Below are 72,089 nucleotides of genomic sequence, written 5' to 3' on the forward strand. Positions count from 1 at the left end.
ATGTTCAAAATCAACAATGCAAAATATACTTATTTTATATAATATGATCAAGATAGACTGCAAAAACAAATATAGTTCAATGTCAGTAACATTTTTTCTGCTACTTTTAACTTACAAACTCCCTGCTGACACCTACACATTGGGATGGTATCCAACAAGATCACTAACTCTCACAAACACAACATTTTATAGCTGTTACTGCAGATTAACACTAGATGTTGTTGTTCTTATTGTAGCATTATTTTTGTTATTGTAGCATAACACATTGCTAGATGAGCTGTGAGAACACATACCAAAGACCATTCCTCCATATTAAACCTCTCCAGACTCCTCAGAGACTTCAGTGGACCCTCCTCTTTAGCTTAGTCCTTGTGTTTTCAGTGAGTTTTAGGTTATGGAACTTGAATGGTCAGTCCAAAAGCACAAAAAAAGTTTTTTGGAAAAGTCTGTTGGAAGATTATACAGTCTACACCACCTAGCAGAGTGTATGTTGTCAAGTATCCTGCCAATATTCTCAGGGCCTCTGTAAAAACAATCCCCCAAGATCAAAGATTCGCCACCATACTTTCCTACTGGTATCTCTTCTGATGCCAAGGTATTTTTCTGCATGACCTTTGGCTTGGCTCATTTTTTTTGCCAAAAAACCTCTTCTTCAGTACTTTGCTAAAAAGCCTCATCAGATCATAGGACATGGTTCCCATCAAAGTTTCAGCGACTTTCCTGTCCTAAATGAAAGGGCAATTCACAACAGAGGCTTGCTAGTTGTCCAATTATTTAATTGGCATAGACCATCTAACTGTAATCTAATTGGCATCTAATTGTAATTTGGAGCCATAAGATGCAACAGCATGCAATTTACTCCTGCAGTTTCTAACCTTGATCTTTAGAGAAAGTTTTGTCTCAAACCATTCTTCTTTCACAAGGCAAAATACATTTGTGTCCTTTTCCTCAGCAGGTTCAACACAGCTTCAGCTGTAAGGTGCTATGCTATTTTGTAAAGCCATTACCTGATTTATGGTGGCCATAAACTTTGATACGCTCCCCCACAATAGTGTGTTTTTATTGATGATTGTACAACTATTAATTTTAACATTGCATATTATTGTCAGTCAACTAGTTTACTTGTGCAACAATGACACTACACATGCTCTAACTTTGCTCTTCATGTGTTGATCTTCATGTTGTCATAAATGGAACGAATGGGAACACAGATATAAGAAGCAGTAGTGATAAAAACAAGTGTGAGAACACACATGAAGAAACCAAAGATCCAGAATAACTTTGCTTTATAGACACCATCTTTATACAACTCAGTTAGCTCATACATCTGATGAATAATGGACAGTAAAACACTAAATTCATACAATAGTAATATAAACACAGATAACCTGGTTCACGAAGGGACAATGCCAAAAAGAACAATACATTTTTTTCTAATGCTAAGATTAATAAGTCAAAGTAAAGTCACTGAATATTATTCACACTCTTAATTAACAATGAACTTTTTGGTGGACACCAGATCTTTCTTACCGCTAAAACTGTTCATGTAATCTCCCAAGGATATGTTTTCTCATTTTCACAACACAGAATATTTTGGTGGAAGGACATTTTTAGTCAGAGAAAGAAAAGATCCAGAGACAGAGAGAGAGTGAGACAGAGCAAACGCCAAGATTAATGCATGCAACCAGGTATCATCTGAATAAACTGAGCTGAGGAGAGGTAAATGAAGCAGGACAGAGCTTTCAAGGTTCTGGCTAATTAAAATAGCATTTTTGCTCTCTCACTATATTGCTCTTCACAAAAGCATCATTTGTGGGGTAATATGAAGCTGTCTACATCTTAAGTGAATGTTTACCTCTCATAATATGATTCCTGTGCATGGATGCTTCTGACTGATGATCTTACAAAAAGAAAGTGTTCACAGAAAAGGTTCATTAATAAGATGCTGTTCTTTAATTCTTGATAGAAACAAGCATACATACATAAACAAGCCTGTAACATGCAGGTTCTTAAGAAAGTGCATAATTTGTCAGTAATTCAGTAATCATAGTAGCTGAAGCAGAAAAAAACATTTAACTATTCAATTTTACCACGATTTGTTTGGGATTTACAAGAAAACTACCTGGAAATGTCTACATCAAACAAACACTCAATTTTACATTTCCCACTGTTCAATTCCACAATTACGGGACTTAACACCATCTCGGAACTTGCCCTTGTACGCTTATGTAAAGCGACAGTCACCAAGAGTAATGTTGGTAATGTTAGTGTTAAAATATTCACGATGGTGGTGACGGTGCTGATGACACAAATGATTGAATATTTCATCTCAATATACTGGAGCAACAAAATTAACTTGGAATTTCACCAAATATTGCTTAAATCGCTTAAGCCAGTTACTTTACAGCTCACAAATTATCCTTGCTTTATAAGTAACACTGGCAAACGTGTCTTGTCAGTCCACGAAATCCCTCCCCATCTTTCTCTCAAGCACCCAATGAGGAGTGGAGTACCATCGGCTCGGAAATAAATTGGACGTTTTTACGGAGCAAAGGAGCATCGTTTTGAACATCCGACACACTCGCAGTTCTGTGGAGTATAATACGAAACATCCCAAAAGAAGCATGGGTAATGTGTGAAATTACCGCATATTGTACCGACAGGAAACACTAACTGCTCGTGCAACTAAGCTGTTACGCGATGTTTTTCTTTCTAACTTCGAATTCGTCCATAAAAGAAGCTTTTCTACCGAGAAAGAGAGTGTGAGAGCTGGAGGGAGCGATGTCAGAGTTTATTTTTGGTGACAAAGGGACAGTTGTTTTCTCGTCCGCGTTCTTCTTAATCCCCTTTTAACCGCCGGACTGTACTTCAAATGACATTTGGATTAGCCTGCCCGAGAGTGGATGCGATGACTTGGATGCCAAGCGCGTTTCCTGATTTCCGCGATGCGCGTTATTGGCTCCAGCTTTGTTCAGTTCTCTAAACATTAAGGTGAACTGAACGCACGATCACGCGCAAATGCACGTGCACGCACGCGAATTATTCTCAATTTTAGCGTGTAGAGCTATTCAATAGAATGGCTGAAAAGCAGAAAAAATATATATAGTAGTAAAACAGCATTTCATTCATAATGAGCTAACAGAACTTTGCTTTGTGTTCACTTAGTATTTTTGTTGTTGCTGCTGTTGTTATTGATTTGTTTGTGTATTTAAGGCTATTTACGTTAAATAATTGGGAAAGTACACAAACTCAATACCCTTCCCTTTTAAAGATAAGTGTCGTTGGAAGTAGCCAAATGTTTTAAAGATGTTATAGAGTCCCAAATTGGTTTTACAAACAACATTAGTTAAACACATGTATAAAATGTCCTGACTACCTGCGCTTGTCTGTACAGTACTGCCCAGGCCAGACCTGTGTCCTGATCTCCAGCCTCTGTCTCTTTGCAGTTCCAGGAAAGTCCTGAGAGAATGTCGAGTCGTGGGTTGAAGCATGAGCTGCCGGTGGATTGCGTTTAGACTGGCGTATCTGATGTGTCCATGGGAGTGTATTGTGCTAAGCCTTCACTGCTGGGTTCTAGCCTCTGCCGCAGGCTCCCGTGATGCAGCGGGTACATTTGGGTGGCTCCTTTCGGACAAAGGGCCCTTTCATCACTCTCAGGAATTTGCAGACTTTGTGGAGAGGTACCAACAGGGCTTCACCACCAAGTACAAAATTTACAGGTGAGTAAATGGGATTTTGTTTCAAGCTTAATTAAAAGAGCATTGTCTTTTGAACAGGTAAAATTGTTAATTTTACAAAATGCTAGTGGGACTGATGCATACGGCTATCAAAAACAGAATTGGCGGCAACGTCTCAGAAATGCAAAAACAAAAGTCCAAAACAAAGTCCAAACATGTACTCGCTTGCTGAGACATCGAGCAAGAGTTCAGTGGGGTTCAGCTAAAACTTTTAATACCAGATGATTAGGTGAGACTTACAGCAGGTGAGATGGTGACAGAACTTGAGCTGAGGTTTAGCTGAACAGCAGCACGAAAGGAGAGGACTGGAGCCAGCTGAAATGAGGCTGCCTGGCAGGGCTGGAGGCCCCCACTGCCAGGCACAGATGGAGATGGCAACACAGGGGTTAGTCAGACACGCTCTCCTCTATATCTCGGCACATTTGCAAATTCTCCTCTGGCTCTTTTTCTGTCTTTTTTTTTTCTTTTTGTCAGTGGCACAAAATCTGAGTCAAGAGGAGTGCAATTGCAAATGCCGGATCTCCCCCTGCTGGTAGGCTAGGGAGCGGGATCCATGAGTTTTTGTGTGTGTGTGTGTGTGTGTGTGTGTCTCAGAGAGAGAGAGGAGCCCAGCTTTCATCAAGAAAACTAATCTGAAAAATAATACTTGTCAATGTCTAAATATAGACAGAAAATGCAAATAGAGACAGTAGTTCTTTGAAATTTTGACATCTCTTAAAATCAGTTTTTTAAAAATTTCAATCTTTTGAGATGCAATTACTTTTATTGTACAGAGCAGTGAATGTGTCAAAAATATTTTCTTTGCATTCTGACCTAATGTTGTGTCAGATAATATTGAATGTACATGGTTGTGCTGTGCACTGCTCTGCGGTAAGCCTCTATGGAACAGTGTAGAGATCTGTCCTGTCCCTGTATGTCACATGGCAACATTGCTAAAAATGCTTTAGCACCTCTGTTAAATCTGTTACATTTTCATCTACCTTATGATATATTAGATTTCACATGTCTCAGCTTCCCCATTCCATCATCATGAAAGGTTTTTAATAATTGTTGCTGTTTATAAACAGAAATAAAAACAATTATAAACATTTGGCACCTCTGCACGTTTTAACAGGTGTGCACTTGAGAACACTGCTTAGTTTTGTTGATTAAAAATAAAGGTACATTTCATTTCACACATGAAAACCTACCCTGATTTTTACACACTTATTTTCTGAAGTATCTACTTTGGCTTGCTCTCGGGTCCCAGGCAAAGCATTATTAAGACTACACTTGGATGGGAGAATTAATGCTGAGTTTCTTTGTATGTAGAACAGCTCTGGCTAAGCTGACAAGTACTGTCACCTTGTGCGGAGAGAACTTAGCAGTTAGCATCTGAGAAACGAGAGGATTGCATGTGAGCGGGGATTTGCTTCTGCAAACTTTCTCATAGCAGCCCATCTGCCTGTATAATAACCTCCTCATATAACCCATCCCTCTGTCACACAGGCTGGCAATGTGTGTGAAGAAAAGCAAAAGTATTTTAGGTTCCTTTACATTACTCAACTTGTGTACATATTTGTGAACTTGCAAGACACCACAGTTGTCTGCTTTCCCGTGAAGAGCCTTAGAATACAGATGGCTCAAAACACATAGATAAAAGTGGGAAAAACTGAAGGATGTGAAGAGAGTTCACAAAAGATATGTTAGCTTATAGCCCCACAATGTGTGCTTGGATGCTGTGTCTGGCCTCTGAATCCACTGAAAGGCTGCCTTTGTATGTATGCAGTTGGTAATAGAAACCGAATGCTCAGCAGCAGAAATACTGTTGAGCCTATCTATCATCTCTGAGCAACTTGTTTCACATATATATATTGCACATGAAGGCCATCTGTCTGAAATGTCCCGTTTCACTTCTTATATTGAGATATATATATATATATATATATATATATATATATATATATATATATATATATATATATATATATATATATATATATAAATATCTCAATGGGAGACAATACATTCGACAGCACATTACTTTCAGTTTTTAGTAAGCTAGGCTACTCGAATGTATTGTTCCTTTTGTATTGGTATTGCTGCTTTAAGCCAGTGTTTTCTAGTCCAATTTATGATGACCTTCATATCGTCTCTTTAGCATCCAACACACCTGAACCAAGAAAGTAAGATCACTGAGAATCTAGTACAGGATTCAATGGTCTGAGTATCCACAATTTCATGTGTGATATTTCCTCTTTTTTCCACTTTCTCATTTTTTTATTTCATATAGCGATACGCCTCTCTTCTTGGCTCATGACCAACTACTGCAGAAAAGTACATGCAGAACATCTCCAGATCCTACGATACTTTGACCTATTAACCCTTGATATGTCAGTAGGTCCATGATGGATAAAGCTGCCCTTTGATGCGCTCAATACAAAGATAACACAAAAACAAACCGTATACAAGGCCAGACAGAGAAGGAGTATAGGGAAATGAGGGTAGTGAAGTTAGGGCTTCGTTAATTGTCTCATTATTTATGTTTCAAGACATGCAATTCTCTAGAGTGTTCAGGTACTCACATTCATAGCACACTCAAGGACAAAACACCTGGGTCTTTAGCCCTTGCTGTTAGATCATTCTTCTAGTTCAGGCTATGAAGGCCATGATTCCACTTTGACAGCTTGTTCTACTTGAGATCACTCTTGGTAAATGTCTGTGTGGTTTCAGTGGTTGAAAGACATGGATGTACATATACACACACACATACACATCATTGCTTAATTGATTGAATGGGTGTACTGTAAAGTAATCCAGTTCTTTTAAATCCACTTTCAAGGGTCAGTGAATGAATCCGAGAAAGAGTAATTGCATTACAGAGAATGAATATTTACATCATCTCTGTGCTTGATTGAGAATGCGGCAATAATCTCTTTGTTGACAGGAGACAAATGTTTGTCTCACTATTTTCCAGGCCTCAGTAGCCAACATCATCATAGCTTTCAAGGTATACATTCAGAGCACATTTGGCTAATCAGTCCATATTAAAACCCTGACTAGGCACTTCTGAGCTAGAAGATGGACATTTCTATTAGTCTTTAAGGGTTCACTGAGTTGATATTTCCAGCAAAATCTGACAGAACATTAAGCATAATGAATATTACTGAAAGAAATACATTTTAACAAAAATGAATGCAAATAATGGTCTGTGAACAAAAAATAACAGCAGTACAGTTTTTATAATGATTAATAAAATGTGTTCAATCTATTCATTACAAAACATTTTGAATTGACGTTGCATGTATTACTTTGCTTTAACTGCAGATATTGTCTCCTCACACCCAATTAAGACAGTGTTCTCTAGTCTGGATGATTCAGTGGACAATTTCTCTTCATGAGCAATGTCTTACGCAGAACTTCAGCACAAACCCAGAGTAGGAAAATATTGTTATCATCTGTTAGATGGCTCACTTGAGTTCACAGGTGACAATGTTGAATTGAAATTACCCTGTAGCTTTTGAGCAGAGAGACTTATGTCTTTATGAGAGTAATTTTTCTTAGTGAACCATCCACAGAAATGTGACTGGGTGTGAAAGGTATTTACTGCCTTTCTCCTCTGCATATGCTACTGCAACTAGTCTGGCTAATTCTACTAAAAAAACTGACAGAATCCAAAAATTATTGTAAAACTCACTGTGATTGTAATTATTCAGACTTCAACCTGAATAGTCTTTTGACTAAAATGAAACTTGACTTGCAAATGTGCTAAGCATTTTTTCTTCTATGATGCATAACAACTATTTATAAATGTGTGTGATGCTTCAAATCAAGTAATATAATTTGTGATTAGTTATTCACTTTTGCCTATTGTGTAATACTGTGTAATACAGCATAAATTACCAGTTTCTTTTAGGCTGATTGTTTTTTTTAGTCTTTTAGCTTTAGTCTTGCTTATGGGGCATCACTTACACCTTTCAAAGTGGATGTTCACTAAATATCACATCTGATACCTGGTAGATGTTTTATAGATTTTCTAGATGTGTCAAACAGTTTTTTAGTACACACAGACATACAGAGAGAGCGAGTGGGAGACCGATAGAGAGAGGGAGAGAGAGAGCTTTTTCCACCATCAATAACCATTTGGCAAACTAAACAATCAGGAGAATTATATGTACACTAATTGATTTGTCAGTATTAATTTCCTTGAAACATATCCTTAAATAAAATCATCCAATGAAAAAACAATGACCTATTATTTGATTGTTAACACATTTCCCTGGTGATTCCCTGGTCCATTCTCTTCTTTGTGGTTCATTGGCGTTGCTATTGGTCCATTGAATGGAGCAAATTGCTCCATTTTATGATTGGTTTAAAAACAGGAAATTACATGCTCTCTGTCAATACTTGTTTAAGTTGCTGTTGCTAGCTGATTCAGTGATCAGCATCATGAGGTGTTGTTGGTAGTGCAAAGATCAAGAGCAACAGTTGATTTTCCTGTTTAAGAAAAAAAGTCTAAGCTGTCTTTTGTCGGTTATGGCTTTAAGCAATTCAAAACCCTGAATATGGCACAAACTGATATGGCATAATGGCACTCATAATGTGATGGTCAGGGAGTGCAAAATAAAATGGAAGAGATCACACCAAGTCTCAGAGGAAAAAGGTTTTAATGAATAAAGTGCGCAAATCAAAAACCCGCGACACGATCCGAATTAAGGATATAATAACCATCAGTCAACTGGTACAAAGACAAGACATATATAGACACACAAACAACCATCAGGTGAGGTGGATCATAGGCCCCGCCCACCTGAGGGATGAACACAACGCATTAAAAACAGGACAACTGCCACTGTGGACGGGGACGACCGGCAGGGGGCCCTCTGTACTGTGACAGACCCCCCACCAAGCCGCACTCTCCTCCGGCTGGGAAGCAAAGGGGCGGGAGAGCGGGGACAAGACAGGGACCTGTTCCCTGCTGTCTTGGAGCTACAACACAAACATACACACTAGCTCCCGTCACTGGGCAGAGACAATGCAGGGACCTGCTCCCTGCAGTCCTGGAGCTGAAACACAAAACAAACAAACATTAGCTTACCTCCCTGGGCGGGACCCAGGACCGACTGGGCCATCAACAAGACAAAACCATGCCCCGATCGGTCACAGGGCCCTCACGCCCTAACCGGCATTCGGCCGCTAAGCCCCACAAAAGTGTGCGAACCGGGAGCACCAAGCTCACCACTCGTCACAGGTGTGAATGTGTGCAGGTTACCACCCTGGGGTGTGGCTTCACCACCCACTAACCACCTCCCGGACCTACCTCTCCTCCCGGAGCTGACGCCTGCCTTCTGCTAGGGGTCACCCCAGCCTCCTGGGGAGTCAGCCCCTCACGGGGTAGCTCATCACAAGGTGGACTCCTCCAGCCAACCCAGGAGTGCTAGAGATCGAAGTTCTGAGCATTCCCATCAACACTGGGAGAACCGCTCCAGAGCCCTCCTGGTCACCCCGAGAAGGAGAGGGGCGATCTCCATCTTCAGCTGGTAGACCCCACAAGGTCCAGGAGCAACCTGCAACACAACACACACACACACACACACACCTACATACACACAACACAAACGCGCACTTACCCTGACCATTAGAACACTTACCCTGACCAAGGAGACCCCTTCTTAGCATGAGGAGACACCCTGATATCAAAACGCCCCAGGCCTCCTCTGCCTACATAATGGGGCTCAGGGGCACCTACCTGCTCAAGGGTCCCTCCAACAGGTCAGGGGCTCCTCGAGGAGCTATGCCCTCCGAGCCACATTCCGTGGCTCAGGACCTCACAGCACAAAAAAATGTATTTGGGGCGGCCCCTCCGGGGAATTACACAAAATAAATTTAAACACCAACACTACACAAAACACATACGCGCACTTTCCCTGACCTTCTCGGCACCCCGAACCGGGGGGAGGGGAAGGAGGGTCTCCATCTCAGCAGGAGGTGATACAACTTACACCATTCAGAAGGGGCCCCTCCCGGCTCCGGAGAACACCCTCAAATCCCTGGTCAGGGCCTCCATGGGAGCTGCACCCTCCGTACCACTCACTGTAGCACGGGACCTCCACTGGACCCCCCCAACACACATTTAAGGGGGAGGTGCATGTGGGGAATTACACATAACAAATCACGCAACATGCTAAGACAAAACAAACACGAAAAGACTAAATACAAAAAACAAATGGACAGGACCCACACACACGCGCTCTGTAGACCGTGATGCACCTACTCCGACTCTCTCTCTCTCTCACCACTTTCAACATGGGATACATGGAGAGAAAGCTAAAAACGAGCGGCACTCGCATCACACATACAGGGATGCGCCTCTCCGGCTCGCAGTCACTCACCCCCGTCAACACGGGATATCTGGAGAGCGAGGTGACAAAGACGAGAGGCTCTCGCGTCTCACACTCACACTATCGTGCGTGCAGCACACTCGGGTCCAATTGTCCATACATACACAAACACAACCAGTGAAGAACACAACCAACCTTCACACGCAGGCAAACTCATCAGCTCAAGTCCGTGTTGTTACATCTCAATTTTAACAGTCAAGAGTAGAATCCTGTACATAGATGATGTGTGTTAATTAAGATTTATGAATATTAGTTTGGTTTACCAGTATCCTTGGTAAGTGGAATAGGAGAAGTGATGTTGTAGATAATTGACCTTCTATGTGTCTTTGTCTTATATCATGATACCCAAAAAGCTGCAGTACACACATTTTTAGCCAATACAACCCCCTCCATCCAGTGGTGCTTTTCTATGAGCAAAAAAAGGTTTGGCCTTTTTTCTCATACAAATATTCTGCATAAGCATGCTTCTAACATCACTCCATGTGATGTACTCTGGATTTGGAAGGCAGGTTGGAGATTTGGAAGCGAGTCAGCTCCACCACTGGTATCCTGGAAATTACAGGTCTCAGAACAGTATTAACAAACCTCAGAATCCTTCACCCTCAAGAACTATTGGAATTTTTCCCAGTGGTGTTTCAAATCCATTGTTTGACAACTGCTCAATTTCGGTAGATCAATGCATCTCCATAGGATGATGCTGTGATTTCATCTAGACTCGAGGACTTTAAGGAGCTAGGGTAAGCTGGGACGCACCCTTTTGTTCACTGCTAGGTGCAGTAAGGCAAGTGCCTCCAGTGCTTCACCTGCCAGTGTCGTGGAGGTTTGGCCCACTTCTGCAGAATCTGCCTCTGTTGTGGTATAATAGTGTCACCTGCTTCACAGGGTGCATTCACAGGCTAATGCTAGGTCCCAGGAGAACAGAAGTGTTGAATCAGATACAGACCCTTTGTTGAAGTGTCATTTGCTCCTTTTTCACACTCAGTGTGGCAAATGAAATATTATCTATTGTTGTATAAAAAAAACAATGTGTTATTTGCGGTCTACAACCCTCGCTAAAGTGCTTCAGAACAGTTATTAATGTGGGTTACTTGCAAAAGCGTTCTCCTCAAAATTCTGTGTAAATAGACAGAACACTATAAACAAGTAGCTTATTGTAATATTTTGATTAATAACTTTTACACTATCTCAATTAAGATATGATTAATGACGTAGTGATATTCTTTTATCAAGCAAACATGAACTCATGGAATTCATGGCTTGTTACACTTTCCAAATAAGAGGCCTATTATTTTAATTATCATAAAGTACCATAAATAGTGATCATTTTGGTTGGTGGTAGTCCAATGCATTTATATTTTTCATTTTTTTTTTCAGAATGAATGATTAATTTACTTTGCAATTTGCTGCTTCACTGGAAACATTTACCGATGTTTAAAAGGCTTAATATATTAAAAAATGTAACTTTCAAAACGTTATTCAAGCTTTGCTTTCAAGCTTTCGCATTACTGCACATCAAGAAAACGTGAATACACGCTTTAGCCTGTAACTGGGTTTTTGTTAAAATCAGTTTAGTGTGTGCATACAAAAACACTTCCAAAATAGGCAGCAGAGGTGGTTTTCAAACTGTCAAGATTTCTGGCAAGTTTTGCACATGGTTAAACATAAACTCTACCTTAGAAAGTTAGAAATTTTACCTGTATCTGTACAAATCTTTCAGAGACTTCTGAAGATCTCAGGAAAACTCACTGCCATATCTCCAAACTGTTCAGAAAGTCTTCCCAACAAAGTATAAATCCAGATTAACTTTGTGTGAGTGTGTGCGCAAGTGACAATTGAGACAAATTCAACGTGTACCTGTTTTTCTCATCTTCATAATCATGTTGTGAGCAATAACATATGAATGCACTAATCTTTATAGTTTTTGACAACATTGATACACCTATTTGTTCATGCTAGATGTAAGAAGGCATGTGTGCCTGCAATGGTGTTGGTGGTGGTGGTGGGGGGGGGGGGGGGGGGGGGGCGTTGTGGGGGGTGTCCTGTAAGCTTGTGCAGGCAATCGGGTGAGGGGGCATGTGGGCCTATGGTTCGCTAAATTTCCTTTTTAGTTTTGCTTCATCTTATGACGTGAGGGGGGGACGAGGGGGCCTTTCTTAATTTGCAGGGCCCTACACAGCATGCGTAGTGAGTGTATACGTCGCACCAGCTTTGCATTTACAGCTGATTACAGCTTTAATATTTAAAATAAAGTTCCACTAAGGTTTTAATTATAATTCTGAGAACAGTGTCCTTAATGCAGTATTGTGTTTTATATGGCGCAAATAGGTAAGTTCAAAGACTTATTTCAAATTTGGTTATTCTCAACTGTGCTTTACAAAGTTGGGAAGTAAGACCACTCATAGGGTAAATGATTTTTTCAATCTTTAATGCTTACAATTCCTGTCCTTTTTACAATATGAGGCCCCTGCTTCTATTTGGGCATTCTTAGACACTGGCCTTCAACTTCCAATATAACTCTGGCCTTAGGAGTTTATTTTCCACTCTCCAACAAGTGTGTTGCAGCAGTGTGTGGTGAGGGCCTGCCAGAGACTGCTTTATATGTCACTTCTGCTTTCCAGTGCAGGTAAGATCTGGGTCAACCATGGACCTGTTCATGGTTTACAAAGAATACAATGGTTAAAAGAAAACCCTCCTACAAAGAAATAGAAAAAGTAAACCCTCTAGATATTAATCACTCTTTTCAGTAGGCTATTCACAAGCTTTGACAGAGATGATTTTTGAGACCACCATTTATTTTTTCGAAAACGGAAACCCCTTTAGACCCAATGTAGGTTAGACAACTGCTAGATGGCACTTGACTTCAGTAGTCTATTGTCTTTACCTGTATCATTTACCTTGATTAGACAGTGTGTGTTCTTCGATGTTGTCACATTGGTTTACAGTTCTTTCAAAATTTTACTCTTCATATTGTTCATGCTACATAACATTTATTGCAGACAACATGTTATGGGGATGTAGTGGTGTGCATGCTACATCTGCATTACTAGGTAAATGTTAAATGGCCTGCATAAGGAATCTGACCATTTTAAGGGAGTGAGGGAGTTAAAATACAGAGAGAATATTGTTTATTAAAGACTAGTCATCCTTCCACTAGCTTTGGTGCTTCCCACAGCTATAAATTTTTTTGTCTTTATTTATTTTTTGTGTTTATTTTAAAACACATAAAACAGAACTCAATAAAGTCTTGTTTTATTCCACCTTTCCATTTTATAATACAATTTAAAATGTAAACGTTATGGCCTAGATCAGGGGTACTCAACTAAATTTGTCCGTGGTCCAATTTTGGCAGATACCTGTGACCTGAGGTCTGGTGCGGCGGGGGTGGCGAACGTAAGTTGTTGAGCGTTGGCTGGCGAACATAAGTTGTTGAGCGGGGGTGGCAAACGTAACACTCGTGACGGAGTGTTTTTTCAATAGCCCTGAAATAAATGCTCCGGTTTTTTTTTTTGGTCTGTATCCAGTTAATCAGGAATGAGATTGGGTCCGGACAGGACTGCGTTCGGGTCCGGATCCGGACCGCGGTCCGCCAGTTGAGTACCCCTGGCCTAGATGGACAGTAGAACTATACAGACTTTCAGCCATGATACAAATCTGAAAGAGTGGAAAAATATGGTCATTGATGGTCTTTTATTTATTTCTTTAATGAGATGCATGTGTTTGATCATGTTGAGTGTAGTTTGGTGGATTTGATGCTTTATGAGTGTTTATATTTTTGACCTTTCCATGCAAACTCTTCCCTCTTTGGCATATTTTTCCAGATGTAGTGTATTTTTTGTCAGTGTTTTAGTTTCTTGTTTTCAATATAAGTTGCATCTAGAATTACAAATGCTTAATTTTGTATGTATAGAACTATCCTTCTAATTCCACCTGTGATCTGATGCTCAGGGTGGGGTACTAAAAAAACAGTTTGAAAATGTGGTTAAGCACCTATTAATTCTTCCCCCTCACGACTTTTAAATGGTTCTAATCAAGTGAACAGTTCTTACCACTATTGTTTCACTGCAGAAACATCAGCATTTGTTTGTCATGGATATGCAGTTTGTTTCATACGGCATTTTACATGTTAACCAAAAGTTACCTTGACTAACTGAATTTTCTTTTGTGTTAAGTTAAGATGATAAATTGCATATACTGGACTTTAATGAGCTTGTCACCTTCCTTTTTTTTTCTTTGCAGTTTTTGTCCCATACTCATACTTAGATGATAAACTCCAGTTTACAATGTAGTTTACCTAATGGGTGGGGGTGGAGAACTTGGGTTGCAACCTGCTTCTCAACACGCTACACCAATGCCAAAACATCATGGTGACTGGAGGTTTACACCATTTTTCTAAGGGAGTTTTTACTAAGGGAGTAGTATTATAGATAAGTTACAGTGTTTTGGTTGTTAATGTGGGTTTTTTTTTCTCTTGGTAACATATTTATTATGCTACCTACATTTAATACAAAGGCGTTATTTATTTTCAGTTGTACCACGTGGTTCCTAGCATCTTATTACTGCTGAATATTTGCCAGAACAAGATAACCTTTATCTAGGCCAAAATTGTATACCCTGAACTTGGCTTTCTAACACTCTCTGTTTGTAACAGATTTCAGGGAAATTGTCAGGTTTACCATCCGCTGCTCATGCTGATCTTAAATTCTCAACTCTTTGTCAGATGTTCCCACTCATACTTCTCTTCTCCAGCATGACATCGATATTGGTTCACATTTGCCCATTAAGCAGCACAGCTCCCGCATTAATCTGCAAAAACACTTACTCTTTCCTAGAGAAAACCAGCTAGAGAAACATCTTGCGGTTCAAGTAGCGATTAATTGTGTTGCCTGTGCCATTTGGTGCCAAATGTTGCCACTTTCTGGTTCTGTACAGGCTACTAAAAGGTACATGTTTCATAGGTTTGTTTCCCTTGTCTACAATGACTGATTTGACTTAACTGCTTTGACAAAAGTAATTGGCATGCTAAAATTTTTGAAGGGATATTAGTAGTAGAACTCATTGTGCATACTAGATATCTATCTTTGCTAGTCTTGATAAGTTATTACAATGCGGTGTGATGGCATTTGGATTGCAGAATGCCCTGTTCACATTCCAATGCCTTTTGACTACTGTGGTCAGAGATGTGTGGTGCTGTGAACTATGCCATGACGATGTGGTGGTCTGTTTGGATTCTTGGGAACACCACATACAGTCGTTGGAGACTAGATTATAGGAAGTTTTTCTGGCCATTGACCTTGAAAAATGTGACAGTAAGAGTGAAATTACATATTTCAGGGTAGTCTGAAATGGTACAGTATGTGATGCTGAAATACAAGCAATTAGTTCATTCCGCTCTCCACAACCAAAATGGCAGCTTCCTGGGCATGCTGCGTTATTACACTGATTTCTGCAAAAATGTCTAGATGTTATTGCCTAATCAGTAGTGATGCCAGTTTGTATTCAACTCTGAGAAAACATTTTGTTCCCCAGTTCCAGCCACACCCACTTTTACACACCAGTTTAAGCTTGAGACGGATGCCAGTAAAACCAGTACCAGTGCATTTCTCCTATAAGAGGATTCACGGGGTGTTGATGGCGATGATATCATGTAGTTTTGTTAATAACTAACTGACAAACAGTTCTACCGTGAAAGTAACTATTATTGTGTTTCAGCATTTCAAGGTCTACTTAGCAGTAGCAGTAGTACCAGCACTAGTACAATAATCATCTTTATAGATCACAATCTTGGAGGAGAGGGGGTCCAGTAACAGTGAAAAACAGAAATATGTTCCATATGCAAATTATCCTGAACATTATATGTACTATTCAAGAAAGGATTGCGGAATAATTGTGATCACAGCATTGTAAGACTGTAGAGGATGTACACTCAGGCCCCCCTCGGTTATATTGCCAGTGGCTGTTTTTCCCCAATGTACAATTCAGAGCATTCCTTCTAGCGTTTATGGGCTCTCCTTCTGCCAGGGGACGCAGCCCTTGGGGTGGACCAATTTCTGGTGCAGTGTGCTTTGTCGTTTGAAAATGACTGGAACACCATGTTTTAAAAATATATATCTCAACTGCTCAGACATTTGAAATGCCAGTTAGGGTAAGCGTTTTTGTCCAGGACCTTCTTGATGTGGTGGCGGTCACGGTGTCAGTAGTGATGCTGTCTGCTCTATTATTAAAAAGTACTTGAGTGTATGATGAAAGACAGACCTTAAGTACTGATCAGACAGACCTTCCATACTGATGATTTTTCCATACACATCAGTTTCACATGTCCCCCATCTCCAACAATCTCAGACTTGGAAAACTAGCCTGTCATTTTTCACATCCTCCCTGGTAAAACTGATGTATTTGTGTAATGAGTTTATGTGATCGGTGAAATGTGGTATTTTCAGGGATTTAATTTGAACCCACATGATATTCATGTCTTTACCAGGAGCTAGGTGGTCTCTCCATAAAATAGCCTGCTTTACTACCTCTAGGTAAAGCTTCGAAAGTTGAAGAATTAAAGTATTGTTCCCTGTATGTGAAACAGATGGACTAAAGATAGCTTCAAACGTGCACTTTCTTTGTGAGTGTCAAAAATGGTCCTATTGCTAAGGGTGGGGTTGTCCTGTAACTTCACACAGGCCACCTGCACTGCTTCAGCAACAGGACAGCATAAAGAGGGACGTGATTTCATATGAGATCATCGTTTCATCAGCTTCCATAATGATGTCCCTCGTCTTATTCTCAAAGCCCATAGTGTTCTGAATATGCCAGTGGGTTAAGGATAGGAACCAGATGTTATCTCACCTGCAGTGGCGGACTTAACAATTTGGGGGCTCAAGGCGAATTTAGCTAGGGGGCCCATCAACATTAATATGCGAGAAATAAGTTCAGGTTCACACTACACGATTTTAGGCTGGTTTTTCAGTCGCCGACTGTTTTTGTAGATCGCCGACAGAAACTGTGGTCGGAGGCAAATCGGGGATCATTCGGCGCTCGCTCAGTCGTGTAGTGTGAACTGCTGAAAGACGCTCGCCGAGCCGTCGCCGAGTGGTCGCTGACCCATCGCAGACGACCGGCAGATATCTAGCATGTTTAATATGTAGCCCAGTCGGCGACTGAGAGTCAACAGCAGCGTCAACTTTACTACAACACTGTGTTTAAGTTATTGTGACAGCACTGGAGAAATAGTGCGATTGACTATATCTATGTTCACTGCAACGGAGAGATGAAATAATTCGGGCAATTTGGGACTATGGAGTGGTTAAACGGTAAAAAAAATAATAATAATAACGAAAATGTGGAGTACATGTACATTGTTTTTATCTTCTTCGTGGTGTTGCTGGTTCTCGCGAGTGTTTCGTTTTCGTGTTCTCTGTTCTCGTGTTTTTGGACGGCAGCCAGATGAGTCGGCGATTCCCCAGTCGTTTAATTCGTGAGCCCGCGTCGCCGATCAGTCATGTAGTGTGAAAGCCACAACAACTGAGAGACTCGCGATTACAGCACAACCAGTCGTGTAGTGCGAACGGCACAAAAACCTGATGACTGAAAAGTCGTGTAGTGTGAACCTGGCTTTAGCTAGACAAGGGGGCCCTACAGTGGGAGGGGCCCAAGGCAATTGCCTAGCAACGCCTCTATGCAAAGACCGCCTCTGCTCACCTGTATAGACCAGGTTTAGCTTTCTGCAGGTGTGATCCATGGCACAAAGTTCTGCGGGTATCGTTGGCCTGTTCAAATACGTTCAGATACTCTATCATCTTTTTCTGGTACTTCTGTAACTCATTTCAGGGGCTCATAAGTACTTAAGTGATGCCATAATGCTCTCATGACAGATGGTTTAACAAAATTGCATACCTGCCAGACTGTCTGCATCTCATACGATTACAATGCAGTGATTGCAGTTATTCCCCAATCTTTTTGTGATTAGTACACATGGTAATTAATGATCAAGATAATTTGCATTGAAAATGATTTAATTGTTATGGAACACATTTCACTGTTAAGTAGCTGGTTTCAGTTGTTTTGCATTAGTGCTATTTATTGATCTTGCGGTTGGTGAGACTGATGAAGGCACTTGGAGGGTTTCTTTTTTAAACTGGGGGTCCAGATGAACTGATTAAATTGTTTGGGATTACTTTACCTGGATTATTGATTATGCATTGAGAAAGTTTTAGCTCCCACTTGTTTAAAGTATGTGTATATTTTTGAATAGTGTGATTACAGTGAGTCCCTGCTTAACGACGAGTCTGGTTAATGACGGACCGGAGTTATGACTGACTTTTTTTTATTTTGCGCGGTGCGCCGAGGAGCAGTGGCACCACAGTGGATTGTTGTGGAGTGTTGTGGGGTGTTGTGGAATGTTGTGTACGATAAGCTGAGGCAGCGCAGCCTCCACAGCAGCCCATCTCGGCAACGCGATCGATCGACAACATTGTTAGTTTTTTTCTATACTGTATTTACGATCAAAGCGTATCTAAACCTAGGGTCATGCTTAATGACGAAAACTGCTTTACAACAGACTTTTCAGTTTCTAACATCGTCGTTAAGCGGGGACTCGCTGTACTGTACGTGTGTGCACTGTAAAAACGAAAAAGTTGAGAAAACTGAAAATTTCGAGGCAACTTACTGCACTCGATTTTTGAGTTTTGATCCCAACTCAAATTCTTAAGTTCTTAAGAAATTCACTCACAGTTGAGCCAACTTATTTTTTCCTGTTCCAATTATTTATTTTTCACAGGTATATAAACCTCAGATTTTAAGTATTGCCTACAAATAATTCCAAATGATTCAAGTTGTGCTAACTTACTATATCTTGTTCAGATAATTTACCTTGCCCATGTATATGAACCTCAAAATGTAAGTTACATACCAAGAGTTCCAAATTTTTTAAAGTTGTGCCAACTTATTATATTGGGGTGTAGGAGAAATAAGCTGCAGACAAGTCCATTCCTATCAAAAACTGAGGTTTTATTCTCACCTCGCAAGAAAATTAAAGGTAGTATTTGAACCAAAATACTCACATTTGGACGTTTGGAACAAGAAATAATAAGTTGGCTTTTTGTTGGTTAACTGTGAGTGAATTTCTTAAGAACTTAAGAGTTTGAGTTGGGATCAAAACTCAGAAATCGAGTGCAGTAAGTTGCCTTGAAATTTTGAGTTTTCTCAACTTTTTCGTTTTTACAGTGTAGCGTAGGTCGCTGCTTGCCACAGGTGAAATCCATTTCCAATCGCAAACCCCGCCTCGTTCTCAACTAAGGAGTCAAATTGAGCATGCACAGAGGAGTTGGCCTGGCCTTAACTAGGGTTCAACTACAATTTGTATATTTTGACAATGCAGGTTGTAAGGTCAGATCAACTTTTAACAAGAAACTCAATAAAGTAAGCTGATCCAATTACTTTGTTATCGTTTATGGTGCAATTAATTATTTTTGGCTCAGCTAAATTAAAAATCATAGTAAGGCGAGCAATTTTAAGTTCTGTTTTTTACAGTGTGGCAGTGGTAGGGAGTGACTGCCATTTTTTGTTAAGGTTGGGGTTTGTTTGTGTTTTTTAAGGGATATGCTACAATATTTTCTGCAATAAATAATTTTATTTCTGGTAGATTTGTTAAGCCATGGTCACAACAGGAATGTGTGCTTTGCTCTGCTAAATAGGCAGGGATGAAAGGTTAGCAACTCAGTCATCAATTTTGCTGCTGTTAGCATCTTTGCAGTGAGTTAAAATCTTAGCCTTGGCATTGAGAATGAGGAAACATTGGGGGAGTATTACTAGCTGATTTGAGACAATACCCTGGTTCATCATTTGAAAACATGTTGAAGTGTTGATAGTAGGAGTGTCACGATTTCGATATTTAATTTGAGCCTTGAAGTCAAAAAGAGGATCGATGATCCCTCCCTCTAAGCTATGCAAGCACCCACGCTATGCAAAGTAAAGCTAGGTTTATACTTGACGCATTGCGAGCGGCGCGAGGTGAAAATGATGCAATCGCGGTCATGCGCGAGGGCCTCGCGCGCTGTCGATTCGCGAGGTTGTGCACCTCTCGAATTTTGTAACTTCGCACGCGCCGCGCTTCAACGCAATGAACCAATTCATGTTTGCTGGTCTCATTGCTGGTCACTTTCAAGGTCCATTTCAATAATTCCCAGCACAGTAAACCTAATTAAGTTAAATATTTATACATATACTCATAATGAATCGAAATAATTTGCTTTTTCCATCACATTATTTAATGGTTTATTTTCAAAACGCCCAGTCTTCACGTTCTCTCATGTTTCGTCCTGGAATTACAAGAGGCTCGTATTTGAGAGGCTCACACTTTTCAAACCTGGAACACAATGCAATTTTCAAATTCGTCAGGTAAATGTTCCCTCCCGTTTTTGAGGGGTGTTTCTTTATACTACTACATATCGTTTTGGAGACCACTGCAAAGAATGTGATGTGCCAAGTATAAATGCCTCTATCGTTCACGCAGGTTCGTGCGAGGTGTGCGGAGTCGCACGCTACAGGCACTTACGAAAGTACAGTGGGGAAAATAAGTATTTAGTCATTCACCAATTGTGCAAGTTCTCCCACTTAAAAAGATGAGAGAGGCCGGTAATTGACATCATAGGTAGACCTCATCTATGAGAGACAAAAAGTGAAAAAAAAATTGAATTGTCTGACTTTAAAGAATTTATTTGCAAATAATGGTGGAAAATAAGTATTTGGTCAATAACAAATGTTCATCTCAATACTTTGTTGTATATCCTCTGTTGGCAATGACAGAGGTAAAACGTTTTCTGTAAGTCTTCACAAGGTTGGCACACACTGTTGTTGGTATGTTGGCCCATTCCTCCATGCAGATCTCCTCATGTTTCATCTTTATTGCCCTTGCTGATGGAAGGAGGTTTGCACCCAAAATCTCACAATACATGGCCCCATTCATTCTTTCATGTACACGGACCAGTCGTCCTGGTCCCTTTACAGAGAAACAGCCCCAAAGCATGATGTTGCCACCCCCATGCTTGACAGTTGGTATGGTGTTCTTTGGATGCAACTCAGCATTCACTGTCCTCCAAACACGACGAGTTGTGTTTTTACCAAATAGTTCTACTTTGGTTTCATCTGACCATATGACATTCTCCCAATACTCTTCTGGAACATCCAAATGCTCTCTAGCAAACTTCAGACGTGCCTGGCTTAAGCAGGGGGACACGTCTGGCACTGCAAGATCTTGAGTCCCTGGTGTCGTAGTGTGTTGCTGATGGTAACCTTTGTAACGTTGGTCCCAGCTTTCTGCAGGTCATTCATTAGATCCCCCTGGGGGATTCCCCTGGGGGGGGGATTCCCCAAAAAGTTGCCCACTCCGGCCCTGATGGAGATTATAATGTTGTATAGAGGTGCCTGTAATCCCAGTGAGTTATGATGCTGTAGTGATGTCAGAGATTGGTGGTACAATATTACAAGCAACCTAGGCTATTCAGTACCCAGATACTCGAGTTTCATCTTTTGTTCTCACTTCCCTGAATTAACATATATGCATTAATACAAAAGGTATGGTATATTGTAAGTTTACTGCCATTTGTTGGTTTCTACTTACCAACCCAGTTGCTAAAAACTCCAACGATAACCAGTTAAACAAAAGAAATATACCATGTAATCCACCTCCTGAATGACTACTCGGTTGCCTTGTTCTTATGCCATTTTTCAATCGTATCAGAATATTTATATAAAATTTACTTACACATAGTAACATTTAGCAATTCCTTCGTTATAGCAATTCCAGTCATAACAGCAGCACTATTGGTTGAAGATGTAGATTCACTACCTGTATACCCCAACATAACAGCTATGGCTCGTTTGCCATACAAACGACTACAGCAGGTGTTTATACACCTAACCTTAACCCATGTGTTAAGTTATTAATAAGCTTAACAGTAGCTTGTTGGAGACCATACTGGCTAGCACTGGAGGGGATTAGTGTTCTGAAACTCTTTGGAAGTCAAGGGTCTAAAGTAATCCAAAAGTAGATAAGTAATTGGATTTCATTTCTTTTAATATAGTAATCCATTGGATCGAGTTACAGATATATTTTTAAATGAACCCTTCCAGCCCTGGTGATGCCTTTGGCATCAATCGAACAGCCCTAATATTGCCTCTGCTGTACTTCCAAGGACTGTGCCTGAATTTTGTCTTTGTTGCCTGCATTTCTGTTGTACACACATTGATGTCTTTCCTCCTCTATAGTAGTGAGCCAGTAAAGTCAATGCCTTTGGTGGTATAATGACTATAGTCACGCTGAGGTTACTCATGTTCAGTCAGTGAGTGCTTAAACTAGGAGAGCTATAATAACAATCCACCCAGAGTGGTTATTCACCATGTTTCTCAATCTCTTAAACATATTATTACACACGGAACAATGTATGGATAAAACATAACATTTGAATTGTGTATGTCTAATTGGAAAAGATTGTGGGTTTTGCACATTGGTACATTCTTTACATTTTGGACTTTGGATATCCTTAATTTTCTTCATAGCATGAGACAGTTTCCCAGATAGCTGATTTTATCAGTGCTTCTGCACCTGTTCAGAGTGCAATAGAGGCAGTCTCAGTGGCTTCCTGAGTGACAGTGTTAGTTTCCCCTAGGCCTTTGATGGTTCCAGTGGAGCGTGTTTTTGCTGTTGACTCTGTGTAGCCACAGGTCTCAGTGGAGAAATGTGTCAGGTAGTTCTCCAGTAAGCCTTCTCCTGCTGTGTGGCTGCACCAGGAGCTCAGTGGTGGATTAGCCTCCAGCTCCATCCATAACTGTCCATCAGCTCCCTGTGCTCTGACATAATGTCGATCATGGTTTAATGCTCACTCTCTCCCCCTCTCCATCTCTGTCTTACTTTTGCTACAGCAGTAATGATTGCTTTTCATTATGCAGATGTGTTATGTTCTACATGAAATGGTCCATAATGAGCTGGTTATCTGTGGGTGGGACAGCAAAAAAAAAAAAGATTTCAATTGTGTTTAAAAGCTGACAGCACTGAGAGTATGGACGTTATGTGGCAGAACAACATTTAGTGTGTCACAAGAGGCCGCAGTGAACTTATCATAGTGTACTACTCCCTCAGTACTACACGCTTAGTACTACTCCCTCAGTATTACTCCCTCAGTACTACTCCCTCAGGACTACTCCCTCAGTATTACTCCATTAGTATTACTCCCTCAGTACTACTCGCTTAGTACTACTCCCTCAGTATTACTCCCTCAGTACTACTCCCTCAGTACTACTCCCTCAGTATTACTCCCTTAGTATTACTCCCTCAGTACTACTCCCTTAGTACTACTCCCTCAGTACTACTTCCTCAGTACCGATTCCTATTATTTTATTATTACATTTACTGTAATTTTCAATGGAAACATAATATAAACAATATCACAAATGCCTGTGCACAGATTTCATTCAATAATTTATGTTTTCCAATAATCAGGATGTTTTTGTTTTGTTGCAGAGAATTTGCACTTGATCAAATCAAGTTAGATTGTCGGTAGCTCCATCAGCATCATTATGCCTACTTCACCAAACAGCTGTTACTGTAAAGAGTAAGCAAAAATAGAAAACTGGTAGCTTGCTATTGTCTAGGAGAATTTCCGCTATTGTCATATTGCATGCTTTTTGCACTTCATTCAGAGACGAGGCTCATCAAAGTTTCTGATTACACTACATCCAGACAACTCAACTTTTGGAATCAAATGTCACATAAAATGACACTAGATTACACCATTATGCTAAAGTGTGTGTGTCTGTCGAGGGAAGACAGTTTTTTCAGTTGGTTGGCTCAATTCCCAGAAATTGAGTAGAAACATCATGGCAAAAAATGAGGAGAAATGCTCAAAAGAGATTGAAATAGCAGGAACAGAGGTCATGTAGTCATCGCATTTTCTCCTCAGCAGGTCTTATCTGAATATGCATCTCCTCCTTGAACGCAAGCTGTGTGAGGATTATTTTGCCCATCATTTTGTGATTTTTTCCCCTCTTTGTTGCAGAAAGAGCACCAATTTCAGAAAGACTATTCCTAGCAACTATCCCTTAGCAATCAGTTTCACCACAATGTCCTCACTCCTTACTGGAGGTCATTTCCTAATGGGGAGTGTGTATGTGTGTGCGCGCATGTGTGTTATTTCAGAGAGTTCGGACGCTGGAAGGTGAACAGCTTGGCTCTGGAAAGGCAGGACAATGGCATTCCTTTGCCCCTCGACCCAGAGTTCATGCAGACCATCAGGCAACTGGGCCGTCGTCCCACCATTAGTACCATTACTGACAATATCATCAAGAAATATGGAACACACTTCTTGCTCTCAGCTACATTGGGAGGTAACAGAATAAACATATATGCTTATGTCTTAATATAACTTGTGCCTAGTTTCTCTTAAAAATGTAATTTCCCTTGTACAGTAAGCAGCCTCTGAAAAGATACGTTTACTTGACTATTGTAGCATTATTTAATGTTGAATCTTCTCTAACATATTTACTACAATTTATTTAGGGCAAATGTATGTAAAAAATACATGTCTCCATTAACTGGTGCAAAGTAATAAATTATATGTTTTGAACTGATATAATTATTGTGACGGGCAGGTGTGAGCAACAAAAAGGAAGCGATCACGCCAAGTCTCAGGGAAAAAGGATGGTTTAATATAAAGTGTGCAAACCTAAAACCCGTGCAATAGATCCGAATTAAGGATATAATGACCAGCGGTCAACTGGTACAAAGACAAGGCATATATAGACAGACAAACGACCATCAGGTGGGAACGGATCACGGGCTCCGCCCACCTGAGGGGCGTACACGACGTCACAAAACAACAACAACACAGCCGCTGTGGACAGAGGTGGCCGGTAGGGGGCCGCCTCACCGTGACAGACCCCCCCACCAAGCCGCACTCCCCTCCACTGGGTGTGTGGCACACAGCGGCTGCACAACAACACGAAGGGGCAGGAAGGCAAGGACAGGCAGGGACACCTCCTGCAGTCCACGAGCTGAAACACAAAACACATAACATTAGTCAGCTCACCTCCCTGGGCGGGACCCTGGACCGACTGGGCCGTCAACAAGACAAAACCACGCCCCGGTCGGTCACAGGGCCCTCACGCCCTAACCGGCCTTAAGCCGCATAGCCCCACAGGTGCGAGGACGGCGGGCCTCGGCTCCTTGTCCGTCCGGGGTGTATGTGTGTGCAGGTTACCTCCCTGGGGCGTGGCTACCTCACCTCCAGGACCCCGTGGAAGGGTCTCCGTCCTGTGCAGGAGCTCTTCAGACCGGAGCCCCATGGTCCCCAAACATCCGGGGGCCCCAGCCCTCTAGGGAGGGGCTCTTTCCGACCGGGCTCCGGTCACCCCACAACATAAGGGGGCTCCTGCCAGCTGGAGACCCCCACAAGGTCCAGGAATGCCACGATTCAACGCCAGGGAGAAGCACCTGCACATAAAACACAAATGCACACACACACCCACACACACCAACACAGAACACAAACGCGCACTACCCTGATCCCCCCTCCAGGGGGGGAGGGGTCTCCATCCTAACTCAGGAGAACCCCCCACTTACCTGGTCAGGGCCTCCCTCGGGAGCGACGCCCTCCGTGCCACACCCCATGGCACGGGACCACAGCCGGTCCCCCCCCAAACACACATTCAGGGGGAGGAGCATGCGTGGAATTACACGCAAACATTAGACAACACGTTAGGACACAACATGCACACAAAGACTCGACAAACAGAACTTAGTGCGCAGACATTGAACGAACGGGACCGATACTTGCGTGCACTACACATAAACGACGGTGACGCGCCGCTCAGAGTCGCAGTCGCTCCCCACATAAAACACATGACACACGGGGAGCGAGGCGACAGTGACGAGCGGCGACCGCGTCACACACACAAAACACTTAACATATAACAAACGCGCACGCACACAGATCCTCACGTCCGTTCACCTGGACACACTAACACCACACAAGACGAAGAGCTTACCAGGGAGACTGCCTTGGTCCTCGCCGTGCCACAAACACAACACGAGCACGGCGGAGCTCTTCCAACAAACAAACGACAAACACGAAGAGTTTTTTCCCAGGGCAGACAGCCCTGGTCCTCGCCGTGCCACAGACAACACAAAAGCACGGCGGAACTCTTCACAAAACACCACGCAGACAAACACTTACCACGAGACATGACCACGAACGAAGGAGAAAGTAAAGAGACTCGGCGGCTTCCGAAGGGTGGCTGGTCATTCTGTGACGGACAGGTGTGAGCAACAAAAAGGAAGCGATCACGCCAAGTCTCAGGGAAAAAGGATGGTTTAATATAAAGTGTGCAAACCTAAAACCCGTGCAATAGATCCGAATTAAGGATATAATGACCAGCGGTCAACTGGTACAAAGACAAGGCATATATAGACAGACAAACGACCATCAGGTGGGAACGGATCACGGGCTCCGCCCACCTGAGGGGCGTACACGACGTCACAAAACAACAACAACACAGCCGCTGTGGACAGAGGCGGCCGGTAGGGGGCCGCCTCACCGTGACAATTATAATATAGCAGTGCTGAGCTGGATTTTGTGGCTAAGTAAAGAGCTTCAAGGTAAGACTGCAAGTTGGTGTGAACCTGATGTGCCTTTTAGGTAAATAGCTTTGCAGTTATTTGGCTTTTTAAGGAAATATAATCAACAAAGCTCCCCAAGCTTTCCTCAAGCTCAGTGTGCTCGTTGATGTGGTGGCCTCTGGTTCATTCATAGCACAGAAGCACCAACTAACAACCCTCTCTTAAGATTTTAACTCTTGGTGTTTACTATATTAAAGCTGCAAGTAAAGGATTTATGGACAAATACATAAAATGCAATCAAATTTAAATTTCCAAAGCAGAAAACATAGAAATAATGATGTAAGTGATGGTTTGAGTGAATTGTGAGTTACACTTCCTTGCCTATTATCCTTTTGCCTTCTCAATATTGCTTCTAGAAAACATTCTGAGATTACACCCTAAAGGGAATAAAAACACACTAGAGACATATGACATGATTATTATTTAGCTACATCTTTCCATGCCATGTGCAACTTGGCTCTGTTGTTTTGACCTTCATCTATGTAATCAGCTGGCTTGCATTGTTCCTTTGACAGTCTTTTGACAATCTTATGAAAATGAGCTACACAATTGAAAGATCTCAATTACCAGTTTGCTCTCCAGACAGGATTCCAATGCTGAAGTGTAAGCTGGAGTACTGTCTGTCATTTACCATTCATACACTTTTGTAATGCCAATTCACCGCAAGCACTAACCAGCCAGCATGCAGGAACAAAACGCAATCCAGCTATAGTGATGGAAAAATAAACTCCCATCTTTGAAAAGTATTTTTAGTCTAATATTCAGGTCTAATATCACTGTAACTCATGGTTGAAAATGTTTGAGAGCTGCCAACAGGCTGTATATTTGTTTTATATTAAACTGTTATGAACTGTTAAATACTGGTTAAATACAGGTAAATCTCATTCTTGGTTTTAACGAGTAATTTTTCCTCTGTTATCAAGACTTGGAAATGGGCAGTATAAGCTCTTTGCTGTTTTATTTATTCTCAGAACAAGTGAAAGGCAAATTCAGCAAATTCCATTTTATTCCTTTAGTATCATCATAATCCTCCCATAATTACCCACCTGCATTCTGCCTGACCTTCTCTCGCCCTCCTCGCTGCTCATCCGTGTCTTCTGCCCTGTTGCAGGTGAGGAGGCATTAACTATATTTGTTGACAAGAGGAGGCTGAGCCGGACAGCCGACCTGAGTGACTTGAACAGCACGGCCGTCACTCTGGAGGCCCTCCACCAGCTGGCTGCCTCCTACTTCATAGATCGTGAGAGCACACTGCGCAAGCTGCACCACCTCCAGATCGCCTCCACCGCCATCAAGGTAACCCTCTGGCCTAGATGTGCACAGAGTAGAAGAACCGACCCCAGTTATATTTAGGATTAAGCCGGAGTTAAGAGAGTCTGTCTCTATTGTTTCAGGGGGACGCAGCTGCATGTTTTTTTGTTTGTTTTGGAGAGCAGATGGAGAATGGGAGGAGTTACTGCATGACTTTTTTTTTTCTACAGCATTTTTAGTTTTGCGGATGGCACCTTTGTAGAGCTGTGTAGTGTTTGACTGCAGGGGATTCGCACTACATGATGGAAGTTTAGCTAATGTAATTGTTTTGCGTACATGTGACCCTGATCTGATTTTCCTGTAAGCAGTGTGAACACAAATCTTTTCAAATCAGGTTTAGGCCCCTTTCCTGCATTGCTCAACAATGCATTGGATGCATATCGGACTCGTGGCCATGAGATTCCAGTGACAAATGATAGATCTGTATGTGTGTGTCTGTATGTGTGTGTGGGAATGGGAGTGACGTTGGCATCCTCAGTGCAATCATCACTGCTGTGAGCACTTTCATTTTCTTGCTGATTCATTCGTGAACTCACATATATAAAGGGGAATTTGTAGTCTTTGTCGTTGGAGTTCAGACTCTTTCAGTATATTTGGATAATGCATATTATTTTCTGTGTAACTGTTCATGTGGGCTCTTTCAGGGCAGAGGTCTGCACACAATGGTAGCAGAAATAGGTCACATACAAATGTGAATGTGAAAAGCCAATACAAACAGTTCTGAACTGAACTGAACTTTAATTAATCGAAGGACAGAAGGAAGAATGTACTAAACATACATACACTGCATTTTCTGAAGTTGACAGAGCAACCTGCATATATTTAGCAGCGTATATCACACATATCTGACTCCCTGGGAACTGAATCCAAAACATGTCAGCACCTTGCTCTACCTGCTACCAGTAGAGCTACAGGAGTCCATTAAATCAGTGCTGTGCAGTCAGGTGCTTCTAACTCTTTAAGGGGTAGCAAAAAAAAATAGACATATACATAAAGTCTTAACTATTCATTAAGGATACCTTAGGATGTATTTAATTTACTATAGGATGCTTCTGTATGTGAGAGTAGAACTGATCAAAACTGCACATTAGAGTGGCTGCAGGAACTAGTTAAATAGTTATTTAATAAATGATGTTCAATATCGTACATACACATACACACACACATCAGCCACTTTATTAGGCACATCTTGTTAGTACCAGGTTGGACTCCCTTATGCCTTCAGTTTCTTATTTCTATGTGGCATAGATTCAACAGTGTGCTGGAAACATTCCTCAGAGAATTTGGCCCATATTGACATGATAGCATCATGCAGTTCTGCACATTTCTTGGCTGCTTTATCTCTTATCAAGCCCGCGGTTAAGGGGGCATGTGGTGGGGGGTGGGGGATTCACTGATACCAATGTGATACCCAACACAGGTCCTAACGTTAAGCATTCATAAATGTTCATACAATTTTTGCTGTTAAAATGTAGTCACAAGAACTTCGAAAATATTGAAAAGCATACAGATAAGTGAACAGCAGACATGCAACAGTACCTAACCAATGTAAAATGTACTTTGGCTGTAGATATCACAAATGTACGAGGTACACTCCATTTTAATGGCTACTGCAACTAGAAAGCTAGGTAACATACTAAACTGCTGTTACTTGACTACATAACAAAAGTTGCCAGACACAACTTTGAATTCGTTAGTCTAAGCATCAATTACATAACAATTAATTATCATTGGATATTCATTTAGTCATTAATTTCAAGTCATCATGATGTATTCCTTTGTAATGCCGGAAGCAAACGCAGAGGAAAGCAACTCTTATTGAGGGCAAATCCAGAATCATAATTACGAGGATGGTCCAGGGTTACGAATCCAGGGGAGTCATACAAAAACAAAACCAGAATACATAACAATGAATACAAAATGGAAGGTAAACACAATAATGGAGCCTAACTAATAAAAACAAGCGATAACACGACTGGATAGCTGTAGGTAGAAACGATAGCAAAAACCTGCAAGTGACCAGAATACACAATGTACAAATACACAAAGGAGTTAAAAGGCAATGAGGAAAATCTCAAGATAATTGGGGCAGAGAACGCAAAAACATTGCAACCAAGCAAAGACAGACACTGAAACTAAAGCAGAGCACAAGGGAACCATGATGCCAGAGGAGGGCATGCTACGGTAGAATCCCTTTAGGATATGGCTCCCAAAGTGTGACAGGACAGCAGGACAGAGGACATGGATAACTCAGCAGAGATTACAACTGAGCGAGGAACAAGATGAGGGGAAAATGTTTCGGCAGACAGGAAGACTGGTGAAGTGGACACAGGAGGCTCGAAGGCCAATAGGGTGGCCACAGAAGCAGGCGACTGCTGACAGGGTGGCCACGAGAGCGCTGTGAGAGAGAGTGGCCAATGAAAACGCAGTAGACTGAAAGGTGACAGAATGGCCTTTGGAGACATGGGAAGCATGAGGGCCAGGAAGACCGGAGCTCTGTGTGCTACGGCCGCTGGCACAACAGGTGCAGTGTAGCACAGACAACATGCTCCAGGGAGCGATGGCGCCCCCTGGAGGGCGGGGGAGACGAGGTAGGGTATGCTGGGAACAGCAGACTGTGCAGTGTTTCACGCTGGGAATACAAGACTGGGTAGCCGCTGGCGGAGTCACAGGCGTAGAAACCTCAGGCCTACAGCCTACAGTCCTTTCTACACAGGGTATAGGAAAGGACTAGTGGGCCTTACAAGGCTGTCACAGGGACTCATAGCCTCCTCCACACACTCCCCACCCTTCCCAAGAAGGACTTGGCAGCGGACAGTAGGACGGAGGCAGTTGGAGAGAGGCAGACAGCTCATAGCTGGGGCTTGCCCTAGCCCCTCCAGTAAGTGCTCCCAATTAAACTGTTTGCTAACGTCGTGTGCGATGGGGTGATCCTCAAAGAGGCACTGACACATGACATGTAGACTCTATGCATTTACCTGGGCTCCAATCGTGTGTGAAGTCCAGTGGGGGAGTCTCCACAAGGGACTTCCTCAAACTATGACGAGATGTGCTCTTTCCCACAGCACCAGGGGATTTGATCCTGCCAGCTTGGCAGGGTTGGGACGAAAGGTACTCAGACTGCTTCGGTTAAGTTGCCGGAGTTTCAACCCAACGGAGCAACCACGCACCAGTCGCTCTCTCACTGTGACCTTTGTAGGCTGATCATTATGTAACAATGAGTGAAAAAAGGCAGGGCGCAACCATGGAGTACAGCAACTTTTATTGAGGGCAAATCCAGAATCATAGTGATGAGGATGGTCCATCTCGGGGACATCCATCAAAATTGCAACCCTATAAGTCACTGAAACCCTGTCATTTTGCTTAAACATATAACACTGATCTGTGTGCATGATAATGGCTGTATCCATAGTGTTCTTCTATAACCTTGGCAAACAGAATGTTTGGTAAAGGTCAGTGCTCAAGGCATGTTTGTAAATAGTGTGTGTGAAATGACTCAGGTGACTTTGGTAGTCTTACACTGGTAAACAGTCTTTCTGTGTTCAGTTAAAATAATAGTCTGGGTACCATCATTGAGTACATATAAAGAGGCAGTTCAGTAGTTACAGCAGCTCTTTCACATCCCTGTATAAAACACTTTGCAGTAATGGGAAACAAGATACATTGTCCTTCTGGCAGGACTGCCTTTACTAAAGTGCCTGTGAGGTGTCCAGATTGAGATGAACACACAGAAGTCTTCATGTGGGCTCTTCATTTTCCTGCCACTTCAAGTGACTGATGGGAAATATTCCCAACCTCAGCAGCCTTAATTCAACACTTGGACCGAGACCAGTTAAAAGAAATGGTGACTATTCACGGTAAAGATTATGATGCAGTCTAATGGACAGCCTATGAGAGATGGTGGATTCTGACGAGGAAAGAAGGGAGACATAAATAAATAAAGGTGAAATTGCTGGCAGAGTTGTGCAGCAGGGTGAGGAATTCTGTGTTTCCCTGAGAGGCCTGTGCATTTATTTGTCAGCTGTTTGGAATATGAGGCATCAGCCTCTAATGAGCAAGAGACTGATTTTCTACACTGTTGGTAATAAATGGATTTTAAACTGCAAGAATGAGCCACCATGGTGAAAAGAAGATCTAAAACTGCATTTTGGTGAGAGCTGTGTGCACTTCAGTGTTATTGACCATTGTAATATTTGATGCATTATTGTTATGAAAAGAGAAAAAACCAAATGAACATACCAGTAAAGAAATTATAGTTACAACAACCTGACATTCGTGTTTGTGATAAAAGTAAAGATAGGTTGTTGACTTTTGGAATGACTACAGACTTGGCATTTTGATGTGTAAACAGATAAGCTTGTAAAATATAAATGTGTACTTCTAAAAACAAAAAATACTTTATGGATTTCAATGATATTTTTATTACTTTGAGCATGATTATCTAACTACACATTACCCATATATTCAGGAGAGTAAAAAGGTTTCATGTTTAGGTGGTTTTGTCCAAGGCCCAAACGCTCTAGGACACCAGCTAGCAGTCATGTGGTACAACACAATATGGCCCTGAATCTGGATATCAGGCTGTTAAACCCTCCTCACAACCTTTAATTATTAATAGGTTTTTTTTTTCTATACACTTGCTGCACATGCTGTACACTTGAGAAGATGAAAGTGTGTATGATCGTAATTACTGTGTGTTATTCATTACTTAGTAATTTGCAGGTAACATTCTCAATATCATACAGACACAAATATGCGTATACAATGCTCAAATAAATTAATGCAACTTAATGATCACTGTATATCTCCAAGTCATAGCTTCAGGGATAGGATAGCAATCTGTCCAGTTAGGAAGCACAAATTATTATGAAACATTTTCTACTGCTTTGATGCAAATGAAAACAACAAGAGGTGCACTGGAGAGACAACAGCAAGACAATCAGATGCTGGGCTCCATGATGGTGGCATGAGGGCCCAACATCCTCTTCTGGGAGAGGCATTGATGCCATTGGCTGGCACTCATATTCCCTAGACCTCAATCCATTTGAGGAACTCGGGGATCTTATGTTTCATTGCATCTGATGTCACCAAGTACTGGCCCGGAGTGCCCTGGGGCTCACTGATGTGCTGATCCAGGTCTGGGAGAACATCCGCTAGAACACCGTCCCACTCTGTCTCATCAAGAGCATGCTCAGATGTTGCTTGGACTGTATACAGGCATGTTTGGAGTGCATACAGGCATATGGGTGCCATGTAGTTTACTGAATTACATTATGAGATGTCATGATAAAATTCAGGCAACTTGGATCAGCTTGGATCAGATTTATTTATTTTTTATTTTTTTGCTTTCCAGATTGATTTTGAGTCAACCCTCAGTGGGTTAATGATTTTGGTTTCCACTGAATTATCATCATTATAACCTTTGTTTTACCAGGATACGTCCCATCAAGATTACATATATATATATATATATATATATATGTAAAACAACACAATCATCATTCCTCACAAACAAGCAGAGATGGGCACTCGCCTACAAAAAGAGTTCAGACTTGACTTGAAACTCGTCCCTAATGACTCTCAACTCGACTCGGACTCGTCCAAAATAGCGCTCAATCTAGCATCTGACCGCCATAGTTCTAGGCACACTTAGTTGCTCTGGCACAGCTCTCAGTTTGGCAATAACAGTCACATCAGCACCAGATAAGTCAAAGAATTTTGCCACTTGCTTGATTTACTTTTCACACTAATAATCAAGTGTAAATTCACCATAAGGTCTTGTGTGTTACCCTTTGAATTAATCCAATGAGCACTTCTGCAGCAATGTTTAAAAAAACTTGCCTGTACTGTTTAGCGTGCTATAGTCCCGTCCTGATTTGCTGCCTGAGGTGGAAAGCTGTGGAACCTGATAGGCTGATTAAAGTGTAAGGCTGTGAAAAGTGATTGGCTGACTGTAGTGGAAGACCATGAAATGAAAATTCATTTAATCTTTTGATGCAGATTGAATGCTGTTGGTATCAACATGTTATTGCAAACAGGAAAGGTGCTAGTTCCCCTTTAACATTTGAATTTTAACATCTTTTTAGCGTGGTGGTGAGGTTGAAAATTACATTTCAAACAAATTATCACGGAATGCAAATACATATTAAGTGAATAACATTTAATTTATAATTTTGATACAACCTTTGCATGATCACATGAAACTTGAAACATTCAAACCAGGAAATACATTTTCATTTAAATAAATGAAAGCATTAAACAAATAAAGCATCATTATGTATGTGTAAATGAAATATGAATAGATGCCTACCAAATTGCAAATTTAAATGGAATTTTTGCATTTGAACATGGTACGTGGTAACCTTTGGCTAAATGGAGTTTAAAATCATTGAACATAACTGGCATCATGTAAAGACACTGGAACAACCACATCAAGTTCCATTAAACACCTGAAAACACCAGAAAATTTTGTTTAGTTTACATTAGCCACTTAGCTCTCATTACAGCTAGTGTAGTAGCCCCAATTAGCGTAGTGTAATTTGTAAACCAACATCAAAACAACCATTGACATTTTAAGTTAACTGTTAATAAATTAATTGCCACAATTAGTGTTTAACAGGAGTGATGTGTGTAAATTAGTGTACACGACTCATTTGACTCATTGAGAGAAAACTTCTGTAATAATATTTTTGTTTACAGTGACGCTAATATCTCTATAACAGACGTTCATCCCCCAATATGACTACCACATTACGATTACCATATTTTCCGGACTATAAGCCGCTACTTTTTTCCCCACGATTTGAACCATGCGGCTTATATTGAGGTGCCGCTTTTCTGTAGACTTTTCTTCATCCATTAGGGGTGGAGCAGAAAGTTAATCAGGTGGTAGATCAAAGTTGTAAATCAAAGAAGAAAGTGCTTAATTTCATTTAGCACATGCAAGCAGCAGGCACAACAGAGAATTTTTTTCAAACCAACATGTGCCAAATTCTGAGTCCCCTCGTTTGCACATGCATAAAGACACTACAGATGATATTAGGGAGTTACAATGACTATAACTTAGTTCATTGAGCACTCTAGTTTTGTCCTAACTATATATTTAGACATAATACTGCTGTAATACTGGTCAGAGTGTGTGGTCATATGTGGTCAGAGGTGAACTTCGGTATAGCCAGTGTGTATTTTATTAACACCCTTGAGCCAGTGTGGCTTTGGACATAGATAATGCCGTGCCGTTTGCTGTGATGGATAATTAAAGTCTAGCTCTTATTTATGCATAGAAACATAAATCGACAATGTCATCTGTAGCATCATTATGCACGGATAAACGAGGGGAGTTGGAATTCTGCATAACACCGGCTTTAAGCCAAAACTGTCGCACAAGCCTAAAGACTTGTGACTTGACTTGCTGTAGCCTGAAGAGTGGTACTAGTAGGTAAAGCTAATACATTTAATTTGGTTTTTGAAAACATCATAAGCTTTGTTTTATCTGCATTTAAAACAAGTCTTGTCCACAAAAAATATGTTGCATGGCAATACAGTCTAATTGTAATTGACGAACAGTGATGTCAGTAACGCGTTAAGCTGGGCGTATACTGTGCGATTTTTGGCCCATTTTCAGCCGATTTTTCACTCGTGCGACTATTTTTGCGATCGGGCCGAGTTTCAGCTCAATCGCGTGTCGTGCATCGTATAGTTTACACAGGTAAACGAGGAGCGATTCACACCTCACGACCAACTCCCGATCAGAAATCGCAGCATCGCAAGAATATCAAACATGTTTGAAATTCAAATCGCTCCTCGTGAGATCGCATGAGAGTGTCGGGTCGTATAGTGTGAGTATATGAATCGTGAGCTGTGAACTTTTAAACCCTGCGATTTAGTCGTACAGTTTGAGCTGGAGCTGAGTACACGATTTAAAATATCGTACAGTGTACGCCCAGCTTTACTCTAATCTTACCACTTTTTTCAGTAACGAGAAATATAACGAGTTACTATTTCCAGTCCAGTACTCAGATTAAAGTTACTTTTCCAAGTAACTGTGTTACTATTTTTATTTTCCTTAATAAAAAAATATATTTTTGCTTTATTCTTGGCTCAGTTATACTTTTACGTGTGACAGTAGCGCAAGATTCTGCACGCCGCGCACAATCCTGTGAGAGTGCGAGCGTGTTCACGTCATTCTGTGGTGTTCTCCGTAATGATATGTGGTAATATAAAGACTTACCCCTCAAAAACAAAGGAAGGAACAGTTACCTAACAACTTTTAATGTTGCATTGTGTTCCAGGTTTGAAAAGTGCTGGAATTTTGGCTAACGTACTTAAAAATGTTTGAAATTGTAATGCTATTTCGTTTCACAACAAATTGCTGTCTGACTGAATAGTTCTCTTGTATTACATTTACAAATACATTTACAAATAATACCATGCAGTGACACAAACATGTCAGGAGATACATTGTTACTGTTAAAAATGCATTTCCAATAAAGTGAGTATTGGAAAAACTCATTTTGCTGCTGAATGTAACTACTAAAGTAACTTGTGATCTAACGTAGTTACTTTTAAAATCAAGTAATATGTAACGTAACTAAGTAATCGGATTACTTTTTCAAGATAACTGAGCCATCACTGTTGATGAAAAGCATTGGTGTTTGAACAATAAAAAAGAGCTTGAAATCTTTATATCAAGTTTATATCATTAAAGATTTTCAGTTTGAATCATTCATCGAAATCCTGATATATGATTTAATTGTTCCCTTAACTTTTTTGAGCAGTATACATGAACAACATGCTGGAAATGTATCTGACTTTGAAATTATATTGATTGACACTAGTAACATAAATTCAGAATAACACAAAAAGGGACTGAAGTGAAAGGCATACGCACTTTTGCAGAGGTGTATAATCCAGGTTCAGAAAGTAAAAGTCCTCACCAGGATTTTGTTCAAGCATGCTAGATTTTCTAATTAGTGCAATCCAGGTAAAATAAGTGGAATCAACACAATCCAGGAAGCCTGAGCAAAATCCTGGTGAGGACTTTTACTTTCTGAACCTGGATTATACACCTCTGCACTTTTGTCACAGCCCACTATCTGTGTGTGTATGTTTGTGGGTGTGATTTGTGTTTGTGGTTCCGTGTGTGTGTGTGTTCATCTGTTGCACTTGTTCCTCATCTCATTAGTGTTGTGTTGCACTTGTTCCTTGTTTATGTTGTAGGATTTAAATGTTTAGTTTGTTGTTCGTTGTTGTTTAAGCCCAGCCCCTGTGAGTTGGGTTACGTGTTGGTTGTTTTGGTAAGCAATTAACAGGCTGTTCACAATAAACGTCACTATATTCCTTGCATATTGTAAGTGATCAAAACAGGTGATTTTGAGGAATCTGGCATATGGGAGGGAATCCTTCTTATGGAAATGTTAGGAGCCAAATAGATTGGATTTATAGAAATACCTGGATTTTAAAGATAATGAAATTAACATTTCTTAATCCAAGTGCTACTCTTACAAATGTTTTTGTTGTTGTTTTTTTACCCTGCCATACTTCCATACTGCAAGTCTTCCTTCTGACTTGCAGGGAATCTGTATCGGCAGTGCAGTACAACTTACGTTATCAGTAAAGAAGGAAGTTTGGCAGTTCTTTTTATCAGCTCCTGGGTCATCAGTCAAGCATCTCAAGTTAAACCTGAGAAGAATAAAACATCTGCAAGCCGAACTAAAAGCTTCCTTCCTCTTTCTACTGTATTAAACCCAAGTAAAACTCTTCAAATCCATCCCAAATACTAAAGAAAAAGAGCAGAATTCAGAAAATCAAAAAGAAATTTCTAACTAATGCTAACAAGGATGAGGTTCCTTGTAAAGAGCATATCGCTGTTTCATTTAGGGGCCTCAGCTGAAAGTATTAACCACTACTTCCTGCTATGTGAATTCCTGCTGTTTTCAATAAGGTTCCATTTTCTATGGAGCAAAATATAATTCCATTTTGATGCTTTTTTCCTTCTCTGCAACCATAAGCTTATCCATAGCACATGCAGGCACAAGAGCATACGGCAACCGGAAAATGTCTTTTTAATAAAGGCAGCTGGTGTGATTCTAAAAGACCACTCTGCATAAACACATGCATGATGCAGAGGCGTGTGCTCCTGATGACTAGACCTGATTCAGTGTCTGCTGTTCTCTGAACTGCAATGGGAAAGGGCAATTTTAAAACAAGTGATCATACATAATAAGCATTAATAACATTAATGGCTGCTAGCTTTAGAAGACGCTTATCTAAGTCTCTTCAAAACTGAAAAATGTGACAACAAATCCAAGTGAACCTGACAAAAAATGCTCGAATGTGCTTTGCTTACAGGTATAGATGTGTAATTGTTGCAAGGGTAGGATCACAAAGCAAATGGTGATTTATGTATATGGTGTTTTAGATTTTGCATGTGAACTGTGAATGTGTTTCTGAGTTCCCAGCAGCTTACACACTACCTCTCTGTCCTCCCTTCTGATTGGATGAATGTCTTTGTCAGGAATACTAATAGACTAATAGGTAAAACCTTGAATAACCTTGCTTCTTTGTTCAATAAAAAAAAAGATATTATTATAACAATCGTTAGGAACCAATAAAGAATTCTTTTTATCTGAGTTTGAGCTGCAATTCATAGCTACTCAATATAACCAGTTAATGGTTAAATTATATTTTGTCATTTTAGAGATGCTGAACAAAGACATTAAAATCCTGCATTTCCCACACACAGTTGTTTCCATTCTATTGCAGAAGTGTCTCTGTCTACATGATCTCCCCCAGCCAACTAGTGCAGCAGAGCTGCTTCAAGAAGCTCTCATAAAACACTTTTATGCTGACACAACTGTTGCTATTGGAAAATGTTTGGAAAACACAGCTAGTTTCTTCACATACCACCGCAAGACTTTGAAGGAGGTAAAACGTGGTTACCTGCAAATCAGCAGTCCCAACTTTGATTACAAAACACAGTGATCGAATGTTAGGTGCATATTAAAACACCTGCATGTGTTAAAAAACATTTCAAGACAGAAGAATACAGAAAAGATCTCAAGTCTGAAATCATGCACTCCAAATCCTGTTTTGGAACTAGAGGGCAGGTACTGGAACACAGAATGTATGTCATGCCACCATGGATGTTGGTTTCTTGGAATTTCAGTCATGTCAGTGGTCAGGTTTTATCAGTTTTGATAAAGTAGTGAATACTATGATTTTTTGGTATGAGGCAGTACATTGTGCTATTAAAACATAGCCAAAGGTGACAGTTTGGCTTTAATCTCTGCTTGCTCGCAGATAGACTGACCTCTTTGCAGACACGGAGTCTAGTCTAACTTTAGCTTCCAGACCACCAGGCTGCTCAAAACGTAACAGTTTGGGCCCCAGAGATATGAAATCTCAGAATGAGATGCTTTTTCCATGCTGACCATCATTTCCTGCACCATACAACCATCTGTATGAAGGAGCAGATGGACTTATCTTCCTACCAGTTTCTGCTGCAAGAAGCATGATTTCCAGCCTCTTCCATAAAGACCCAGGATGACATGGCCATATTACGAATAAACAAGTACCAAAACAAATGACATGTGTTTCTGTTCAGTGATCTGACTACTTTTTCACTCAATTTTTTGTGATTTTAAAGAGTAAATTTAGTACTGTGACACAGAGCTGAACAAATTCTGTGCTTTTCATATGTGATGAACCAAACAAACATATGGTGTTCAGAGTTTCACCCGATAAGCTGTTTTAGAATACAGTATGCTTTGTTAAAAAGCTTCCACCAGAGCAGGGCTTATATCTTTCTATGTGTGCAAAGACTTACACAAAGGCTTTATACAGACTTTATTCCAGCCATGGTGAAAACACTTAAATAATCTTTTTAATATGCATTCCATATTTCATAGGCCTATTATATTCACACTAGCAGACTGAGGGTCTAATTCAAGTTATTAGCTATGCATAAATTTAGGCCCACTCAGGAACGGTCTTTAAACAAATGCTTTTATGATAATTTCTGCATACCGTAATTACTCAGCACACACCAAAAATAATTTATTTAATTCTAATTTACATCAGAAGATAACATAGTATCACTATATTGTTCCTTACCTATACTTATTAAATCTCCGTACTGAGATTTTACAATACTCATGTCACATCTGGCTCCATGACCTGGAGGTGTCCGGACATGGAAATGAGAGAGATGGAAATGAAGACTCTTTATTGACTTCATATGGATGCCACAGCTGGTACATGGCTTCTCAGTCTGATTCACAGACAATGTCCTCTGTGAAAATTCATAGAGAAGATCTTCTCAATATCTTTCAGGAACATAAGGTGATTTAACAGAACCTAAACAGAATATATACCTAAACTAAATAAACATGGCTGAACAGAAGGTAAAACAGAATCACACAGCTGGAGGAAGCACAGTTATAATATCCTACCCTGCACACACACACACACACACACTCACACACACACACACACACACACACACACACACACACAAAGCTATACGAAGAGTCTAGGACACACCCTGGGGTTTAAATGCACAAGGTGATAGGACAGTTGACAAGGAACAACTGAGGGTGATGATTGGTTGAAATAAACGGAGCTGTGCTAACAACAGGAGCTATGGCAACCTGGGTGGAGACAAGCATGGGGCAGACTGGGTAAGGATTACAAAGATAGGACTGACAGGAGACCACATGCTGCAGGTAAACAAAAGTCAAAAGCTAAACAAAGGACAGGGTGAATGATAACTTTAAGTGCAATTGAAAACAGTCCTCCCTCACTCCTTAGCGTATAGGTGGCCTGAGGGCTGAAGCAGTCACATCTCAGTAGTACACAGAAAAATCCCCAGGCTTTAATTAACTCCCACTGTGTCCATTTTGGTGCAGCTGGATATGGATGAGCACTAGAAAAGCTCATTCAACATGGCAGGTGTTAACACTGGGGGTTTTGATGCACAGGAATGAATGTTGCTATACACACTCCACACAGGAACCATTATTGTTTTTATTGTATATGTATATTTAAAATTGTTATTATTATGGTTGTTTCATTACTTCTAATGCTGTTATTTGACTAACGGATGTGCTCATGATAAACGTACTTTTATGGTGCAGCTTTCTTTAGTGTCTCCCTTATAAATTGCAATGAAGAATCTTAGCAGGGACAGATTCACAGTGACTGAGAGCGACATGATGTATTTCCTTTAATACTTCATATAAACACACTGCTTCTCAGGAAGTGGTCTGCAGACCAATTACTGATCTCATTAAAATCAACAGTTGGACATCCAGATGTAATCATCAGAGATTAATCACTGTGGATAATGGGGTTATTAATAAATACAAAAATTAACACTATTATTATAATGTGCTCAAAATCTAATTTAATTTATAAGATTTCAAAGTTGCTCAAGTGTCATGATAAAAAAGGGGATGTCTTCAAATCTTACCATCATCAACAGTCAGTTTAGTGTAGGATTTACCTAAGCAAAGTCTACCAGTATGATTTCTTTCAAAAACTAAAAAAACAGCTTTAAGCTATGCAATGCTCCACTCTTCTGGGGTTTATTGAAGATAGACTTATTGCTATGCATAGAAAAAGCCATCTTATATTTGCATTCGGTCAATTCTCCCTTTAAGTTGGACATCTGTCTCAGTTAAAAATGAATCTGCTGATCCCTGCAAAGGCTCCGTGAACTTTAATTAATTGTGTGGATGCATCAGTGTGAGGGATGGAAACGCCTGCACTACGCTTGTTTAAGTCACACTTTTATTCCAGTTCCCCCAGTTCTCTGCCCCACTCCCCATCTTTATATGAGTTATTTAAACCCATTAAATGAAAATTAAATAAAGGATTTCTCTATAATGGGTATGCTGCTTGTGTAACAAATTAGTAAGGTGTAATCAACTTTGCCATTTTGTTTGTCACTCATCATCTTCATTAGCATGAAAACATTAACCTTAACCTTATATCCATGTTACACGTATTGTTTCCATCTTCAAACAGACCACATCATTTTCAATGAGGAAATCTACCTTTTTTACTTTACTACAATTGCAATTTATTTTATGAAGAAAACATGTTGTACAAGTATTAAGAAAAAATATGTAACAAAGAGAGTAGAAGATGTGTCTGTCAGAAGGTACTCACTATTGCTTCCTTCATGTCACTAGTGGGCCAAAACACATACATGTACACTGAGGGCTAGTCAAAACACATACATGTACACTGAGGGCTAGTCAAAAACACATAATAATATGCCATATTTGATTTTCACCCCAATTGAAATTTGTCCTCCACATTTACCCATCTGTTCAGTGAGAACACACACACACACTAGTGATCACATGGGGCCTGGAGAATACACATGCCCAAAGAAGTGGGCAACCCTAGCTCGGCACACGGTTGGGCAAAAGTGCCTTGCTCAAGGGCACTTCAGTCATGGCCTAGGGCCTGGGAGTTGAACCCACAACCCTCCAGGCACAATACCAGTTCCCTAACCCTCATACCATGACTGCTTGTACATGTACACTGAGGGCTAGTCAAAAACACACACATGCACACTGAGGACTAGTCAAAAACACATGTAGGCCTACGCTGAGGTCTAGTCAAAAACATTTACATTACATTTGGGTCATTCCAGGATTTTGGTACATTTCAGGGGTGGTAACTTCTGAAAATTTGATCTTCAATTTGATCATTTTAAATCATATATTTATAATCTACAGGTTATAAACTATCAAAAAGTTTGATTCGTCAATCTCAGATATGGAAGAAGTTTTTTCTTTATTAGATTGGTGTGCAGTAAATTGGTATGCAGTAACAGGTTTGCAAATTTAGGCTAAGTTGTGGTCTACCCCAGGAACAGATGCTCACTGTAAAATTTAGCCATGTATACAAGATCAAGGACAAATATGGTTATATAAGTATATAAAGTAAATTTTGACTCTACTCAATATTAGTCTTACAATATGAGGAACAGGGTTGCATTCACTGAGTGACACACACAACTTGGACAAACATATTTGGAAAAAAACCTTGAAAATTGTTAGAGCACTTATCATCTTTCTTGCCATGTGGGCAGGAAATGTCCTTGTGATGCAAATTCCTTTGTGCTAGTACACAAATATTTTTAACCCTTTCTCTGCCAGATAAAATTCCTTATGGTAACAGGGCTGCGCGCATGTTGTGGGACACAACTTAATAGTGTAAAAACTGTGACATGCAATACAATGTAGACCAAATAAGTTGTTTTCATAAGTAAAGGAGATGCATTTCAACAATATACAAGAGGAAGTAATTTATTTAGAGCTTATTTTAATTGTTAAATTTGGTAAAGGAGTTGGTCACCCAATGTGTGGGACAAGAGAAAATGGCCATTTTTTGAGGTGGTTCAAAGGTATTCGGTCTTTTGAATAATATCTAAGACGCTTATTTTTCCACCAAATTTTACAGTTTGTCTTATAACAAGTACAATGTTTAAAAAAATAGTCATTTAGATATTTTGGATATGTACATTTGAAATTTAAGTGGTGGGACAGGAAATGTACCAAAATCCTGGAATGACCCATTTACATTTACAGCATTTAGCAGACGCTCTTATCCAAAGCAACTTACAAAGTGCTTTGCTTCTGATCACAGAATACATCCTAGGAAATAGTACAGATAGGCCAGAATTCAAGACACCATTGAGTCAGACTACTACTAAACTACAGGAGTCAGTATCACTACCTAGTGTTTTGCACATTAGGCATTTGCCAAGAAGCACAAATAACCATAGACAGACATACAATTTAAGAACAACGGCAAGTGGTATCAGCTGAGTTAGTGCTCTGGTAAGAACTCAACAGGTGAGTCTTCAGTCTACGCTTGAAGATAGCAATAGACTCTGCAGTCCTAGCAGCTAATAGAAGATCGTTCCACCATCTTGAGAATAGTCTGGAGCTTTGTCTTCTATGAGACTTTAAGCATGGAGTCAAGCCAAGTCAAGCCAAGCTTGAGGTTCTAAGTGTTCGCTGTACAGATCGGCTTTTGACCATGGACATCATGTAGGGAGGGGCCAGTCCATTTTTGGCTTTGTAAGCAAGCATCAAGGTTTTATATCTGATGCGTGCCGCTACTGGAAGCCAGTGAAGAGAGCGTAGTAGAGGAGTCACATGTGAGAAAAACACATATGTGTACACTGAGGGCAAGTCAAAAACATACATGTACGCTGAGGTCTAGTCAAAACACATATGTGTACATTGAGGGCAATTCAAAAACATACATGTACATTGAGGGCTAGTCAAAAACATATATGCAAGGTTGCCAACTCTCACGCATTGAGCGTGAGACACACGCATTTGTACACTGAGGGCTAGTCAAAAACACATGTGTACACTTAGGGCTAGTCAAAAACATACATGTACACTGAGGGCTAGTTAAAAACACATGTACACTGCATGCTCAAAACAAAAAACATATTCTAGGGTTAGGAGAGTGGGCAGACAGCAATGGCAACCACACATAATGCACTTAATCATAATCACCTCATGACGTAAATGTTACAATTGTTATATATTTTTTTATTTGTGTCATTATTTAACAATACAGTTCCTTCAGTGTTCTGGATAACTACTGGTTTCATTTAAGAATGCTACCATGTCAAGATGGTTGACATTTTGTATGGTTTTGTATGTTTTTTTTTTCTTTATGTGAGCAGTTGTTCCAAAGTAGTCTCAATTTAAATCAAGGACCACTCACTGTAGAAAGCATAGCAATTTGAATTTGAATGCTTGATAACATTACTATATGTATGCACAGGGGGGATTTGTCTTTTAATATTTACAGTGTGAATTAGATTTTATTTTTAGATAGCAGCAGATAGATTTTATTTTTAGATCTTATTTTTAATCACATGTGCACTCTATTTCCTACATTTTCTCTTTTTTGTTTTTCATCTTTTAGGTGACTGAAACAAGGACAGGCCCTTTAGGATGCAGTAACTATGACAACCTCGATTCTGTCAGTTCAGTCCTGGTTCAGAGTCCTGAAAACAAGATTCAATTACAAGGTAAAACCTTCATAATTTTAAAATATTCCAGTTGTATTTTTTTTTTATAAAACTGTTGACCTTCTTCTCTTCTCCATTTTGCACATATTAAAATAAAAATCATCATTTGAAGAAAGAAAATGATAACTTTTAATGGTCTTCTGTGTCATCAAGCTTTCTCCACAAACTGCACTCAGAAAAAGATAAAAGGTTTCTTTCTGAGACTCCAGTATCTTGAAGTACACCATGAGATTTCTTGTTTGTTTGTTGTCTCTGTTTGGTGTCTTTACAGGTCTGAGTTAAATTCAGGACATGTATCCTCTCACTAATGATGGCAAATCTGACCTTCCCTCAGGTCTCCAGGCCATTCTGCCGGGGTACCTGAGAAGCCGGTTTGTACAGGCGGCGCTCAGCTATATCAGCTGCCGCTCTGAGGGCGATTTTAAGTGTAATGACAATGACTGCTGGTGTCAGTGCAGTGTGGACTACCCACAGTGCAACTGCCCCAGTGAAAACCTGGAAGCCATGCAGGACAGCCTAAGACTCATTAGAGATTCCTGGAACCAAGCCAATCAGGAGTTTGAGGAATCAGGTAGGCTATACAAGCAATTTATCAGGAATGTCACATTTCAGAGAAGATTAACATCTGTTTGCTAATTAGTGACTGATTCTTTGAGTCTTCTAGCTGCCTGACGAACTAGGGTGAGTTTCCTGACAGCATCATGAGTTTCATCCACTTAGTTTTAGAAGACTGTTATAATATGAGCATTTTGTGAAACCCTTCATGCATTACATACCTCTTTATTTATATCATTATTTAACAATTCAGTTGCCCCAGGAGTTAATTATAAAAGGAAAATAATTTGCATTAATCATTAAAGTTGGCCCACTATACATTTGATGATAGACAGGTGCTTTGTTTGTCATCACTGTGCACTCTGGAAATGTTCAATGATCAATTCAAAATATTCTAACATACATATAATTGAAAAGTCTCTGTTTAAATTAGTAGGCATAGGAGGTTCTAATAGACCATTCAGGCATGATACAAAAATGCATTGGGGTGATGCCTACATTTGTTTTCCTTAATTCAGTTAATACACTGTAGCTTTGTTTGTGGCCTCTACTTCTAGGGATGTAGCTAAACACATATGTTACAACCATTTCTGAACTCGATATGCCCAATTGTTGTCTGCATTTAAATGAAAACATTTTGGATAAATGTTTTAATTACAATAAATTCTGTTCATATTATCAGTCACTGAGTTCAAATTAAACATGTAACGTGTTGAGAAAAAAATGGTATAGGTGCTGAAAAGAAATTGTGCAGTGCTATAGTGCATTAAGTACAGTGTTTAGTGTAGATTTTAAAGCATCTCATTTCTGGGATCCCGTAATATTCTCTGACAACTCTAAACAATATTCTCTAAACACTGCATCTCTGCTAAGTCATTACCTAAGGCCGGATTAACTGACTATTCCGTATTGATCTGAGTGTACTGCTTTGCTCATAACACTGCAACATATCAGCATAGAGATGTCTGGTCCTATGCCATTAAACAGTTTATAGTCACCTCTCTAATATAGTAAAGATGTGGCTGATGTACTCCCTTCTTTAGCTCATAGTGAGCACTTTGGCAGCTACATTTTGATTCAACTGAAGCTGTTTAAGATTGCCATTAGGTGTGCATTACAGTAATCAATCCTACTAGAAATAAAAGTAGACTAAGGATGTGTTTCTCTGGGTCTGGTTTAGTCAAGAAATCTCTTGGTGATGTTCTAAAGATGATAAAATACTGATTTAATAACTAATTTGATATGACTGCTGAAACTGAAATCGGGCTCTATTATTATGCCAAGGTTACAAGGTCATTCTTTAGATCTGATGGTTTTCAAGTCCAGATAGGCTGCTAGTCTGTGTTTCTCACTGCTGTTTCCAAATATAATAATCTTAGTTCTATCTTTATTCAACTGCATAAAGTTTTGGCCCATCCAGTGACGTGCTCAAGACACTTAAACGGATGTTGAGGGGAGCATAGTTGCTTGGGAAGCAGGCCAAGATGTTGTCTGCTTAGATGTGGTAAAGTCATGTAGGTAAGAGGAAGCATGTATAAGTTAAATAATTTGAGTGGCCCAAATATTTCACCCTGGTGATACCTCAGTTCAATGCAACTATGTTGCAATATAAAATAATGTATCTTAAATGTAGCTCCTTCTTTTCAGGGACAAACTGAGCCCTGATTTTACAACTGTTCCTAATAGCCAAAATTACATCTGCATTCTTACTATAAAAAACTTTATGGTCAGTGGTATCAAAGGCAGCAAAGAGAATAACCAGTGGTAGTACTGATACCAATGGTGACCCCTGTAACCGAGCTTGACCTTCTGTAATCTCACAATTTAGAGGTTTGGCATACATTTGGAGTTCTTTGTTGAGCTTGAATCACTTTCTCATGCATCCAATGCTTTTTTTAACCTGTAAATTCTGTTTATTGGTTACAACATCTCATGCACCCCCAGTTCAGAGAAACATGAAGTTCAGTTCAGTTACATGTGCGCAATTCGGTTTTGCAACTAAGCGATTGCAAGAAGTATAGCAGAAGCTGAGGCAGGCAAATTTTAGCTTGTGATGTCATGTGTAATGTAGCTGCAAGCTTGAATCTGTGACTAGAAAAAAACTTGAATTTATGTGGTAATCAGTACATTTATATTAATTTAGCATTAGTTCAAATGTTTGTATCATTTTGTATGTGACTTCAAAATTAAAATGCAGAGGTGAAAATATTTTCTGAATTAAAACTGTAATGTCAAGATTTATTTTAGAAGTTTCCATAAGTGCAGATTGTATTGTATAAGTTCTCAGATCAGATTCTACAAACTCTCTAGTTTTGCAGCATAATTACTTCCATAAGAAACCCACCCCATGTTGATAGGTAGACTGCCAGAGGGTTAAATCCGTGTTTTTGCTTAGTGTCCAATTCTAAAGCAGTGTGACAAAATGGTACACCAGTACCAAGTTAATTTTATCATAACATTCAGATCTGGGAATATCCCTGTCACACAGTAGGATGGATTTAAATAGGAATTGTCACCTTGTTGTATTGGTCGTCTGACAAGGAAATGGTGGGAAGTGCTTGCAGGGAACTCCTGTCATTGTCACTGTGGTAAAGCAGCATTTTAGACTTGGCATGCTTTGTTGTCCCTGGGCTGGGCATGGTGCCAGAACTGGGCAGGTTTATTCAGAACACATCACAGTCCCATACCAGAGCTCCACCTCCTGCAGTGATGGCAGGCTGGGAAAACTTCTGTCTAAAAGCCAAGAGAAAACAGCTAGCAACCAGCAGAAGCAGATGATTTACCAGTCAGTGTGTTTCTCTGTTGTGATGAGGCGTCATTCCTTCCATGGCTATAACCAAACTGAAAATGCTGCATTACATTTCTTCCCTTTAGCTTTTATATGTTACGCATTGCTGAGCGTACCAGAGAGTGGAAATTATAATGTTTTCAATTACCTGATTCCATACATCCAAAAAGGCAATTTGGTGACAGTGGAATATTGTCAAATGTTTATGAGGATCTGTGTTGTTAATTATAGATGGTGAGCTCATTTTTCTTTAGATATTACATAGTATCGATCCAGGTATTCACTGTGATACAATTATTGATTTTCTTTTCTTACTGCAGAAGAGAATAAACTTCCATTACCTGGAAATGTTTTGTGTGGGACAGGAGATACTGCTCTACTTGTAGTACTAACTGCCAGTGTTTTTGCTTCGATTACAGTGTATATGCCCCTTTAAAGCCAATGTCTCCTTCTATGAGATGACTGAATGTCCGTTCAGTTCATTGAAAGTACCTTGCTGTCCTTGCTTATTAGTACTTTGTCCCACAGGAATGCTTTCAGCTTCCATCAAAGGAATGAAAAGGTGGTTTCACATGCTCACTTTGCTACCAGTTACAGTATTGACTAATAAAAAAAAGACTGATTCAGGTTTCTAATATGTGGCAAAATTACACAGTTCATTCATTCTATACACTTGTCTGGTTTCTAGAGGAGTTCCAGAATTTTGTGAGAAGACTGCCAACTTTCTACGTTCTGAACACAACTGCTGTCCAGTACTTTTGGAAAATGGACCCTGGTATTCACCAGCGCTTTCAGCTGCTGGAGACCAGCACTCGACAGCTGCTCAGCAAAGCACAGAGGACAGTCAGCAAGCTTTTCACCCTCAGTAAGCGGTGCCGAAGTCAGCCCAAAATATCTGTGCCAAGAGAGAGGTAAGAAACAAATGCCAGATATCTTCATGTATACCTGAACAGTCCTTACTGGCAAGATGTTCTATTGTTGTGATTTTTTCTTACTGTTCATGGACTCAGGTAAGCCACATACTATAAATAATGGTATTTGTTTCAACTATCATTTAGTATAATCCAAGCTTTTCTCAAAAACATTCCTACATAACATAGTTTCCTATGTAGATTAGACCAATAGTTCAACCATAGATTGATTAAGAGTAGTGTGCATTCTCAATACTTTATGAAAGCAAATAATTTTCAAGCTCCCTCTGAATTTGCATAAGATGCTTCTTCTGTGTTAAAGAACACATTGTAGACCAGTGAAAATTCTAAATGAGCTGCAGTTGTATGTTTGCTGCAAAGCTGATATTCAAGAAGATCTTTGTACTTCATTTTTACTCACTCTCAAAGTTGATGTTGTGCTATAAGGTTTGACAAGCCAGCCCAATGAGCTCATTAATTGGGTGGTATCTTTAAACACCCTGCTCAGTCCATATTCAAGGTCAGTCCATATCCAAGGTTGTGGAAAGAATAATTACATTAAGGTTGCTATCTTGGCTAGAACCCCAGTCTCACTCCAACCACATAAGCCATCTTATCTAATCATTGCAAGTATTACTGGGCGAGTAGGTTTTATCTTCCCATCTAAAGGCTGTTGTATAATAAGTTTTTTTTTTTAATTAAAGGAGTAAGAAATGGGATATCTTTGAAATCATAATGCATAATGCTTTGCTTTGAAATAGCAATACATAATGAAATGCCTGCAGTAGTCGTTTGGGTAAAGTATAAGAGTCGGTTCTTAGCATTTCTGTATAAGCTACATCTCCGTTATATATACCCCTGAGGCCACAGATGGTTAAAGTAATATGGTAATCACTTGACTGAGATTAAAGACATGCTAAAGTCAAGAGTATATTTCATAATTCTGAGGGTCAACTTCAAGACAGTGACTCATTAAAAATGTTGGATTCAGTTTTGAAAAGAAATGCAGTATTACCTGAGGTTTTGGCTCAGGTCTTCTGAAATAATCAGCAATATGAGCATGAATACAATATCATTATAATTATTATTCAAAACCTTATACATTTTAGGTATCTTTTATTATGTTTCTAGTTTCACTTAAGACATGTGTGTAAATAATTGCTCTGACTCTAAAACACTGTAAACAGTTATAGCATGTTTTTTTTTCCATTCTCAAACCTGGAAATTTGATAATCAATTGTTAATGTACATGAATTGACAAATAATCAAAGTGTGACAGTGGCAGTGAGAGGGAGATGTGCAAGTGGTTACAGAGAGGCTTTATTTTCCATAGCAGAGTAAAGCACACAACGGCAAGCAAAAAGAAATAAGAGTAAAATGTGAGTGGTAAAGCTCTTGGCATGTCGACGTGAAAACAGACATCTTCAGCACAGTACAGGCAAGTGGTGTGCAGCATTGGAGAAGTTGGCACCTGTGAGCTTTAGAAAGGGGAACAAAAGAGCACAAACCAGGCACAGGTGCGCAGGCTATCAATAATCAGGTGATGGGGAGAGGAACAGGTGAAGTGTGTGTGTGTGTGTGTGTGTGTGTGTGTGTGTGTGTGTGTGTGTGTGTGTGTGTGTGTGTGTGTGTGTGTGTGTGTGTGTGTGTGTGTGTGTCCCTCCTTCTGGGTACCAGATGCACGGTGACACAACCAACCAAGATAAATGAGGCTGGTAGGTGAGAGCCTATAGACCGTCATTTAGCATTGTTGTTGTTTTCTTTTGTCTGAACAAATAGTTGCTATACTGGAATTATATAATCCGTGACAAAGAGCATTTTGAACTGACTTCCATTGAGCAACACTATCTAACGTAATGTCTTTACATTACTGACCAGACATGATTGTACTTCCAGACCAATAACGAGCTGATAATAAATAAATAAATTATTAAAAAAAAACACAAACTATGTTTACAAAATGTTATTTCAAGCTAATTTTTGTAAGTTTTACATAGCCAGTGTGACGTGACAGAAGTAACAGGAGGTGCTATAGGGGCTGCGTGGTCTTTAATGTCCATCATAAAGCAAGGTACACACACACACACAACACACGTTACAGAACAAAAACAAGACAAAAGGGTAGGAGTCACGGCAGGGGAACACGTAATAATCACACTCTGCATGGTGCAGAGGATCAGTCTCTAAACAGTTACGGATGACGAGACACTGGTTCACTCCTGACAGGCGCGAGGAATACACAGCATTGGACGGCTGGACCTGTGTGCATATTTAAGAGTTACAGATAAGCTGAAAACATGCGAGAACAATCACCTGAGGGCGTGTCACTAAACAGGTGATCGGGAACGGGGAAGTGTGTATGACGAGGGATGTGTGGAAGTGGGCGTCTCCCCTGAGACCTGGGCCCGGCCTACCGTGACAGCTAGCTATTCAATATAGTATCACAATACAAACTGCCATATGTTCAATAGGTTTTAACTGCTAAATATGTCTAAAACATAAATCTGGGTTAGAATATTCTAATGATTTGTTATTGGTGCTTGAGTCATATTGAAAGGGTAATATTAGTATTTTACCCTGCTGAACTATGCATCGTCACACACCTCATAGCTACATAGGGATAAAGTTTAAGTTTACTGTGTAATCTTTACAATCAACCCCAGGGTCTTTCCTTTTCAGGAGAAACATGTACTTCTGTGGAAAGCTAGTTTATTTTTGTGTACATTGCATAAAGCATGTTTGTCCTCTTTAATAAAATTTTCATATACCTTGCTTCTTTTCAATCATTCAGATTCCACCCTAAAGATAGTTGATAATGTTTAATAATTGTGCCAGATCTATCTCAGTTCTGTCAAAACTGAAAGAGGAAATGAATTTTTCATTAGATTTCATGTGTTTCCTTGATTATCTGACATCTACAGCTATTTCATCATTCATTTTGTCTACATCATCACACTCCCTTTTTCTGTGAACTTCATCACCTTGGTCTTTTTTTCTTAAATTCGAATGCACAATAGTAAGGACATGCAAAAAACATCTCATCCTACAACTGATAAAAGACTGATCCGGTTATCCGTTTTTTTCAAAACAAAGTTTGTGTACTACGTAATACATAATATGCATTTTTTTCTACAATATATATTTACATTGGATCTTTGCAATACCTAATAAAATGTTGCTCATTTAATATGGAAATAGCCAGCAAATATGGCCAAAGTAAAGCAATATTGCCGATTCATGCCATTATTGTTCATTTATAATACGGTATTTTCATTTGTGCACGTTCTTAGAATATGGTAATTCCCAAGAAATCAGTTTTACTCCAAGTAAGTGGAAGAAAGCCTGTTTTGTTTCGCACATGCATTTCTATCTCATTTTTGGCAAAAATAAATAAATAAATAAATAAAAAAAAATTGCTGACAGGCAGGAAAGATTTTTCCTCCACTGCCATCCACCTGCGCCTCTCAGGCAACAGAGCCATGAATATTTACACGTTCTGTTGGCATCACTTATGTTTTAAGCCAAGAGAAACTGTTTTTCTCTCAGTGAGCAGAAGTTCCATGGCAAAGAACGGATATCTTCAAGGCCTGCATGGTAGATGGCACAAGGCCAGTGTGAAAATAGATTTTAGCTCTAGAAAAAGGGGGAAGAAACTAATTTACATAGCTAAAGTTACCCTTAACGGGTTATTTATCTGTGGGACCTTGCGAGCTGTTTTTGAACTTGTTAACATTAAAATATAAAATATTCCCTCACATGCCACACACAGAAAAAAAACCATTTATCATTATTTGTGTTTTTCATGCTAGAATATTATTATTTTCCTTTTGCATGGGAAAAGGTGACAATGTGGTACTGGATGGTTCTGTTAATTACTAACCCCTAAAATTGCTTCTAGTATGTACTGCACCTAGTAATACATTCATTACAACCATAGAACAGTTCAGAACTACACCGACGGTGCACACAGTGAGCATACTGACTAGTTCTGATTTTCCTGTTTAATGTTCTACAAAAAGGCAATCCACTCCACTTAGGATGCAAAATCTTGTATTTCAGTATTATCACACAATGCATTTCATGTTGATTTAATCCAGTTGGTGTATTTACTCATACTCATTTTAGTATGTATTAATCTTAACTGACAATTTACACTGAAGAAAGAAAATTTTAAAAAGCCACTCTGACAAATACCACTCCAGCATGCTTACATTCCAAACACTGTTCAATCTTCTATGAGGAAAGCAAGACTTGAATATAAACCTTTTCATCACAAAAGACATTTTATTTTATTACAAATTTTCTTTCCTTGCAGATCTTTCGGCTATTGGCTGAACTACATCCTTTCCATTATGTACTGCAGTGAGAACAACCAGCTGGGCACCTATATGGAAGAGACACGGGTCTGCTCCTGTCCCTATGATACACCATCATGTCAGGGCATCATCCCATGTATGGTAGGCGACGGGCCCCTGTGCGCCTCCTGCTCTTATGAGAACCGCTCGCGATGTGCCAGCTGCAACCCAGCGTACATGCTGAGCCAGGGGACCTGTAGGAATGTCATCCCAGACTCTACTGACAACTACATCGGTTTTGAGACAGATCTCCAAGACCTGGAGATGCGTTATCTCCTCCAAAAGCGAGATGGGAGAATTAGCATTCATGCCATGTTCGTCAGCAATGATGTAAGGCTCAACAACTGGTTTGATCCCTCGTGGAGGAAGAGGATGCTACTGACACTGAAAAGCAACAAGTTTAAGTCCAGTCATGTTCACATGCTCCTGGGACTCTCCCTCCAAATCTGCCTTACTAAGAACAGCACACTGGAACCTGTGCTGTCTGTCTACATAAACCCCTTTGGAGGCAGTCACTCCGAGAGCTGGATCATGCCCATAGACCAGAACAATTACCCTGACTGGGAGAGGACCAAGTTAGAAATTCCACTTGACTGTTTTAACTGGACGCTGACTCTCGGAAACAAGTGGAAGACATTTTTTGAGACAGTGCACATATACCTGAGAAGCCGTGTCAAAACAGTCTCAGCCCAAGCGAATGGCACCGTCTATTTTGAGCCTTTGGAGTACATGGATTCCTCACAGAATCTGGGCTACATGAAAATCAACAGCATGCAGGTGTTTGGTTACAGTATGCATTTTGATCCAGACTCCATCCAGGATTTGATCCTGCAGCTGGACTACCCGTACACACACGGCTCACAGGATTCAGCCCTGCTGCAACTGCTGGAGATCCGAGACCGGGTGAACCGACTCTCCCCTCCGGGCCAGCAGCCCCTGGACCTGTTCTCCTGTCTGTTGCGCCACCGCCTCAAGCTCTCCAGTACTGATGTGGTGCGAATTCAGTCTGCCCTGCAGGCTTTCAGTGCCAAGCAACCCAACTCAATGGAGTACGAGACCACCAAACTATGTAGCTAATCAGGCACTTAAATCTATCAGTTTAGCTGTTTTCAAACTTTAATATAAATACAATCACACTTCTTCTGAACTGTTCCTTGGGTCATTTTTATTTAATTTTTTTCCCAAATTAGAACTTTCAATAATGTACTGGACCATGTAAAAACAAAGACCCAAGTGTTGCCTTTCATTCTTTTTGAACTAGTCATGATTTGTAGTATCTCTGTTGCAATGGACTCACATTTAATTTTCAAAGGTGCAGCACAGATCCTTGCAAATAGAATAGTGAATTGTAAACATGTAGAAAATAGCATTCACTTCCTTTTAGCATGATTTTTTGTTTTCATGTCATCACTCTGGTCTGTGTGCTTAACAGAGGCCGAAAACACATTTTAAACTCAACCTTGTCAGTGTAATCAGGATCTCCTCTCCAGACCAATCGAATTGCTTAACTGTACTGTTCTGTCCATTGTTCTTGTATCACACATGTATGCCAGTATTGGAGTCAGCAGAAGATGGTTTTGTTGGTAGAAGTATTTTTCAGGTATTTGTACAACTATAGAATGAATTTTGTTGACATACAAGTGACATACCAGTCCTAATGTTATGTGTTTTATTTTTATAAATCAATTATTTGTGACAGGTTACAGAGGTAATATCCATAAAATGTATAGAACTTGTTAATACAGTAAATAAAATACATTTTTTATGTGTTGTCCCTGAGTACTTAATATTTTATTAAAATTAAGTACAAGAGTGAGTAGCAATTAAAGCTTGGTCAAAGGTTTCATATTCTGATGTACTATTATTGGATGTTTTCTCACAATGTTTTAATTTAGGTGAATAAATATGTGATGTGGAGGGAGACCATTTTCAATTTCAGTTTGGTGTAGTCCACATGATTTTCCAGATTGTCTGATTGACTAGATGACCTTAGTTTATCTCTGAAGTAGCAACATGCTGGAAGACAGAATTATATATTAAAGACAAGCCTAACACTGAAGATAAGTCTGCCCATGTGCTTGCCTCATGACAACCGTGTGCCGATTTAACCATTACCTCAAATTATGCAGTAGTCAATAAAACAGTGGAACAAAATGAAGTTCTTGGAGGCATTTTTTTGGTTTTAATAATTGTTAAGTTAGGTTAACTTGGAATATATTAATTATTTCAACCTTAAGCTCATTCCCCATTACTGCATAGTCTAGTGAAGGGTCTAGGGAAATTCTGCACTAAATAAATAGCATCCCAATAGAAGGAATTTGATTTGAGCTTATTTGAATAAAATAAATGCATAAAAAGCAAATGCAAAAGCAGTTAGGTTTGTGGTAACAAAAACAAACTATTGGTTTGAAAGAATGGGACTAGGATATCAGTCTGGATGAAGGCAGTGGCTGGTATACAAGTATTTCTGTTTTTGAAATGTAATAATATATGAATGTAGTAATATATAAAGGGTGTGGAAGGGTGGCCTTAGATATAATTAACTTTGTCCTTCCCAAAACAAAGGACAAATATAGAATTGTTCCTCCAGATCTTGCTGTATCAAAAGCCACTTTACAGTAGCAGAGGGGAATAATTTCTCTCCAGCCCTCTCTGTCTCCTTCACTTTCATTGAGGGTTGGCAGCTGAGAGATGAAAGACAGGCAAAGAATAAAGACCCATTAGTGCAGAAGTTCATATCACAACCTGCAGGATCACAATGACCGGGGCACGTCTGACCTCCTACAGTTCTGCCCCTCACACGTTTGTGTGTGGGAGGCAGTGTGTACAAATGGTTTGGCTGTGTAGAAGAGATTTCTGACCATTTCTGTATGACATCCTTAATTGAAACACAGTATGTATGCAGTATCAATCTTAAAACAATATATTGATACTTGCATTTAGTTTGTTCACTGAAGTAACCTCTTCAGACATTCCTCATACTGGCAATGACTGTAGGTTGTAGGTAGACTCCTGCAGCTCGCTAGGTAGGGTATGGTGCTCAGGACACCAAGGTCATGAGTTCAGCTGCCCGGGAGCACACATATGGTCATACTGATCCATGTATGTTGGTCTGGATAAGGATGCGTGCCAAACGCTGTAGATGTACTGTAAAGGATACAAACTACAAATAGACAAGAGAAGAACATGCAATGGTCTATAGTACATGTTAAAAAAAGGGGACAAGCATATTTTCGAAAATGTTTTTCATATGCAAATAAGTATTTTGTATTTAATAATACAAATAAAATCATACACTGCGATACCTCATGTAAAAGATACCCTCATATTAGAACAGCATGGATCGCTTCCCTCTGTCAGGTTTCCATTAGGTATGTGGTGCTTTTCCCACACTTTCAAGGACACACTCGTATGAGCCTCACCTACTCAGCATCAATGCTTAATAAAAACAACTTTCATTTATGTGCCACTGCTTCCAGTCATGTGACAACCTGCAGTTGCTGCAGTAGTGAGAGATCGGAGATTCCATTTAAGCTTAGTACCTTTCCTTTTTACACAATGTACCTTAGTACCTTTCATTTTTACACAATGTACCTTAGTACCTTTCCTTTTTACACAATGAAATTCCTCCACAAATTGTTGTGCACCATAGATGGTGAAATATCCAGATCCCTTCCTAACTATCTTTGAGGAATATTACTTTTCAACATTTTCATTAATTTTCTGACACATTTGTTGCCAAAGTGGTCATGCTTAGACGTTGTTTGCTCCAGCTGGATTGACCAATCCTGCCTGTTGTTTAGTACCAAAGGTTGATTATAGTAACCTGTTGACATGACTTGTTTCAAATCACATCATCATTAAATTATTTTCCCATTATTATTATTTTATTTTTACCTCACTAGCCCTATCTTGCTTCTGTTCCATGTTTTTTTATGTGTTGCAGGCCTGGATGAGAGTAATTGATGTACATTTACAAATGAAATAAAGCTGTCCAGACAAAACATGAAATATGTGTTCATACTATTTGCAATGAAATTCAGGGGCACATAAACTTATCTCTTTCAAGGCATCACCATAACTTATTGTATATTTGCCAGCCACTTTGAAGTTGATTAGTTTGGACTTCTATGGACCTAGAACCTAGCCTATCTGGCAAGTATGTTTTCATTTGTTACACATGCCCCTTTAATTAGATATCCATTTGGTTTCATTTTTAGGCTATAATGAATAATAAAAATAATACACCTTCCCATCATCTGCATTCAGTACTCTTTGAAGGCTATAAAAAGCACTTACTATGAAAATGTAAAACTTAATGAAAATACATGGAGAACCATAGCATAGCAGTCAGAACGTTTGTGATACATAACCACTGTTTATACTCATTTGTGATTATCTAAGGGTACTCAAGTCTATTTGTGGTGGGAACAACCACAACCTCCTACCTAGATAGCTTCTCTTGCTTAACGAAAAGCCTGTTTTTATTATCTATTTGTCTTTTTGAGTTAATAATGTTAAACAAACATGGCAAAATCTTTGCCATACATTTATCAAAGATAGGAGAAATGAAAGAATAAGTGTTTAAAAATGAACATTATGTATGCCTTCCACTATGGAAGATTTTTTTCTTCCACTTTGGAAGAAAATAATTAATCAATAAACTTTTGTTATGACAAGAGAAGGCTTCATAACCGTGTTCAAATAAATGTACTCATCTACAGAATCAACAGCAACAACAAGACAAAAAAATGTAACGTATGTGGAGGAAAGGGACATTAAAATGTGGTTTGAGTAATTGGTTGCAGTCATTGCTGCAAAACTAGTGTGCAAGAGCAATTAATTTATCCACCCAGGTAATAATAGACACTGCATAATGTTCTGCATAATTATAAATATATCCTATAGCCATGGCGTTAGCTCCGTGAAAATGCTACACTTAAGTAAGTGACAAGACTGAAGAAAAATCATAATGAAGCCAATAAAAGACCATATATGAACCCTGTACTGACATTTGTTTGAACTCTTACAGTTAAAACTGAAAGGTCCCTGAAACCAGAATATTTTCATACTTCACGCAAGAAACACTATGAACGGAACATGATGTCCATATTGTTTCCTTCCCGATGCACCAAAATAACTGTAATGGGACAAAAATATAATGTTCACGCATGAAACTGAAATATGAAAACACGGAATGTATCTTGCCCTAACATGGAACCTAACATGGAGAGTTGAATTCCCAACCTTTTATTGAAATAAAAAGTTTTAAGTAATATGTAAATATTGTTAAAGTTTCAAAACACACTGTTCACCTCTTTGGTCCACAGAGCCCATGTATGAAATCTAAGCAGCAAAAACAGCCCATTGTGAAATCACTATTTCTCTGATGTCATCATGAACAACTCATTTACATACCTCAACCTATTCAACCTATAGCAGTTTGGACCCACCCAGTTACACTGCCATTCTCAGGCATGTTTCTGCTCTGAATTAGGGACAATACAGGACAGCCAATCAGAACAGACAATGTTTTATTACCATATATGTTTTAAAGGCACAGTAACAGAAACATCTTATTTAATTAAATGAGATTGGAAATTTGTGATTTAAAAAGTAATTATGATTGTACTTTGGAACATAAAGTCACACAAACATAAATGAACATCGAGGAAAAATAGAAAAGAAAATGTAGGATATAAGCTCTTTAACTTTGCTCTAAGTACAAGGTGCCCTGGAAGTGCTGGCAGGCTTTTTCTTACTAGAATAACTCCCTCCTAAATATAAATGGGCAGAGTGCTGCCATTTCATGTAAGTCAGAGTAGGGTGCACATAGCAGGTAATTGACATTTGTGTGAGTTGAATATTTGCAGTGCAAATGTTTAGGTGCATGAATTATATTTATGCACATTATGTTTTGCTGCCAGAGGGGGTAACTGAAACTAATTTAGTGGCAATAAAACCAAATTAACAGAGTACAGGCATCCAAGCACACAAAGAATTAATTCCATCTGAAAGTTATATTAACACCCAGTGCTTGTTGTAGTGGTGAAAAGAGTCCATAAAAAACAATGATATTTTTTGTGCTAAAAGTCGCACTGCAAATCATAGAGGAGTAATTAAAATTTCAATCAGCGCTCATCACTTCTATTTGGATCTAACCACCACTGACACTGTTTTGCATATATGTAAAATGGAACAGAAGCAGAACCCTGATTTGCCTTTTATCAAAGTGGTTTAAAAGACATTGGGTTTAGAGCAATTGACCAAATCAAGTTCATGTACATTTCTTTGCAGATTTCTAAAATAGCATACATCTTACAGGTTTATCAAACAATTACCATACAATGTCTACACAAGTGGCAGAGGATAATATGAATCTGATTGGTGATTTGGTCTGCTTTATGATAATGTGTTAAAAGCATTATACATGTGAACCTGAAAAATGTGCATTTCAATATAAAAAGTTTCTCCCTTGCTCTGAGAGCAAATATAGTTGTCATATTTCCAACCTTGTTGTATCATGAGTTCTTTAGCACTTCAATTTTATTCTCTTAATAACAGAGCATGTTTTATTTTCTTTTGTGCAGCCTCATCCCAAAAGCATATGGCAGGGAAAGCTGACTTTGGAAACCTCAAATGCTCATTTGAAAAATAGCCAGCCATTAACCAAGGTTACCAACCTCAATTTTTGGGATTTAGGGGTTCAATTTTGCATAATTCCTTCAGTGTCTTGGCACACCCCATGGATCCGAGCCTGTTACTGAGGCAATTAAAGGGGTCTTTTTTCCTTCCTGCCAGACTGGCCCCCTACCATGCAACTAACACTTCTCCGTGCAAGAAGCAATTAAGAAAGCCAGCAAACATTAATACATAAGAGCAATAAAAACTCAGTGCCCTTTCAATTTCGGAATTCTATGAGAGTTACTTTGCAAGTGAGATTGGAAGATATATTACAACCAAATAAGCTATATTGCTTGACCAGATGAAGAGGTAATGTATATATGTTTAAAATTTGTTGTACCTAGCATTTATCATTGGGTGCCAACTACAAATTATATGTCCATATGTGTTCTGACAGTTATTGATTGATGTTATTATTGTCATTCATGTTTAAACTTATTAAAGTCCTTCATACCCATGGTCACACCACTGTGATCAGCATATTTAAAGGTAATTTCCTCAATGATGACTTAATCCAGTGAGTCCTAGGAGCCCTCCAACCTCCCTGCACAATTTAAGGTTTCGCCTGCCACAAGATTATGTTTAAAAATACCACTTTAGATTATAAACCCCACCTCCATCCCAATGACTATGTGTAACATAGTATTTCATGGCAAACACTCCATTGCATTTTCCTGATTTTTCATTAAAGGAAATGTCACTCAAAGAAGCCTTGACTGGCGTGCTTTAGTTCATTAAGTCATATGGTTTGATGCATCATGTGCAGTGGGACTGGAGTAAAATTTGGAGCTGGTAGATTAATCATCCTGCACCATGCTTGTATCATCCCCAGGGTTTCTTTTTCATGGAAATTAAGAGCAAATCTATTTGAATAGTGAGGTTAATGTCTTACAGGATATATTTTTTAAAGCCTCAGCATATGTCACCGATATGACATCATTGTGGAGAAAACAAACCACAGCAGACGTGATATGGTGGCTTCAAAGCTGTAGGACTTGTGTGGCAGCTTGGCAAACTCTACAGATGAAAACACTACACAACAAAGCCAAGCATTTGCTCTGGGCAAAACCAAACTACAGTAAGTAAGTGAGCTTGTAAAACTGAAGGTGCTTCCAGCTTCCAGCCCTCACTAATGTTGTGAAAAAGAGTTTTAGTGAAACGGATGACATAGTACTGAAAAGCATCATATTTTAAAAATCTCTTGTTTGATTTCTAGATTTCATTTGAGCAAGATATGGGTCTACTTGTACGTTTTGTAATAGATTAATCCAACTGACGTCAATCCTGACATTATAACCACCACAACCCTTAAACATATTTCATTCACCATCAAAACTATATCCACTAAACATACTGAGCCATTATACTGATAATATACATATACATATATGTCTGTATTCTGAAGATTCTGGAGCAGGAGTGAGGAGTTCATATGATTCTTGGCTGTAATGTCCAGGAATATGTTGATATATAGTATATTCCATCTCTGTTCATGACGACCCCATCTATTTTCTTTAGAGCACACTGAAATAGGATGGCCTCACCATGAACATTTAACCTCACTCAGTTTAGAGGCCACTGGCTTGATTAATTCTGAAGTAGCAGGACCTTGGGCTCTATATCCATCCACTGGATTCCTGAACAGGTTAGTGTGTTCTGAGGACAGTATAACAACAAAAAATACTCAAAATAGAAAGGAAAAACCTTTATCATGACCTCACTGTTGTACCTTGCATTGAATGACATATCAGTGGCCAAACTGTTCTAATCTTTAGATACAACTATAATAATTGCAGTTTTTTTTTTACATTTATTTATATATTTTTTTTTTCTCTCTCCAGACCAGCCAGGGGACCCTTTCCAGTGCAATATACAAAAATACTTGGTGAGAATTGCCTTCTTCCTTCCAGGCGAATGTGCCAGACAAATTCACTGGGCCAGAAAAATAATTGTTTGTTTTGCATGTCACCAGTTTTCTGTAAACAAAATGAAAGGGGATGGTGTGGGAGCCGATGCACGTGTGTGCCGAGATCCTGCCCTCCGCCGCCTGTCCGGCTTTTGTCCCTGTCTAATTCTGATCATTGCAGTGACTCACGCTATATGATGATTGGCACACTGAGCTGGAAAAGGGACTGCCGCCATCTCCAAACAAAATGAATCCGCACTGCTTGTCACAGAGCTCCCCAGCAGTTAGTGAAAACAGGCATGCTCTCCCAGGTATTTTCTCATTTATAATTGCTTTTCATTCATGGCACTTTCTGGACTTTTCCCCTGTCTCCTGCCTTAGCCCCCCCCCTTCAGTCCCTCATATATGTGTGCATTTTGACTGGCGGGCAGTTCCTCATTATTTGTATTCCGCTACCTGCCAACACTAATGAGAGAAGGGACTGGTGCTGGTGTGACAGACCTGGTGGATTAATGCCAATGCAGCACAGGGTGAAGTTTGGGAATACAGCAGCCTGGAAGTTCATTACGCCCACTGAATGACATTGTTAACAGTGAAATGTTCACTTTAATAATGAAGCATAATGGTAAATACTCAAGAAAGATCAATAAGCCACTTGGGAGAGCATTCTGCGAAAGGGGGAGGACAGCTAAGGCACATTTTGTGGTGTCACCCCCTCATCAGATCTGTTTTTAATAATTAAAGGAGCATTTTTGTAGTTCTGACCTGAAAGACTTAAAAATAGCACATTATTGGTTAAAAGGCCAGTGATAAATATGTGTTGGTCGAAATGATGGTGATAGTTTTTTTTTTCTTTCTTTTTTGAGATTTTAATACACATCTATTGATTTTGTAATGCTAACACACAGACCTCTTTGGGCCTCTTTGGAATACATGAGGGTTTCTGAGGGCCTCTTTGGAATACATTGATTATATTCTTCAATTTACAATAAGAAGTAGCAAAGCACCAGGCATAACGTCAGACAGCAGAGGGAGATAATATTTTAGCATTATTGACTTCATTCAGCCACAAAGAGAAAGAGAGAAAGGAAAAGAGAGAGCGCTGAAGGTTGAAAAAAATAGGGAAAGACAGAGGGGAGGAACAGTTAACAGGTCTCTTAACGTTGCAGAAGCACAAGTGCACACAGGCATGCAAAAAAAAAAAACGTATTAAATGCAAAATTGATAGTGTTAACGGCAACAGCCTTCATCTTCTCCACACCACTGGTGTGAATTTTATGAGCTGACAACACATAACCATTCCTCAAAAGAACCCATGGCCGTGCGTGAAGACAAATTACCCTTTGATTTGAAACGGAGCATTTCCTTAAATACCTGCTGTGTTAACGAGACCCTGGTGCTGTGTTTGAGTCTCGTGTCTCTCTCTCTCTCTCTGCTCATGTCCAGGGCCCGAGTGGCCGGCTAGAGGAGGCCCAGGCTTGCTGAGTGATTAACTAAACCTTGAGGCTGACAGGCCTGCATGCCTCTGGAGGGGGACAAGTTGTGCTAATGTGGAGCTCTGTTTAACAAGACTAGTGGAGTGATGGGTGGTGAAGAGGAAGTGGAGGGGCTGTCTCACTACACAGGATAGTTTCCCAGTAGAGAGAAGGGAGGGTTAAATAAAAAATGAAAGCTGACAGCAGTCAAGCAAGCCCCTAACGAGACGGGACCTATCGGCTGCCTGAAAGGCGGACTGAGGCGAGGCGCTAAAAGATCCAGGTGTTAGTTTCAGACTTTAACGTATCAGAGTTATCCGGTCTCTTTCTGCCAAGTGAGAAGGAACTCACCACTTGACTTGCCATGATTATAATGATTACTGTGATTGTTCAAAGCACAGCGACAGGGAGGCTGTTGTCCATTTGTACTGAAAATATTAGAATGGGAGAGCACTTTGGGTTTCCTGTGGATAGCCTAATGTTTGAAAACAGATTAATTAGCATTTGGATCGGTTCACAGATGAAAACTCTGCAACACACGTACAAGAAACTGACTGACATGTAATTTCCAGACTAGCTTTCAATTATAAAATTGAAAACAGAGCCCTGAAAATATGACCTTAATCAAATGCAAACGGTTTAGGTATTGCACTGATCTGAGATAAGGTCTGATTTATATTTCAACTTTTAACACTGTTACTGGGGTATGATCGGGGCTACTGTCCCTCAAAATGTCAAAATCCGAAGGAGAACTAAAATATGGTGTTTGAAGAAAGAATAAAGATATGGATATATATCTACTGTGATTCAGACCAAGCGGTGACAGAGACCACTGTCAGCTAACTCCACACAACGAGCTGCAGCAGCACCGGTTTCTGTATATGCTTATCTCAGCTTTTTTTACCAGCTTATTAAAACCACTCCAGACTGTCAGTGCATAAAGCCTAGAATGCCTGTTCCAGCGTTCCTCCATGACATGTTCAGGAACTTGTATGATACAGTGTTTGTAGGTGAGAACCGAAGCAATGTGAGAATACTACAGAAATAAGTAAGGATCCATGTGCTCTTGAGACACTCGGGATGCTCATTATCTAGCACTAAATTCAGAGTAGCAACTCACAGGACATTCCCATACTCAGCACTCCTTTCTGTCTGTGTGAATATCCCTGTCAGAGAGGTAGGGAGCGCTTCCCCCAGTGAAAACCCCAATTTCTGCTTCAGCTCATTTTGTAGATAGGAAATGCGTGTTCTAGCTTCATTAAGAGTGAAGAGAATTCAGCTATATTTTAGCACAAAAACCCATGCTGAGCTCTCTTTAATAAGCTTTTCTGGATTTATATGGTGTGCACTTAGAAAGTGACATCTAAACCTGTAAAGACAACGAAACACCAAATGTTTTGGCATATTTAAAACATCCTAAAGCCACATATAATATCATAATCTTCACTAGTATCTTCATGGGTTGTGAAGTTGCCTTTTATTTTATTTGGGTATAATACTAATCTTGTGCAATTTCACCAGTACCCCACCAGTTTGTGAGTTTAGTTTGCTTTTTGCATAATATAAAATACTTATTAGGGGTTCAAAAAGAAATCTAAATATATTTCACATATACAATATAGGAAGAAATGTAAAATTCAAAAAGATTAAATCTCAAACAATTGTAGGGAGATCTAAAATATTAAATCTTGTGTAGCTGAGTAACCACTAACTGTTCAAACTGTGATAAGAGTTAAAAAGTATGATATGGAACACTGAACATCATGCCATATCAAAGAATTGTTGCCTGTGAGTACACTCTACCCATCACCATCCAAAGGAGGAAGGTTCAGAAAACTCTTTTAGGATAACTCAGAGGAACTTGTTATGGTTTTCAATGAGAAAAAGAATAAACAAGTTATACTCCTACATGTGGGAATCAAATTATTGCAAACCCACACGTTCTTTCCTCAGAACTTTTCATGTGCTAACATTTGAAGTCGCCTCAGAAGTGTTAAATCACAATTAATTAGCATAATGGAAATGTTAACAGGGAAAAGCACACAGCTCACACTGCAAACAAGGACAGCCATCAGGGGGAAAAGTGTAGGTGTTAGATTGAAAAAGAAAGAAAAGATTATTTATTCATATTTTTTGTATTCCGTTCCATGTATATGAACATCAAATATGTATTCGCTGGCATTACTGTATATCAACATAGTGACCATCAACATTCAGGCAAGCCTTTTTTGTAATTGCGTTTTGAAACAAGTCTTTTCTCTTGCATGTCTTACTGTGTATCATCTACTGTATCCACTTATCAGCTCTGACACACACATGAACCGATGCAGCCAATTATTTTCCTTCCCTTAGAGAAAGTTCCTGCAATACAGACTGCAATCCAGAAACACTCTGCTAGGCGGTCTTTGAAGAGAGAGTCTTTCCTATGAAAGTGACTTAAATTAGCAGTATCCCCAATTTAAAATGAGGGGTGGCTACTGGAGGCTAAAAAGCCCCGCTCTTCTCCCAGTTATTTCTTATGTGCTTTACTGTGTTCTCCAACTTTAAATGAATTGCCTACTACAGAAAATTTCTAAGAGGTACTTATTCTTCATCTCCTACAGTCCGTCCATTTGTCATAACTGTTCTAAGTGTTTTAAGTCAGCACCTACAGGGGAAAGAGGGCTGTTAATGTGAACGAAGAGAAGCTGAAAGATTGCTGGCATTTCCAAACTGTGGCAACAAGGAGTTAATATAATTTTTCTTCAAGGAGTATTATGAGGATTTGTTTGTCTAAATGTCTGTGTGGGCTCACGCAATCTAAAACCACCACCAGACACTGACTAAGATGAGCAAGGGAGGTTTCTCCTGATGGATGAGGCTACATGGTATTTACAGTTCTCCTCACATATATTGTGGGGGGAAGGGACTTCTTTAGACTAATCCTCAGAAAGAGATGAGGCCTTTGAAAAACTATCATCGTTATGTGATTTGAGAAGTTGTGCAACATCGGAATCACCTTGGGAGGTCTGAGCAGATTTCTTCACATCTCATCTCTCTTTGTTGTCTTCTTGTACTCGGATAACAACAGTATAATTTATTTTATACAGAACATGCAATGTCTGTAACTTTTGAGAGTAATTTTTTCACATTTCTGAGATTGCAAACTTTGGGGTTAATGCAATACACATGCCATCCATAAACATATTTACATCTTCCATTCACAGAACCTGATATGAACAGAAAGACTGAATTTAAAAGGAATTTAACATTTTATAAAACACACATTGTGTAATCTCATTCTACTTTAACTGTGATTACAACCAACAAACCCAAGCTGCAAGCTGAACAATTGTGATCAAGAAAAACAATAACGTCTTTATGATTTCTCAAATCCAATCAGAACAAAAAACAAAATGTATTAGTTTTAAAGGTGAACTTCTGGGAATGAGTAAATGTACCCTGGTGAGATGTTTATGAATATGCTGCTCTTAATCACAACAGTGAGCCACATTTATCAAACATTTTAGTATCAGCTGCCCCTAAAATTTATGTAAAAGCATGTATGTAGGTGAAAACCAATCACAAAGCTGCAGTCTTACTCTGACTTAGATGATAAATGTCAGGGAAATGGAACTCATTGCATATTTATAACCTTTAAATGTAAACATGAAGATTCAAGCACAGGCTTTCAATTACAGTGACAACTGGTGTTCATTTTGGGACCTAAAGAGAGATTCAATTAGTTCACATAACTGCTATTTCAAACATGTATTCAGCCACTACAGCATTAATTCAGTAATAACATTATTTTGTGGCTCAAATTTATGCATGGACAAGCCAGTGTGATGCTCTGTGCTAGGTATTGTATAAACAGATGAAATGGAACATTGGAAAGCTTGTCAGTAAATGAAATACAGGACACCGCCAGTGTTTTGGTGAAAATCATGGAATTCCTCATTCTCAAGAGGATTTACATGTGAGGAAAATGGAGATGAGAAATGAAAGGTGGGAACCTACAAAGTGTGGTAACAAAAGCCTGGGCTGCTGCATAGTTATCCTGATTCACTTTCATGTTCCTTTGTGAATATCAGTAGGCCTGCTTGCTGTGTGCAGTGGAGAATAGGCTGGCATCACGCTTGGACTGGCATGCGTACTAAAAACAACCCTACCCTCTCATTTCTAAGATTAAATTTAGTTATGTATTAAAGCGAAAAGTGAAATGCAACTGTATGCTGTAGTTCAAACTGTAGATCTTACTGGAAGTTTCTTAGAAGCCAATCAAATGCATATGTCTGCTACCGTATGCTCTAGTTCAAACTGTAATGTTTTTTTTTTTTTGTAAGTTTCTTAGAAGCCGATGGCTTGATTCTCAGATTGAAAGAACATCTGTAATCATCTTGGACCAGAGAGCACCTGCAGCACAGGCAGAAGAACCAGGAGAGTCTGAATCACACAGATGTGTACCTCAATGACCCACACCCAGCATATCAGAAGAAATAGCACAGATGATTGCAAGAGATTGTCGTCTGCCTTATCTAATGGCTTGGAAGTAATGGCTCTTGACTATTTCCATTTTTCATTGACAGAATGTGCTTTTGTCATGGCAAGACGCTACCACCGGTTGAGAACATGGGATTTTTGAAATGTTATTTCCTGTTTAAAACAAATTACAAATCAATTCATATAATTAGGCTCTGCGGTCTTGTCATCACAGATTTAATGAATGTTGGTAATAACTTTTGGAATTTAGAACAGTAGATTGTTCTAGACAATTTCTATTTAGTTCCTTCAGTTTCATGCATCTCACCTATTTGGAAGCTGAGAGCTTGATACACAACGAATATGATAAATGGCTATTACCTTTTAACTTTATTAACTTTAACTTTAGTCCACACATTCCATTAGAAATTCACTCATTCACTCATTAAGATAAAGCAATATACTCAAACTCAGACAATTAAGTACAGATTTGACATTTCTAATGCAAGTACCACTTGGCTTTTTTATTCAGTCTTTGGATCTGAATATGTATTTTAATGCAATCAAACAATGGTGATAGTAAGAATGTTTAGTACATATGCTTTAAATCGTAGTGTATGCGCTCTTTGAGATTTGTTTGAGATTTGAGATTTATTTACTATGACCCAGTAGGGGTGAAATTGTAAGAATTAAGAGACATTCTATACTTAAGTGGGCACAAAGTATTATTGGTCCATATATTTAACAGACAGCTTCACTAGTTTTCAATCCCTATGGATATAAATGGCAAAGATGTGTGTTGAATCGTCTGATCCTCTAATCTGTTTTCAGTGTACACTGGATTTAGCAATGCTGCAGGAAAATTTAGCAATGTATGTGCATGCAGAACATAGCTTTATATAGAATAATGAAGGCATTTTGTTTTGTTTTAGGATGGGTTCACCAATTTCAACCCATACCTCATTAAATTGTTGTTTCCAGTTGTTTAAATTCACACACTGAACAACCTGTCTAATAGCTATAGCACTGAAACTTTCTGCTTCTTTGTCTAATGGTGTGACAGTGTAAGCTTTAAATATCTTCAATACTTCTTTACTTTACATGCTCTGAGTGTAGATCAGTTATACATATTGTGACGGGCAGGGTGAGCGAAACAAAATGGAAGCGATCACGCCAAGTCTCCAAGAAAAAGGATGGTTTAATATAGAAAGTTTGCAAACCAAAAACCCATGACTTGATCCAAATTAAGGATATAATAACCAGCGGTCAACTGGTACAAAGACAAGACATATATAGGCAAACAAACGACCCTCAGGTGAAACGGATCACGGGCTCCGCCCACCTGAGGGACGCACACAACGCAACAATTGACAGGACAGCTGCTGCTGTAGACAGGGGCGACCAGTAGGGGGCCCACCGTACCGTGACACAAATAACTACATACTGTGTTTGTATATATGTATTGTATACTGTCAAGGTTTAATCCCCCCCATACACCCCCGTGAAAAATTCACGGTTTCCCATTTCAGTTGGGCCAAGTAAAAAAAAAAAAAGCCAAAGAGCAAATCTAATCTAGTTATGTTACAAATAATGCAAGATGCATTGCTATGCAACAATAGCAGGACATGATAAAATGGCAAACCACTGATGAACACATTGCTAAGCACACCACCACAGAACAATACAAAAAAATAGATATACAATATACTAGCAGATATACAAGTACAATAACAGCATAACTACTTCCAGGCAACGATGATGTCTAAAAAGCATGTTGCTATGGAGTAAGCATTCCAAAACTATGCATGTTTCAGGTACAAAATTTTAGCAAATCAAACAACCACAGGGATGTGACAAATGTCTTTCCTCACATATGGAACATACAGCTGTTCAGTGTTTGACTCTCGTCAGTGCCCCAGTGAAGCTGCATCAAATCCAGATATCTTTGCGGAGCTTGTGACAGCTAGGACCTGTCAAGACTACCAATACCGCTGAAGCAGAAAAGAATGACAGTAAAAGCACAAGTGTATGAAAATTCTGTCTATGCAGAGCTTTGGAGTAGAGGTTGTGTTTCAATCCAGTAGAGCTGATGCAGTTTTCTTTGGAAGAACATTTCGGTATTTCTGGAAGATGCTTCATTGCTGCGTGAGAGTTTTGCAGTGCAACACTGTAATCCCAAGAGTCATCACAAAGCTACAGTCACCACTGGTATAAAACACCCCTTCTTGTGCACAGAGAGCTTCAATGCAAATCAGCATGATAATGTTACTCATAAGTCACTCTAAAACAAATGTTTACTGTTTACAGATCGACTGAGTTCTTAATTTACTTTTAAAAACACAAAAATACTCTCAAGCATCTTCCGTGGTACTCTTTATTCTTAGAAAGAAAAATTTAAAGTTACCACTCAAGATTATAGATTAAACATCTTCAACACTTCAGTGATAAGAAAGATGCTGAGGAAGATGTCCCTGAAATATTAACTTCACCTACTGTTCCATGTAACATACACCTCTGACACATCCTGACACTAAAAGCTCGACAACCCACATATAGTAGTGAAGTGCTGACAGTGTCTCAAACCATCTCACTTTAAAACTCACATGCAATTTTTAAAATAAATGGTTTAGAACCTTTTCAGGCAAATTCAGCCAGTCATATTTAACTATAAATATGGCCATTATTAGAGTTAAAGTTTATTTATTTCTTGATTCAGAGCATTATGAAGCAGTTTTGCCTCATAGTTTCATATAAGTACCTCTTTAAGGTTCCTTCTTTGTGTATTTATGTTTGCAAACTTTGTGAAATTGATAGCTCCATTGATATGTATAGTAGCATGATTATAGTATTAAGTAAGAGTCCAAAGTCTTCTTATGGTCCAAAGTCACAAAACAGCTTCCATCTGTGGCTTTACCCTCTTCCTTAGCTGTGATAATCTGGTGCTTTTCTAGTGCAGGGTGAAGGTCACTGATTGTTTTTAAACAGGTTACATAAACAGGTAACAGGTTTAGAGCTTTAGGAGCCAGGATCCCCACTATTGTGTACTGCTGCTTTGCAAAGCCATTTCCTATTACAGCTTCTGCACACACCACATTTGAAGAGCTTTTGCAAGAAATCCCTGAGCACACCAGTAGCCTTCATTGCAAGTATGTCATTTGGCACAGAGAATTGCAATTCAGTTCATCAGATAGTAAAATAATAATTTCACGGTTGTTCCGTTTGTACTTCTAAATGGCCTGTGGACTTTTGTCAGAAATATCATGACTTAAAACCTCCCAAGCATGGTTATTTCAGTCATTTATTAGGAATGTGTTAGTGTGTTCGGTATTCTATATTTACAGCTTACAACAGATGCTGCTGTGAAGGTCAACTTACACACATACACTTATCAGTATAATGGTGTGTGTTTGTTTAGAACAATCGTTCTTTTACTTCAGCATTGAAAGAAGGTGTAGATGCAAATGTAGGTACAGAAATACCATAAATGATATTCTCTTCATATAAATTAACAATTTGATAATTTGTTGGTTATAAAATCATCTTTCATAACAAAGAAATAAGTGAGGAGTTAATGATAAATAGTATTATGTTGTGATAAGTATGTTCAACTGGGTATTGCTGTAGGAAGGTGAAGCAATGATAAAAATGCATGTAGTGAAAGCTACAAGGAAGTGATGAGGATATAATTGAATAATTTTTAAAAAGCAGCTCGGCTATCAAAAGTGTCACCGCGATATACATTCGCCTATCCTTTTGAGAAATGTTCTATGATATCAGAGCCATGAAGCTGAG

At 39.5% G+C, this 72,089-nt stretch overlaps 1 protein-coding gene across 2 annotated transcripts; it reads left to right on the plus strand.

Moving 5' to 3' along the window:
* The first annotated feature begins 2,477 nt into the window (after positions 1-2,477).
* On the plus strand, positions 2,478-57,755 carry brinp3a.1 (bone morphogenetic protein/retinoic acid inducible neural-specific 3a, tandem duplicate 1). 2 transcript variants are annotated; one of them, XM_077014773.1, is made up of 8 exons: positions 2,478-2,628; positions 3,447-3,719; positions 24,300-24,487; positions 27,889-28,073; positions 45,057-45,162; positions 45,497-45,733; positions 49,194-49,416; positions 53,732-57,755. In XM_077014773.1, the coding sequence occupies exons 2-8, from the start codon at positions 3,490-3,492 to the stop codon at positions 54,846-54,848; spliced, it is 2,286 nt and encodes a 761-aa protein (XP_076870888.1). In that variant the 5' UTR covers positions 2,478-2,628; positions 3,447-3,489; the 3' UTR covers positions 54,849-57,755. The 2 variants fall into 2 exon arrangements, with proteins under 2 accessions (XP_076870888.1, XP_076870887.1); XM_077014772.1 differs by having other exon boundaries at positions 2,490-2,991.
* The last annotated feature ends 14,334 nt before the right edge of the window (positions 57,756-72,089 follow it).

Source organism: Brachyhypopomus gauderio, chromosome 8 (assembly GCF_052324685.1).
Source record: "Brachyhypopomus gauderio isolate BG-103 chromosome 8, BGAUD_0.2, whole genome shotgun sequence".
Classification (NCBI taxonomy): domain Eukaryota; kingdom Metazoa; phylum Chordata; class Actinopteri; order Gymnotiformes; family Hypopomidae; genus Brachyhypopomus; species Brachyhypopomus gauderio.

What these genes read in the sequence shown, in the direction of transcription:
- brinp3a.1 (XM_077014773.1), top strand. Translation starts at nt 3,490, where the DNA reads ATGAGCTGCCGGTGGATTGCGTTTAGACTGGCGTATCTGATGTGTCCA. An exon ending in TCAGGAGTTTGAGGAATCAG is followed by an intron (nt 45,734 to 49,193) that starts GTAGGCTATACA and finishes TCTGGTTTCTAG; the next exon opens with AGGAGTTCCAGAATTTTGTG. An exon ending in ATATCTGTGCCAAGAGAGAG is followed by an intron (nt 49,417 to 53,731) that starts GTAAGAAACAAA and finishes CTTTCCTTGCAG; the next exon opens with ATCTTTCGGCTATTGGCTGA.